The 72,089-nt window shown below is 34.8% G+C and overlaps 1 pseudogene across 1 annotated transcript; it reads right to left on the bottom strand.

Moving 5' to 3' along the window:
• Positions 1–47,494: 47,494 nt before the first annotated feature.
• LOC309978186 (Y-box-binding protein 1-like) lies at positions 47,495–48,429 on the bottom strand (annotated as a pseudogene). Its single transcript has one exon. The product of its transcript is annotated as a Y-box-binding protein 1-like (transcript).
• Between the last annotated feature and the right edge of the window lie 23,660 nt (positions 48,430–72,089).

Here is a 72,089-nt window from a genome sequence, read left to right as displayed (position 1 = left end):
CTCCTCATAACTTCCTCTACCCAGGCACTGATAAACCATTCTACTAACTGTCTTTATGAATTTGACTACTCTAGGTACCTTATGTAAGAGGAATTTTATGATACCTATCCTGTTGCGTCTGGCTTATTTTACTTTCAAGGTTTATCTAAGTTGTAGCATTATGTCAGAATTTCATTCCTTTATTTAAGACTGAGTAATATTCCACTGTATGTATATCACGTTTAGTTTATTCATCTGTCAACGGACATGTGCATCATTTTCACTTTTTGGCTAAATAATACTGCTATTAACATTGATGTACAGATATTTGTTGAGTCCTTGCTTTCAGTTCTTTTGAGTACATACCCAGAAATGGAATAGCTAGATCATATGATAATTTTATGTTTACTTTTTTGGGAACGTCACACGGTTCTCCACAGTGTTTGCACCATTTTATATTCCCACAAGCAAAACATGAGGATTCCAATTTCTCTGAATCCTTGCCAAAACCTGTTATTTTCTGGGTTTTTTAATTTGTTTGTTTATTTGTCTCTTTGTTTCCTTTTGATAATAGAAATCCTAATGGGTGTAAAGTGGTATCTCATTAAGATTTTGACTTGCATGTTCCTAATGATGACTGATGTTGAACATCTTTTCATATGCGTATTTTGCATCTGTGTATCTTCTTTGGAGAAATGTCTATTTAAGTCCTTTGCCCATTTTAAAATAAGATTATTTTTTCTTTGTGTTAAATTGTAGGAGTTCTTTACAGAGTCTGGATATTACTTATCAGATATTACTGGTAAACGTTTTCTCCCATTCTGTAGGTGGCCTTTTCACTCTATTGATAAGTGTTCTTTGATGAAGAAAAGTTTTTCATTGTGATGAATTATAATTTATCTAATTTTTCTTTTGCTGTCTGTGCTTTAGCTGTCATATCCAAGAAATCATTGCCAAATCCAAAGTTCTGAAGCTTTCCCCTATGTTTTCTTCTAAGAGGTTTATAGTTTTAGTTCTTACCTTAAGTCCGGTGATCTATTTTGATTAAATTTTTGTATATCATGCAAGGAAAGGGCCTAACTTTATTCTTTTTCATGTGGGTATCCAGTTTTCCCAACATCCTTTGTTGAAAAGACTGTCCTATCCCCATGGAATGTTCTTGGAACCCCTGTCAAAAATCATTTGACCATATTTGCAAGAGTTTATTTGGGGGCTCTCTATTCTATTTTATTGGTCTATGTCTCTGTTTATGCCAGTACTACAAAATTTTGACTATTGTAGCTTTGCAATTAGATTTGAAGTCGGGAATGTGAGACCTCTGAGTTGGTTATTTTTTTCAAGATGGTTTTGGCTATTTTGGGTCTCTTGCAATCCCATGTAAATTTTAGGATGAATTTTTTATTTCTGCAAAAACGTTTCTGGGACTTTAATAAGGATTATATTGAATATATCGATAGCTTTGGGTGGTGCTAATATCTTAGCAATATTAAGTCTTCCAATTCATGAGCATAGGATATCTTTTTATTTACTTCCTAAGATTCATGAAGGGCCTCTCTTTGTGCCAGAGGATATAGGCAGTGGTTTTAATTTAATAAACCCTGGACTGTTGTGAGGTCCTTTTTAAAATTTGTTTGATTATAAGTTACACTGATTAAGTGAGATAATTCTTGCATAATTTTGCAGAAATAAACTACTGATTTGCCAAAGAAAGCCATTTCTTTTCTGTCCCACCTATTACAAATGTGGCTTATTATCCTGATAATTTGATATTGAATATGCTAATGATACAGGTGAATTGAAAAGATAAAACATATTCAACATGTGAACCAAATAACTATCTCTGTAATGTAAAAGGTTAAATGGAGAAAAACATAATTTGTTCTGGTGATGACACGTGGTCATCATTCTTTTTTTTTTTTTTGCGGTACGCGGGCCTCTCACTGTTGCGGCCTCTCCCGTTGCGGAGCACAGGCTCCAGACGCGCAGGCTCAGCGGCCATAGCTCACGGACCCAGCCGCTCCGCGGCATGTGGGATCTTCCCAGACCGGGACATGAACCCGTGTCCCCTGCATCGGCAGGCAGACTCTCAACCACTGCGCCACCAGGGAAGCCCCGTGGTCATAATTCTATAACTCTATATAACATCTGGTTTTGGAGTATGAGAAGCTATAGAGTACTCTTTTCTCTTCCATTTTGGATTCATTAGTGGGGAAAAAGGTAGGTATAGAACTACTAAAGATTTACTTTATAAAGATCCGAAGGGAAAGAAGCTTTCTTGATTAAATGCAGTGCTGTATAAATTCTCTGTATCTCTAGAAAAGCTGAGTTGCTAGTCAAGCTCTAAAGTGGGTAATATAGTTCAGTGGAGTGGAATCACATAAACTCTTGAGTGGATTATTAGATGACTGGAGTAAAGTCACTATATTACAAGGACCATTATACATACTCACATGTATATGCATAAATGCACACACTACTTTTCCAACAAAATGTACATGAGGCATCAAGACTCTGAATAGACTGTATGATGTTTGAAATTGTGTTGAGGGAGGTTGATTGTAGCAGACTTGAACATATTTAATCCTTTTTGGAGAATATTTTATCAACTTCATCAATGTAAAAATTTCACTCTGTGTACTGAATTTGTTCAGTATTCAGAAGGCTGTCTGTTCATGAGGATATTCTTATGGTAATTTGATTGATCTATGTCTTGGCTTCTTGGGGTTCTTTTGATCAACACATGCAAGAATTCCATTCAGCTAAATCATATGCCTCATTACTCTGGCTTTTAACTTTATACAGGGTACTTTTGGCTTTATAAAGAATAGAGATCTAAATAAAATGAGAAGACAACCTACGGAATGTGAGAAAATATTTGCAAATAGTGTGACCGGCAAGGAGTTAACTTACAAAATATACAAACAGCCCATATAACTCAATATCAAAAAAGCAAACAACCCAATTTAAAAAATAGGCAGAAGAACTGAATAGGCATTTTTCCAAAGAGGAAATGCAGATGGCCAATAGGCACATGAAAAGATGTTCAGAATTGCTAATCATCAGGGAAATGCAAATCAAAACCACAATGAGATGTCACTTCACACCTGTCAGAATGGCTCTCATCAAAAAGAACACAAATAACAAATGCTGGCAAGCATGTGGAGAAGCAGGAACCCTCCTTCACTAAATGTAAATCGGTGCAGCCACTGTGGAAAATAGTATGGAGGTTTTTCAAAAAACTAAAAAGAGAACTACCATATGACCCAGGAATTCCACTCCTAGGTATACATCCAAATAAAACAATAACATTAATTTGAAATCATTCATGTGCCCCATGCTATATTTATAGCAGCGATATTTATGACTTCCAAGATATGGAAGCAACCTAAGTGTCATAAACAGATGAATGGATATAAAAAGATGTGGTATGTATATACACTTATATTCATACACCATGGAATACTCCTAAGCCATATAAAAGAACAAAATCCTGCCATTTATAGCAACATGCATAGACTGGGAGAGCATCATGCTAAGTGAAATAAGTCAAACTGAGAAAGACAAATACTGTATGATATCACTTACACGTGGACTCTACAAAATACAACAAACTAGTGAATATAACAAAAAAGAAGCAGATTCATATATACAGAGAACAAACTAGTGGTTACCAATGGGGAGAGGGAAAGGAGGCAGGGCAATATAGGGGTAGGGGTGTAAACTATTAGGTATAAAGTAAGCTACAAGGATATATTGTACAACATGCAGAACATCAGCCAATATTTTATAATAACTATAAATGGAGTATAACCTTTAAAAATTGTGAATGACTGTATTGTACACCTGTAACTTATATAATATTTTATAGCAACTCTACTTCAATAAAAATAATAATCAAAAAAGATATCAAAAAAAGACTAACTTTACAACTTTTTTTTAACTTTTACTTTTCTGTTTTTGGTCAGATAAACCTACTATACTTCCATTAAATTCAAACCATATCTTATCACTAGGTGGAAAGTATGCTTTTCTCCATATTGTATGTGGAACTAAATATCTTCTCCATACTGAAACTGAGGACATTTCACTGGATGTGGCCTCCTGTTAATCCCTAAGTAGGTTATTGTATGTTAGTTTCCCTTCTATCTGTCTACACACACTGACATGGTACAATTGTTTTATTTATACGATTCTAAATCTAGTATCATATGCAGCAATGATTATTCTCTTCAAAGTCTTAAGCATCACATTGGCACAATCATAGTGGTAATAAAAAAGGTACATTTATTTAAATGAAGATTATTTTGCTTCAAATTCCCAAAATAATTTTGTGCAAAAATGGAAAACATATTCATTCTTTTATAAGTTAATACTAATAATTCCCCAGCCTTATGTATATGGAAGGGGGTTTTCTGTAGATTAAGAAATTATTTTCACAGGAGCGTATTTAAAATCACAGAAGCATGGAATCTCAGAGCTCAAAGACAGCAGAGTGGTTCTCTACTCAAATATTTTACCCAGTTAAAAAATTCCCTTTATGGATCAACTTTCAAAATAGTTGAGTAAAAACCTTGATGTACTTGCTCTCCCTCTAAAAAATGAAAATATGGGTAAAACAAATGAAACAGACTATTTCTTAATTCTGATGATTACAAAGCACAGAACAAACAGAACATGGTCTGTCCAATATAAATTACTGAATCTGAGTAAGACAGCAACATCTGACATTTTAATTTATGTCTGTTTCTTTCACCCATCCTTCCCAGGCTAACTGGTGCAGTAGCCAAAAGCTGCAGACAAATGGAGAGACTGGACCTCTTTTGGAGTTCTCTTAAAAGCACCATCCCTAGAGCACAATAAATGTTTTATACAAAATTATTGGTCCCTGGAAAGTCAGCATTCTCAAATTCTGGTTACTATTTGATTTGATTCAGTTATCTAAACAATAGCAAAATCTGGGAACACCTCAGCTGCCTGACTGTGATTTCTGATGGGACAAAGTAGAGCCTGGCCAAGAGTTTAAAAGGATATACTGGAAAATTAAATAATAATAGAGAACATTGGAAAGCTCTGACCCATTTCTGGCAAGCTAAAGAATTCACTTATGTGGAAAGCTCTGCACATACCTAGTAAAAATCCATGAAGGAAAAATTTCCCAGTCACTCACCTCTAGGTGATCTTGAGAACCTGTGCAAGCAGAAAGTAAAATCTAAGGCTGCCTTGTAAACTTCTTGAAGTTTAAGAATGCTCTTTCTCACATATGTCCCCTTGGGAAAAAAAGTAGAAGATAAAAAGGAAAGGCATTTAAGGAAATATGATTAATTCTTGCCTGACTGCTAAATTAAACTGACACAAGTGTGGTCCTTAAGAAGCCCACACTTAAAAATAAAACAAGAATTTAACAGGAAAAAACTGGCAGAACATTCACTGGCTATACACTTCCAGGAATATATAATCTATTTTATTAGCCCAATATTGTTGCTATGCTAATAAACAGAAAGAAAGTAAGAAACAAGAACAAACCAGCAACAGCAACAAATTCTTTGGGGGTGGAAGGACCTGATAGCAGGCTTGTAACAATATATTATCTAAAATATCTAGTTTTCAGTCAATAAGTAAAAAACACTTAAAGAAACAGGAAAGTATGTCACATACAAAAGGAAAAAAGTAATCAACAGAAAAAGTCCCTGAAGGACCCAGATTTTGGACTGAGTAAATAAGACTATATTGGCTATTATAAATATTTTCAAAGAACTAAAGGAAACCATGTCTAAAGAATTTAAGAAAAGAATAGGAACAAAGTGTTACCAAATAAAGAATATCAATAAAAGGATAGATATTATAAATAAAAGAATAAAAGATAAATTCTGGAGTTGAAATAAAAATGTACTAGAGGGGTTTAAAAATAGATATGAGCTGGCAGATAAAGAATCATCAAACTTGAAAGTTTGCTAGTAGAGATTATGCAGTCTGAAGAGCAAAGAGAAAAATATATAATAAAAGAATTACAAAAAAGAAGGGAGCCTCAGAAACCTGTGGGATATCATCAAGCATATTAAAGTACAGGTGAGTCACAGAAGGAAAAGATAAATTGAACAGGACCAAAAAAGTACTTGAAGAAATAATGTATGAAAACTTCATAAATTTTAAGTAAAATACTAAGTTACACATTCCAGAAGCTTAAAGATCTCCAAGGAAGAAAAGCTCACAGATCCACATCTAGACACATCACAAATTAGTGAAAGTCATAGACAAAGAAAATCTTGAAAGTAGCAAGAGAAAAAAATTATCATATAAAAGTGATTCTTTAATAAGATTAGCAGGTGAATTCTCATGAGAAAACGTGGAGGCCAGAAGGCAGTGGGATGACGTTCAAAGTGTTTGAAGGAAAAGATTGTTAGTCAAGAATTCTATATCCAACTAAACTCTCTTTCAAAAATGAAGAGAAATTAACACTCCTAATAAAAATTTAAAAATTTTTTGGTCTAGTTTTGTGAAAAATACCGTTGGTAATTTGATAGGGATTTCATTGAGTCTGTAGATTGCCTTGGGTAATATCGTCATTTTGACGATATTGATTATTCCAATCCAAGAAAAGATACACTTTCCATTTCTTTGTGTCATCTTTGATTTATTTCATCAGTGTCTTATAGTTTTCTGAGTACAAGTCTTTTGGCTCCTTAGGTAGATTTATTCCTAGGCATTTTATTCTTCTTTTTAGGATTGCTTTTTAAAAAAAATTTTATTTTATATTGGAGTATAGTTTATTAACAGTGTTGTGTTAGTTTCATGTGTACAGCAAAGTGATTCAGTTATAAATATACATGTATTTATTGTTTTTCAAGTTCTTTTCCCATTTAGGCTATTACTGAGTATTGAGCAGAGTTCCCTGTGCTATACAGTAGGTCCCTGTTGGTTATATATTTTAAATATAGTAGTGTGTACATGTTAATCCCAACCTTCCAAACTATCCCTCTCCTCTACCCTCCCCCCTGTAACCATATCAAGTATCTTTTCTGACCACAATGCTATGAGATTAGAAATCAACTACAAGAGAAAAACTGCAAAAAACACAAACACGTGGAGGCTAAACAATATGCTACTAAACAACCAATGGATCACTGAAGAAATCAAAGAGAAAATCAAAAAAATACCTAGAGACAAATGAAAACATGCATGATGATCCAAACCTATGAGATACAGCAAAAGCAGTTCTAAGAGGGAAGTTTATAGCAATACAATCCTACCTCAGGAAACTAGAAAAATCTGAACAAACAACCTAAGCTTATACCTAAATCAACCTAAACTTATACCTAAAACAACTAGAGAAGGAAGAACAAACAAAACCCAAAGTCAGTAGAAGGAAAGAAATCATAAAGATCAGAGCAGAAATAAATGAAATAGAGATGAAGAAAACAATAGAAAAGATCAATGATACTAAAAGCTGGTTATTTGAAAAGGTAAACAAAATTGATAAACCTTTAGCCAGACTCATCAAGAAAATAAGAGGGCTCAAATCAATAAAATTAGAAATGAAAAAAGAGAAGTTACAAAGGACACCACAGGAATACAAAGGATCATAAAAACTACTACAAGCAATTATATGGCAATGAAATAGACAACCTAGAAGAAATGGACAAATTATTAGAAAGGTACTATCTCCCAAGACTGAACCAGGAAGATAGAAAATATGAACAGACCAATCACAAGTACTGAAGTTGAAACTGTGATTAAAAATCTTCCAACAAACAAAAGTCCAGGACCAGATGGCTTCATGGGCGAATTCTATCAAACATTTAGAAAAGAGTTAACATCTATCCTTCTGAAACTCTTCCAAACAATTGCAGAAGAAGGAACACTCCCAGACTCATTCTCAATGAGGTCACCATCACTCTGATACCAAAACCAGAAAAAGATACCACAAAAAAAGAAAATTACATGCCAGTATCACTGATGAACATAGATGCAAAAATCCTCAACAAAATACTAGCAAGCCGAATCCAACAATACATTAAAAGGATCATACACCATGATCAAGTGGGATTTATCCCAGGGATCCAAGGATTTTTAAATATCCACAATCAATCAATGTGATACGTCACATCAACAAATTGAAGAATAAAATCCATATGATCATCTCAATAGATGCAGAGAAAGCTTTTGACAAAATTCAACACCCATTTATGATAAAAACTCTCCAAAAGTGGGCAGAGAGGGAACCTACCTCAACATAATAGAGACCATATATGACAAACCTACAGCTAGCATCATACTCAATGGGGAAGAGCTGAAACCATTTCCTCTAAGATCAGGAAAAAGACAAAGATGTCCACTCTCACCATTTTTATGCAACATAGTTTTAGAAGTCCTAGACATGGCAATCAGCAAAGAAAAATAAATAAAAGTGGGAAAAGAAGTAAAACTGTCACTGTTTGCAGATGACATGATACTATACATAGAGAATCCTAAAGATGCTACCAGAAAACTACTAGAGCTCATCAATGAATTCAGTAACATTGCAGCATACAAAATTAATACACATAAATCTGTTGCCATTCTGTACACTAGCAGCAAAAGATCAGAAATCATTCTGAATGTAGGTGGTGAACTCTGCTCATTCTTAATCTGTGACACACATTAAAAATTTAATTGTGGAACTTGAGGGTTTTTTTTTTTCCTTTTTAAATTTTATACTAAGCTCCTTTACAAAGTATCATCAGTAGGGTTATTCTACTGGAAACTTGATCTACCATTTTACCTGTCATTTTTATCTTTACCTCATTTTCCGATCAACATATATATGGCATGCATCTCTGATTAGCATGCATCCGAGTAACTGATAGAAAGTAAAGAATAAAGTGTTGCAGCATGCTGTTAAAACATATTCAAGGTTGATCATCGTTGAGTGTGTTGCTTAACCAACTATGAATCCATGCATCTATATTGTCACTAAGCCCTTATCTCTCCATTTTGGCCGCACCAAAAGGCTGATCAACTATCCTGGTTTGCTCAAAACTTAGGAGTTTCATGGGATGCAGAACTTTCTGTTCTAAAACTGGGGCAGTTCAAGGAAAACCAAGACAATTAGTTACCCCTTAAGTGTATAATGAAAGACTGTTTCTTGTCTAGTGTAAATTCAAAACTCCAGAATTTTATTAGCCCTCTGAATTAAAAAGTGCATATAGAGAACTGGCTGATACCTGCGATTCTCTTTCTAAATTTACTTTGAGGTTAAGTTCACCAAAGACCATTCTGTATTTTGATAGGAAATAATATGTAATTTCTTTCTTGGGGGACTTTCTGAAGGATACTTTAAAATTAATTGTGTGTAGTGAATCTCAGAGAGTGACTGATTGAAAAGGAACTGATTTAATCAACAGTGCCCTAGTTGGTACTTTGTAAAAAATAGTCAAAATCTCAAAGAAGTCAATGTTAGCAGCATGGCGGGTGGGTGTGGGTGTGGATGGGTAATACTAATTCCTGAGCAATAGCAAAAAAAGGAAACCAAACTTCTCTTGGAGTTTGATTCTGATGTTAACTAATCCTCATCCACTCAACATAGTTTCCATTGCATAGTACTGTGAAACAAATATATTTAAAATACAGGTCAGAGAAATTGGGTATTTTCCTTCTCCAAATACACTAAAAACTGTGTTGATTTATAGCTTAATTATTCTGAAGCATCCTACAATTTTAAGTTAGAACAAATCCTGCATGCAGTAACTCTGGTTCTTCCTATTCTGCACCTGTATCCCATATCCAAATCATTCCAGGGAACCCTAACATAACAGAGATATCAAAATAGATTATAGAAAGGAAAAGGGAAATATGTTACTTAAAGCAATTGCTTTTTTATTCTTGCAGAACTCTAATAAAGTCGTGTTCACCTCTTTATAGCTGGAGAGGCCTCTGTGGAATTTGGGAATTTTCTTCTGGACATTTCCTTTTATTCATTTCCTGTATGTCATCTTTCTCAACATCATAGGAGCAACCTTTGTTCTAATCATTCATTCTTTCATTCTAACAAGTTAACAGTAAAGATAGGCTTTCCCATTTCATTCTTTTTTTAAAAAAATAATTTATTTATTTTTGGCTGCATTGGGTCTTCATTGCTGCACACAGGCTCTCTCTAGTTGCAGCAAGAGGGGACTACTCTTCGTTGCGGCTCGCAGGCTTCTTATTGCAGTGGCTTCTCTTGTTGCAGAGCACGGGCTCTAGGTGTGCGGGCTTCAGTAGTTGTGGCACGTGGGCTCAGTAGTTGTGGCTTGCGGGCTGTAGAGCTCAGGCTCAGTAGTTGTGACGCATGGGCTTAGCTGCTCCGGGCATGTGCGATTTTCCTTGACCAGGGCTCGAGCCCGTGTCCCCTGCATTCTTAACCACTGCGTCACCAGGGAAGCCCCCATTTCATTATTTACATTTGTCCAGAAAGGATAAGAATAGTCTGTTTTGAGTATTCTTTTGCCATAATATCTGTTCAAAACTGATTTTTTAAAGCTTCCTTTTTCTATCTATGATCTCTGTCTATGTTCTGAAACACGATGTTTATTACTAAAGAATAATATAGAAAATGCATTGCACTTTCAATACAGGAAGGTGGTTAAATGTCAAGTATTTCTCAGAATAGTCTTCAAGGCAGCAATTTTGCTTGATTAAGAATCTAGGCTTTCAATCCTTGTGTGTGAGCAATTCTGTTATGAACTATAATTTCTTTTCATTTGTTGAAAACTATTTGAAAATATATGTTCAGTTTATAAGTTTCATAACTATATTTGGTCATGACTCTGAGGTTGGATTTTGTTTAATGAAATAATATGTCACATGTTGGCTAAACCATAAAAATTAAAAGTATTTTCAATAAACTTAGATTTGGGTAGAGATTTCTAACAAAATTATTTTTAAAGTTTAAACTTTATGGTTAGTGCATGCTTTATGAAGAATAAGTTCTCAGTAAGTTTAAAATAAATATTTTAAGCATAGAAAAATTTATTAATGCATTTTATTATTCATATCCATGGCTATGGAATGAACTATCATTTCCTATTATTTTCACTTTTTTTCTGTAAAAAGTGCTATTTTTAACTTGAAGATTAATATCTCAAATAGGTATTGAAAAATATAATTTAATTCACATATTTTTTTAGTATATCTAGTGTTTAAATTTCTTTTAGAGTATAGTTGTTTTACAATGTTATGTTAGTTTCTGCTGTACAACAAAGTTAATCAGCTATATGTATACATGTATCCCCTCCCACTCCCACCCAATCCCACCCATGTAGATCATCATAGAGCCCTGAACTGAGCTCCCTGTGCTATACGGAAGGTTCCCGCTAGCTATTTTAGACATGGTAGTATATATATGTCAATCCTAGTCTTCCTATTTGTGCCACCCTCTCCTTCCTCCCAACCGTGTCCACATGTCCATTCTCTACGTCTGCATCTCTATTCCTGCCCTGCAAATAGGTTCATCTGTACCGTTTTTTTTAGATTCCACATATATGCGTTATTATACGATATTCGTTTTTCTCTTTCTGACTTGCTTCACTCTGTATGATGGTCTCTAGGTCCATCCACATCTCTACAAATGACCCAGTTTCATTCCTTTTTATGGCTGAGTAATATTCCATTGTACATATGTACCACATATGTACCACATCTTCTTTACCCATTCATCTGTTGATGGACATTGAGGTTGTTTCCATGTCCTGGTTATTGTAAATAGTGCTGCAGTGAACATTGGGGTACATGTGTCTTTTTGAATTATGGTTTTCTCAGGGTATATGCCCAGTAGTGGGATTGCTGGGTCATATGGTAGTTCTATTTTTAGTTTTTTTAACGAACCTTCATACTGTTCTCCATAGTGGCTGTATCAATTTACATTCCCACCAACAGTGCAAGAGGGTTCCCTTTCCTCTACACCCTCTCCATCATTTATTGTTTGTAGATTTTTTTGATGATGGCCATTCTGACTGATGTGAGGTGTTACCTCATTGTAGTTTTGATCTTCATTTCTCTAATAATTAGTGATGTTAAGCATCTTTTCATCTGCCTCTTGGCCACCTGTATGTCTTCTTTGGAGAAATGTTTATTTAGGTCTTCTGCCCATTATTCGATTGGGTTGTTGGTTTTCTTTTGATATTGAGCTACATGAGCTGCTTGTATATTTTGTAGATTAACCCTTTGTCCGTTGCTTCATTTGAAAATATTGTCTCTCATTCTGAGAATTGTCTTTTCATCTTGTTTATGGTTTTCTTTGCTGTGCAAAACCTTTTAAGTTTAATTAGGTCCAATTTCTTTATTTTTTTTTTTTTCATTTTCATTACTCTGGGAGGTGGGTCAAAAAATCCTGCTGTGATTTATGTCAAAGAGTGTTTTTCCTATGTTTTCCTTTAAGAGTTTTATAGTGTCCAGTCTTACATTTAGGCCTTTAATCCATTTTGAGTTTATTTTTGTGTATGCTGTTAGGGAGTGTTGTAATTTCATTCTTTTACATGTGTCTGTCCAGTTTTCCCAGTACCACTTATTAAAGAGACTTTCTTTTTTCCATTGTATATTCTTGTCTACTTTGTCATAGATTAGGTGACCATAGATGCATGGGTTTGTCTCTGGGCTTTCTATCCTGTTCCATTGATCTATGTTTCTGTTTTTCTGCCAGTGCCATACTGTCTTGATTACTGTAGCTTTGTAGTATAGTCTGAAATCAGGGAGCCTGATTCCTCCAGCTCCATTTTTCTTTTCCAAGATTGCTTTGGCTATTCGGGGTCTTTTGTGTTTCCACACAAATTGTAAATTTTTTTGTTCTAGTTCTGTGAAAAATGCCATTGGTAATTTGATAGGGATTTCATTAAATCTGTAAATTGCTTTGGGTAGTATAGTCATTTTCACAATACTGATTTTTCCAATCCAAGAACATGGTATATCTCTCCATCTGTTTGTATCATCTTTGATTTCTTTCATCAGTGTTTTGTAGTTTTCTGAGCACAGGTCTTTTGCCTCCTTAGGTAGGTTTATTCCTAGGAATTTTATTCTTTTTGTTGTGCTGGTAGATGGGATTGTTTCCTTAATTTCTCTTTCTGATCTTTCATTGTTAGTGTATATGAATGCAAGATATTTCTGTTCATTAATTTTGTATCCTACAACTTTACCAAATTCATTGATTAGCTCTAGTAGTTTTCTTGTGGCATCTTTAGGATTTTCTATGTATAGTGTCCTGTCATCTGCTAACAGTGACTGTTTTACTTCTTTTCCAATTTGTATTCCTTTTATTTCTTATTCTTCTCTGATTGCTGGAGTTAGGACTTCCAAAACTATGTTGAATAATAGTGGTGTGAGTGGACATCCTTGTCTTGTTACTGATCTTAGAGGACACACTTTCAGTTTTTCACCATTGAGAATGATGTTTGCTGTTGGTTTGTCATATATGGCCTTTATTATGTTGAGTTAGGTTCCCTGTATGCCCACTTTCTGGAGAGTTTTTATCATCAATGGGTGTTGAATTTTGTCAAAAGATTTTTCTGCATCTAATGTGATTATCATATGGTTTTTATTCTCAAATTTGTTAATATGGCCTATCACATTGATTTTCATATAATGAAGAATCCTTGCATCCCTGGGATAAATCCCACATGATCATGGTATATAATGTGTTGTTGGATTCTGTTTGCTTAAATTTTGTTGAGGATTTTTGTGTCTGTGTTCATCAGTGATATTGGTCTGTAAGTTATTTTTTTATGATATCTTTGTCTAGTTTTGGTATCAGGGTGATGGTGGCCTCATAAAACAAATTTGGGAGTGCTCCTCCCTCTGCAATTTTTGGGAAGATTTTGAGAAGGGTAGGTGTTAGCTCTTCCCTATATGTTTGATAGAATTCACCTGTGAAGCCATCTGGCCCTGAACTTTTATTTGCTGGAATATTTTTAGTTGTAGTTTCAATTTCATTAGTTTTCTTTGGTCTGTTTATATTTTCTAATTCTTCCTGGTTCAGTCTTGGGAAGTTGTACCTTTCCAAGAATTTGTCCATTTCTCCCAGGTTATCCATTTTATTGGCATATAGCTGCTTGTAGTAGTCTCTTATGTTCCTTTGTATTTCTGCAGTGTCAGTTGTAATTTCTCCTTTTTTATTTCTAATTTTATTGGTTTGAATCATCTCCCTCTTTTTCCTGATGAGTTTGGCTAAAGGTTTATCAATTTTCTTTATTTTCTCAAAGAACCAACTTTTTGCTTTCTTGATCTTTGCTATTGTTTTCTTCATTTCTATTTCATTTATTTCTGCTCTGATCTTTATGATTTCTTTCCTTCTACTAACTTTGGGGTTTTTTTTTTTTTGGTTATTTCTCTAGTTGCTTTAGTTGTAAGCTTAGATTGTTTATTTGATATTTTTCTTGTTTCCTAAGATGAGATTGAATTGCTATAAACTTCCCTCTTAGAACTACTTTTGCTGCATCCCATAGGTTTTGAGTTGTCGTGTTTTCATTGTCATTTGTTTCTATGTAATTTTTTATTTCCTCTTTGATTTCTTCAGTGATCTATTGGTTATTTAGAAGCATATTATTTAGCTTCCATGTGTTTGTGTTTTTTATAGTTTTTTTTCCTGTAGTTGATTTCTAATCTCATAGTATTGTGGTTGGAAAAGATGCTTGATACAATTTCAGTTTTCTTAAATTTTCCGAAATGTGATATATCCTGGAGAATGTTCCATGTGCATTTGAGAAGAAAGTGTATTCTGCCACTTTCTGGTGGAATGTCCTATAATATCAATTAAATCTATACAGTCTATTGTTTCATTTAAAGCTTGTGTTTACTTATGTATTTTCTGTCTTAATGATCTGTCCATTGGAGTAAGTGGGGTGTTAAAGTCCCCTACTATTTTTGTGTTACTGTTGATTTCCCCTTTTATGGCTGTTAGTATTTGCCTTATGCATTGAGGTGCTCCTATGTTGGGTGCGTAAATATTTATAATTGTTATATCGTCTTCCTGGATTGATCCCTTTATCATTATGTAGTGTCCTTCCTTATCTCTTGTAACAGTTTTTATTTTAAAGTGTATTTTACCTGATATGAGTATTGCTACTCCAGCTTCTTTTTGATTTCCATTTGCATGGAATATCTTTTTCCACCCTCTGACTTTCAGACTTATGTGTCCATAAATCTGAAGTGGGTCTCTTGAAGATAGCATGTATATGGGTATTGATTTTATATCCATTCAGCCCTCCTGTGTCTTTTGGTTGGAGTATTTAATCCGTTTACATTCAAGGTAATTATCGATATATATGTTCCTATTACCATTTTCTTAATTGTTTTGGGTTTGTTGTTGTGGGTCTTTTTCCTCTCTTGTGTTTCCCTCCTAGAGAAGTTCCTTTAGAAATTGCTGTAAAGCTGGTTTGGTGGTGTTGAATTCTCTTAGATTTTGCTTATCTGTACAGCTTTTGATTTTTCCATTGAATCTGAATTAGATCCTTGCTGGTTAGAGTAATCTTGGTTGTAGGTTTTGCCCTTTCATCACTTTAAGGATCTCCTGCCACTCGCTTCTGGCCTGCAGAGTTTCTGCTGAAAAATCAGCCAGTAACCTTATGGGGACTCCTTTGTATGTTGCTTTTCCCTTGCTGCTTTTAATATTTTTTCTTTGAATTAAATATTTGTTAGTTTGATGAATATGTGTCTTGGTGTATTTCTCCTTGAGTTTATCCTGTATGGGATTCTCTGCACTTCCTGGCCTTTATTGACTATTTTATTTCCCATTTTAGGGAAGTTTTCAACTATAATCTCTTCAAATATTTTCTCAGACTTTTCTCTTTCTCTTCTTCTGAGACCCCTGTAGTTCATATGTTGGTGCATTTAATGTTGTCCCAGAGGTCTCTGTGACTGTCCTCATTTCTTTTTATTCTTTTTCTTTATTCTGCTCCTCGGTAGTTATTTGTACCACTCTATCTTCCAGCTCACTTATTCGTTCTTCTGCCTCAGTTAATCTGCTATTGATTCCTTCTAGTGTATTTTTCATTTCAGTTATTGTGTTGTTGATTTCTGTTTGTTCTTTACTTATTCTAGGTCCTTGTTAAACATTTTTTGTACTTTCTCAATCCGTGCCTCCATTCTGTTTCTGAGATTTTGGATCATCTTTACTATCATCACTCTGAATTCTTTATGAGGTAGGTTGCCCATTGCCTCTTCATCTATTTGGTCTTGTAGATTTTTATCTTACTGCTTCGTCTGTAACATATTTTTTTGTTGTCTCTCTTTTTTTTTTTTTTTTTTTTTGATGGATGGGGCTGTGTTCCTGTCTTACTGGTTGTTTGGCCTGAGACGTCCAGTACTGGAGTTTGCAGGCAGTTGGGTAGAGCTGGGTCTTGGTGCTGAGATGAGGGCATCTTGGAGACCTCTCACCAATTAATATTCCCTGGGGTCTGAGGTTCTCTGCCAGTCCAATGGTATGGACTCGGTGCTCTCACCACAGGAGCTCAGGCCCTTCCCCTGGCCCAGTCGTTCAGAGATTGCTCCTGTCCCTTTAGGTGTCTGAGGTTCCGCACCAGTGCCCTGGGAGATGCCCTAGTTGTGAGGAGATGAAAACTCCACATTTTCCTACTCTGCCATCTTGACTCCTCCTCTCACATATCTAAATTATTTTTTAAGGTTGACAAAGATTTAAATATTGACAAATGGTGTTAAAAAATGAAAATTTAGTCACTAATAAAATTTAAATTAAATTATATATCTCCAAAATGATAAATGAAAAAATGTGGAAATATAGAAAGGTAAATGCAATACTCTGTTCTTCAGTATGTAGCCTTTTAAAATTGGCTTCTTTCACTTAGTAATATGCATTTAAGTTTTCTCCATGGGTTGATAGCTCATTTATTTTTAGTGCTAAATAATGTTCTATTGTCTCAGTGTACCACAGTTTATCTGTTCACTTACTAAAGAAGATCTTGGTTGCTTCCAAGCTTTGGCAGTTTTTGGCAGTTATGAATAAAGCTGCCATAAATGTCTGTGTGGACGTTTCTGTATGGACGTAAGTTTTCAGTTTGTTTGGGTAAATACCAAGGACTGTGATTGCTGAATCAGATGGTAAAAGTATGTTTAATTTTGTAAGAAACTACCTTTTTGCATTCTCACCAGGAATGGATATGAATATGAGTTCCTTTTGCTCCACACCTTCACCAGCATTTGATGTTGTCAGAGTTCTGTGTTTTGACCATTTTAATAAGTGTGTTGTTGTATCTAATTGTTGTTTTAATTTTCATTCCCCTGTTGACATAGGATTTGGATCATCTTTTCATATGCTTATTTGGCATCTGTATATCTTTTTTTGGTGTGGTGTCCGTTATGGTCTTTGCTGCATTTTAAAATAGGATTACTTTCTTTTTGCTGAATTTTAAGAGTTCTTTGTATATTTTAGATAGCAATCCTTATCAGATGTGTCTTTGCAAATAAATTTGTCCTATCTTTCATTTCTTTTTTTTTTTTTTTTCATTCTGTCTACTTGTGGGTTACTTAAACATTTTCCAGGGTTCCATTTTTTATTAATTACCATTGTTCTTGAGTTTAACCTCTTGTATAGCTTTTTCAGTATTTGTTATTATCATTACATTATGTATATATAATTTATTATAATCTATTGTTATGTTTTTACCTGTTTTGTGCAGAAACCTTGACTTCCTTTACTCATCCTTGTTTAAATTATAACTTTCTTAAATATATCCTACACATCAATTTATTTATTTTTTATTGAAGTATAGTTGATTTACAATATTTCAGGTGTACAGCAAAGTGATTCATTTACACACACACACACACACACACACACACACACACACACATATTCTTTCCCCAATTCTTTTTCATTATAGGTTATCATAAGATATTAAATATAGTTCCTTGTGCTCTACAGTAGATCCTTGTTGTTTATCTATTTTATATACAATAGTGTGTATCTGTTAATCTCAAATTCCCAATTTATCCCTCCCTCCTCTTTCCCCTTTGGTAACCATGAGTTTGTTTTCTAGGTCTGTGAGTCTATTTCTGTTTTGTAAATAAGTTCATTTGTATCATATTTTTAGATTCCACATATAAGTGATATCATATGATATTTGTTTTTCTCTGCCTGACTTACTTCACTTAGTATGATAATATCTAGGTCCATCTATGTTGCTGCAAATGGCATTATTTCATTCTTTTTTATGGCTGAGTAATATTTTATTGTCTATATATATACCACATCTTCTTTATCCATTCATCTGTTGATGGACATTTATGTTACTTGCATGTCTTGACTATTGTAAGTAATGCAGCTATGAACATTGGGGTACATTTCTGGAATTTTTCACAGAATTAGAACAAAATTTTTACATTTGTATGGAGACACAAGAAATCCCTAATAGCCAAAACAACCATGAGAAGGAAGAACAGAGCTGGAGGAATCACATTCCCTGACTTTGGAGTATACTACAAAGCTACAGTAATCAAAACAGTATGGTACCAGCACAAAAACAGACACATAGATCAATTGAACAGGATAGAAACTCAGAAATAAACCCATGCAGTAGGGAAGTTCCTTAAAAAACAAAAATAGAGCTACTATATGATCCAGCAATTCCACTCCTGTGTATAAATCCAAAAAAATGAAAGCTCTAATTTGAAAAGATACATGCACCCCAGTGTTCATATTAGCACTATTTACAATAGCCAAGACATGGAAACAGCCCAAGTGCCCATCAACAGATGATTGGTTAAGAAGATATGGTGTGTGTATATATATATATATATATATATATATATATACATACATACATACACATATTACTCAGCCATTAAAAAGAATGAAATATTGCCATTTGCAGCAACATGGTTGGACCTAGAGAATATTATATTTAGTGAAGTAAGTGTGACAGAGAAAGATCAATACTATATTATCACTTATATGTGGAATCTAAAAATAATAAAAAATAAATCTGTATACAGAACAGAAAAAGACTCATAAACATAGAAAAACAACTTATTTTACCAACAGGGAAAGGGTGGGGGAGGGATAAATTAGGAGTACGGGATTGACAGATAAAAACTACTCTACATAAAATAGATAAGCAACACGGATTTACTGTATAGCACAGTGAGTTATATTCAACATCTTATAACCACCTATAATATATAGACGTATAATCTATAAAAAATAACTGATTCAGTTTGCTGTATTCCTGAAAATAACATAATATTATCAATCAACTATCCTTCAATTTAAAAAAATTGTCTAGCTGAGTCTTTTTACTGGTTTGTATGAGGTTCAGTGGCTTCTGTCCATGATAAGCAAATGCTCAAGTCATGTTTCTCCCTGAAAGTACCTGTCTTATTCCAGAAATTAGGTGGGTTGATTTCCCTGAGACTTCTGTGATCAGACAAGATCAAGACATCAAAGATTTGCCTTTTGTCCATGTTTTTTGTGAGTGATGCTCTTTCAAGCTCTCTATATTTCTGAATAGAAACCACACTTATGGAATTTTTAATTTCAGCAATGTTGTTTTCTATTCTATCAGTATTACTTGACTATTTTCCACACCAACATACTCTGTGTTCAATGTTCTCTTTTATTTCTTTAAACATTGAAAATATTTTTTATTATGTTATCTTCTATAATGTAATAGCATATTGGGATTCCACTCAATTGTTTTCATTGACTCTTGCTCATGTTTTGAACTGCTTTCTTTTGTGTTTTGTAGTTTCTGGGTTGATTCCTTTAAGTGTTTTTTTTACCTATCACCCTAAGGTGCTATCAATTCAAGACATTTTTAATTATTTGATGGCTGTACGTATATTATACCACATATGTAGTATACCCCTGAATCATACATCTGTATGAGGATAGTCGATGTTAAATTTCTCAGTGAATGATTTTTTTCATATGGAGTCAAGGGTTATGTATTTTACCTTGTTTTTGGATTAATTTCTTATTTTTATTTTAAACTGAGCTTTCTACTACTATAAAGACTATTAGAAATATGGTAGAATACTTTTATAGCCTTTCTAAGGGGGGGGGGTCAGCAAATTATGGCTCACATCTGGACTGTAGCTAAATACAGCCTGCCAAGAATGGTTTTTACATTTTAAAGAGTAGTTTGAAAACAAGCAAACAAAAAACAAAGAAAAATATGTTACGATGACCATACATGACCTACAATATCTGAAATATTTACTATCTGGCCTTTTCTGAAAAAAAAAAAAAATCCCTGACTCTTGATCTTAAACCCAAGAGTCATTAATGAAAAAACTAAACAACTTGACCTAATTAAAACTTCAAATTCCTGTTTGACAAATTACAATAGATTCAAAGTTTAAAATGTTACAAAATGGGAACAAATATCGATAAATTAAAATTTAATAATAGATGAACATAGTTCTTTTCAAGAGAATATAAATGTCTTCTGCAAATCAATGAAATAATAGTCTTTTTAGAAGGCAATTTGATAATATACATAACATTTAAGATGCATATATGCTTTGAGCTAACAGTTGAATTTCTAGTAATATTTGACAAGTGGTGAGATTATGTTTCTAAAGATGTTCACTGTTGAATTGTTTATAACAGTGAAAAACTTCAAGAAATATTTTAGGAATAATTCACTAAATTATCATACAACCCATCCATGTCATAATCCCATCTAAAATTTAATGAATATCTACTATAAACCTGAGACACAAATGATTTACATGTATTAATTCATTCAGTGTTCATGGACCACCAGTTTGAAAGGTTCAATTATGCTCTCTAATATGTAGGAATGAAAACAGTCTCAATGAGGTTAAATAACTTGCCATAACTCACACAGGTAGTGAGTGGTTAGCAAGTATTCTAATTTGAACATTCTGATTTCAGAGTTCACACTCTTAATCACTTTGCTATATTGACACTCCATGTAACGCTATCTCGTTATTAAAAGAAAAATATAAACCTGTATATAACATGCAAAAACCTTTAGATTTATTTTAATGAGATAAAAATAATCACAGGGCACTATATATACGTTGAAAACCACACCTCATGGAGATATACATATATATATATGTGTGTGTATATATATATATATATATATATATATATGAGCAATGTATGTAAACAGAACAATGTACACCAGAATATTGACAAAAATTACCTCTTGAGGAGAGTGTGGGCAGTTAACAGTAGGTGGTAGTAGCAGAGTGGGAAAAAGCTCAAATTTAGCGTACTTATGTGTAAAAATCACTATTGCTTGAAGTTGTCCAATGAGAATATGTTAATAGAATTATTGGTTAATAAAAAGAAATAACTTAATGTGGATTTCATTGTAACAAAATCTTATTTACCTTTATACTAACATTTTAGTAAGAGCCTTTGAACTTAATAGAGTGATGAGTGCTTAAATACAAAATTGATACATCAGTGACTTTTTAAGCAGTTCAGTATGGTAAATGGAGGATATGGATGATGGTCCACTTGGCTTAGAATTAACAACCTCCTTAAAACTTCAGTGAAATGCTTGAATCTAATGAAAATTCCCATCTCTGTTTTATTGCAGTGGTATCACACCATTGGCATGCTAAAGAATTTGTCAGGCTTAACTATGCTCCTTTGTCTTTTGCAAGGAAAAAAAAAAATCTTTGTGGGAGGCAAAGACTGTAGATGCTGTCATGCTACCAATTTAAAAACAGAGCTGAATTTCTCAGATTTTTATCACTCTAGTATCACATATCCATAGCAAGATGTCTGGTGGACTACCGTACAAAATCTTTGACATTGAGCAAAACATTTAGAACTGTGCTAATTAAGCTTTTTTGTGACAATGCAGTTAGATTTTGTTATGGTTATTCAAATAATTTGGGGAAATAGCTGAAAATAACATTTATAGATATAGGTATAAAGCAGTGCACAAACCATGGATAATATCCCACTGTACTTGTGTTTCAGAGTTTTTAAAGAAGTTTTCTGACCAGTCATACTTGTAGAAGATGAAAAAGAAAAAATATAACTTATTTTAAATAACCGTCTGTTAAGGTGAAAGAAGTAACAATATATTTTTAAAAGATTAATACTCTATTTACTGTTTAAAAGATGGTTATTTTAATTATATTTAAGCAGTATACATTGTTTTATGAACAATTGAATTATTTCTATGTGCATGTCATTATTCTGCGCCCTGAGTAAAAGAAAAGATACTATGTCCTTCCATTAGAAACTGTTATCCTAAAGAAAGTAGAAGTTAAACATGTAAATAAATAAATGATCACACTTTGGAGCTAAAATAGCCTAGGAAAACATTTTTTTGGAGAAAGCAAACAACTCAGCATGGAATGTTCAGCAAAATTTTGAGAAGTCATAAATTTAGGTAGACTTTAAATAATTTTGGAAACTCTGTTCATGAGGGAGGTATATGAAAAAGGAATATAATGAGTGAAGTCACAGAGAACTAATAGAATATAATATATTTAAGAAAGAGTGGATATTATTGTGTATGAATATGTGTTTGTGTGTGTGTGTGGTATGGTAATTAGGTAGGGAGTGGAAGGTGTATTACAAGAATATGAGGAATAATATATAGATTGAGTAAAATTGTGCTTGTTCTTTTATGCCATGCTAAGAAAAGAATTTATATTGTAAAAAATAGTGAAGTGTTTCAACCATAGATTTTACAATAATGAATAAGGGATTTAGAAGGAACACTGATGGCAGAAAAGACTACAGATTGATTAAGACATTTCCTTAGTTAAGAAGACGAGTTTGAGGCCTACTACAAAAATCAAAGCAAGGTTTGAAAAGAGCATATACATTCCGAGTTATATGTGAGATAGAATTAATAGGGCCTGGTGCCCTGAAATTCCATATGAAAAATAATTGCAGATTATTATGATGAGAAACTCTAGGGACAGTAAATACCAGGGGAGGAAATTAAATGACTGCCCATGAATTCATTTATTTAAGGACAGAATTACAAGTGACAGAAAGTATAAACCCATGTCAATTCTTTCATTTGTTTATAGTTAATACACTTAATTCTCCAGAGTAGTTTTAAGTTTGCAGGAAATATAGAGTTCCAATATACTCCCTGTTGACTTAAAACAAATAGACTGCCAGCAAAATGGGTTTATTCGGGATCAACAGAGAATTATGATTTAGTGTTTGCAACCATGGTGAGCCATGTGTAAGTCCCTCCCTGGCAAGTGAAGAACTCTTTATAGAGGGGAAAAAGAAGTTGGGAGGGCTATAGTAAACAATGAGTTCATGGTTTTTCATTGGCTGAGTCCTTGCCAGGAAAGTTGAGGAGTTTCTTCTTTTTGTTGGGCTTTGCTATTGTTGCATGGTGTGAGAACCCCCCTTCTGGTCTCTCAACTCTATTTAATTAAGATTTTTATTCATTAATTTTTTATATTTTCCCCTTTTGATCAAGATCTTTCTCCAAAAGTATCACTGATCAAGAGTCAGGTTTCCTGTTTTCAGTGACTTTTTGTCCTTCAATACCAGGAGGAACCTTTCCTGGGTATATTGTCTCATGTCAGAGGAAAAGTGGACAGATTGAAAACCTACTGAGGTCACATATGAGTAACAAAAAGAGGTAGGAGGGAAAACTGTCAGGAAGTTTTAAAATAAAGTTCATATGCTATCAAGATCAAGGCACTGGAGATCATCTTAAGTGTTATGTCATCATCAGAAGTTTGGCAACAAACTTCCAAAAGGCCTGGTCTGGATATCCTGGAAAAGCTGTCTCATTAGATGTCCTATGCTTCAATTCTGGGAAAACATTACTTTCAGGACAACAGATGCCGTGCATGTCCAGCCAGGGTTTGGTGCTTTCTTTACATGTGTCACTTGAATCCAGGAATCTATTCCTCGGAGTTTGTCCAGTGAGATTGAAGAGAGTATTTCTTTTCTGATAGACAAAATCTCAAGGTTGCAAAGTATGATGCTTAAGGTCTTTGTCTCCTGAGAGCACACTGTGAAAGATTGCTCTACCAAAACATGGTTATTTTTAATAGAAGAAATTAGGCTTTTGCAATATTGGAGTATGTCTTTTTTAATCAGTTGTATGTCAAAAGAGGCAGGAGATAAGTGCATTGGGTGTCATAACTATCTCAAAGAGCGAAAGTTTATGAGTTCTAAAAGGGGTGGATATAAGAGTTAAAAGAACCAAGGGCAATGCTTTTGGCCAAGGTATTTGCAGAGCCCTTAAAATTTTGCCAATTAAGTCTTTATATTTTTACTGAAGTATAATTGATTTACAATATTATATTAGTTTTAGGTATACAGCACAGTGATTTTACAAATTATACTCCATTATAAGTTATTACAAGATAATGTCTGTAATTCCCTCTGTGATACAACATATCCTTGTTGCTTATCTATCTTATACATAGTAGTTTGTATCTCTTAATCCCATACCCCTAATTTTCCCCTCCCCCTTCTCACTCCCCTTTGGTAACCACTAATTTGTTTTCTATATCTCTGAGTCTGTTCCCGTTTTGCATATACATTCATTTGTATTATTATTTAGAGTACACGTGTAAGTGATATCATAGAGTATTTGTGTTTCTCTGCCTGATTTATTTCACTAAGCATGATATCCTCAAGGTCCACCCTCAGTGCTGCAAATGGCAATATTCCATTCATTTTTATGGTTGACTAATAGTCCTTTTAATATATTCACCGCATCTTCTTTATCCATTCATCTGTTGATGGACACTTGGGTTGCTTCCATGTCTTGGTTATTGTAAAGTGTTGTTATGAACACTGGGGTGCATGTATCTTTTCAAATTAGTGTTTTCATTTTTTATGGATGGTAGTTCTAATTTTAGTTTTTTGAGGAACCTCCATATGTTCTCCGCAGTGGGTGAATCAAGTTACATTCCCATTGACAGTGTACAAGTGTTCACTTTTCTCCATGTCCTCGCCAACATTTGTTATTATTTGTAGACTTTTTAATGATAGCCATACTGACAAGTGTGAGGTGATATCTCATTGTTTTGATTTGCATTTCTCTAATACTTAGTGATGTTGAGCATTTTTTCATGTGCCTGTTAGCCATCTGCGTGTCTTCTTTGGAAAAATGTCTGTTTAGGTCTTCTGCCCATTTTTTGAGTGGGTTGTTTGTTTTTTTGATATTGAGTTTAAGAGCTGTGTATGTATTTTGGATATTCATCCCTTGTCAGTTGCATCATATGCAAAAATTTTGTCCCCATCCATAGGTTTCTTTTCATGTTGTCAATGATTCCTTTGCTGTGCAAAAACTTTTAAGTTTAATTAGGTCCCATGTGTTTATATTTGCTTTTATTTCTTTTGCCTAACAAGACAAATAAAAAAATTTTTGCTACAGTTTATATCAAAGGGTGTTCTGCCTGTGTTCTTTTCAAAGAGTTTTATAGTTTCAGGCCTTACATTTAGGTTTTTAATCCATCTTGAGTTTATTTTTTTATATGGTGTGAGGAAATGTTCTGATCTCATTGTTTTACATATAGCTGTTCAGTTTTCCTAGCACCACTTATTAAAAAGACTGTTTTTTCTCCAGTGTGTGTTCTTGACTCTTTTGTTGTAGAGTAATTGACTAGACATATGTGGGTTTATTTCTGAGCTCTCTATACTGTTCCATTGAACTATGTGCCTGTTTTTTTGCCAGTACTATGCTGTTTTTATTACTGCAGCTTTGTAGTGTAGTCTGAAGTGTGGGAGGGAGATATTTCCAGCTTTGTTCTATTTTTCTCAGCTTGCTTTGGCAATTTGGAATACTCTGTGATTCCATGTGAATTTTAGGATAATTTGTTCTAGTTCTCTGAAAAATGTCATGAGTATTTTGATAGGGATTGCATTAAATCTGTAGATTGTTTGGAGTATTATGGCCATTTTAACAATATTGTCTTTTCCAGTCCAAGAGCATGGGTTATCTTGCAATTTCTTTGTATCACCTTCAGTTTCCTTCATGAATGTTTTATAGTTCAGAGTATGTCTTTCACCTCCTTGGTTAAGTTTATTCCTAGGTATTTTATTCTTTTTGATGCAATTTTAAATGGGTTTGTTTTTTATTTTCTGATATTTCATTATAAGTGTACAGAAACACAACAGATTTCTGTATACTAATATTGTATCCTGCCACTTTGCTGAATTCACTTATTAGTTCTAATACTTTTTGGGTGGAGTTGTAAGGGTTTTCTATGTAAAGTGTTGTGTCATCTGCAAATAGTTCCAGGTTTACATCTTCCCTTCCAATTTGGATGTCTTTTATTTATCTTTCTTGTCTGATTGCTGTGGCTAGATCTTCCAATACTATTCCAAATAGAAGTGGCAATAGTGGGCATCCTTGTCTTGTTTCTCAATTTAGCAGGAAGGCTTTCAGCTTTTCAACATCGAGTATGATGTTAGCTGTTGGTTTGCCATAAATGGCCTTTATTATATTGAGTTATTATCCCTCTATACTCGCTTTGATGAGAGTTTTTATCATAAATGGATGTTGAATTATGTCAAATACTTTTTCTGCATCAGGAGATGATCATGTGATTTTTATACTTCCTTTCATTAATGTGGTATATTGCATTGACTGATTTACAATTATTGAGTCATCCTTGTGTCCCTGGGATAAATCCAGCTTGATCATGTGGTATGATACTTTTTTATATTTTGTTGGATTCAGTTTGCTAATATTTTGTTGAGGATTTTTGCATCTATATTCATTAAAGATATTGGCTTTAATTTGCTTTTTTATAATATTTTTGTCTGGTTTTTGGTATCAGGGTAATGGTTGCCTTGTAGAATGAATTTAGGAATGTTCCCTCCTCTTCAACTTTTTAGAGTAGTTTGAGAAGCATAGGTATTAGTTTTTCTTTATATGTTTGGTTAGAATTCCCCTGTGAAGCCATCCTATCCTGGATGTTTGTTTGCTTGGAGTTTTTTTCTAAAAAAATCAATTTCACTACTAGTGATTGGCCCATTCAAATTGACTGTTTCTCCTTGATTCAGTCTTGGTAGGTTGAATGATTCTAGAATTTTTTTTCCATTTCTTCTCTGCTGTGAAATTAGTTGGCATATAAATTTTCATAGTATTCACTGATGAGTTTTTGTATCTCTGTGGCATCTGTTGTTATTCCTCGTCTTTTATTTTTTATTTTGTTTATATGGGTTCTCTCTCTTTTCTTCATAGCCTAACTAAATTTTATCAATTGTGTTTTTTATTTTATTTTATTTATTTCCTCTCTGGTCTTTATTATTTCTTTCCTTCTTCTGAAGTTGGGCTTTGTTTCTCTTCTTTTCTAATACCTTAAATTGGTAGGTTACGTTGTTTATTTGAGATTTTTCTTGTTCCTTGAGGAAGGCTGTATCACTATAAACTTGCCTCTTAGAACTGCTTTTGCTGCATCCCAGAGATTTTGGAGTGCTGTGTTTCCATTTTCTTTCTTTCTTTTTTTTTTTTTTTTGCGGTACGCGGGCCTCTCACTGTTGTGGCCTCTCCCGTTACGGAGCAAAGGCTCCGGACACACAGGCTCAGCGGCCATGGCTCATGGGCCCCGCCGCTCCACGGCATGTGTGATCTTCCCGGACCGGAGCACAAACCCGTATCCCCTGCATCGGCAGGCGGACTCTCAACCACTGTGCCACCAGGGAAGCCCCTCCATTTTCTTTTGTCTCAAGGTGTTTTCTGATTTCCTCTTTGATTTCTTCATTGACTTGTTGGATTTTTAATAGCATATTGTTTAGTTTCCATGTGTTTGTTCTTTTCCCGTTTTTCTTTCTGTAGTTGACTTCTAGTTTCATACATTTGTGGTTGAAAAATGTTGATATAATTTCTCTCCTCTTAAATTGTTTGAGTCTTGTTTTGTGGTCTAGTATGTGATGTATGCTCAAGACGTTCCAAGTGCATTTGTAAAGAATGTGTGTTCTGCTGTTTTTGGATATAATGTCCTGGAGATATCAATTAAATCCAACTGGTCTGTTTTGTCATTAAAGACCAGTGTTGCCTTATTGATTTTCTGTGTGGATGAAGTGTCCATTGATGTCAGTGGGGTGTTCAACTCCCCTACTATTATTGTATTATTGTCAATTTCTCCCTTTATGTCTGTTAGTATTTGCTTCATATATTTAGCTGCTCCTGTAAAGGGTGCATATATGTTAATGAGTCTAATATCTTCTTCTTGTATAGAACCCTTTCTCATTATATAATGCCCTCCTTTGTCTTTTTTTATAGCCTTTGCTTTAAAGTTTATTTTGTGTGATATGAGTATTGCTAATCTGCTTTCTTGTCATTTCTGTTTGCAGGAAATATCTTTTTCCATCCCTTCATGTTCAGTCGATATGTATCTTTAGCCCTGAAGTGGCTCTCTTGTAGGCAGCCTATTGAGGGTATTTTTTAATCCAATCAGCCATTCTGTATCTTTCCATTGGAATATTTATTCCACTGACATTTAAAGTAATTATTGATAAGTATGTATTTATGTCCATTTTATTACTTGTTTTCTGGTTGTTTCTTTAGTTTTTCTCTGCTCATTTCTTCTTTTTGTTTCTACCCTTGTGGTTTGATAATTTTCTTTAGTAGTATGCTTGTGTTCCTTTCTTTTTGTTTTTGTGTATCTGTTGTCAGTTTTTCATTTGTCCTTACCATGGAGCTCATATATGTTAACCTTTAATTATATCTACCTGTTTTAAATTGATATTTATTTAAGTTCCTACTCATTCTAAACATCTACATTTTTTACTCCCCTTGCCCACATTTTGTGTTTTTGATGTCATATTTTACATCTTCGTGCTTATACTTTTACTGTTTATTATAATTTATTTGCTTTTATAATTTTTTGTTTTTTATTCTATGTATTGGCTTATTTAATTGGTTGATTCTCAATCCTTACTATATATTTGCCTTTCCTATTGGGATTTTTCCTTTCCTATATATTCTTACTTCTTTTCAATTTAAAGGACACCCTTCAATGTTTCTTTTAAGGCAGGTTTAGTTTTGGGTTTTTTTGTTGTTGTTTTCATTGGGTTTTTTTGTTGTTGTTGTTATTGTTTTTTAAGTAAGAAGTGGATTTATTTAGAGAGATACACATTTCATAGAATGTGGTCCATCTCAAAAGGCAAGAATGGCCTTTGGAGAAGCACACTCCACAGACAGAGTGTGGGTGGACCATTCTCAGAAGGCGAGAGGCCCCAAAATATGGTGTGGTTAGTTTTTATGGGTTGGGTAATTAGGCTAATAGGCTAATGAGTGGGAGGATTATTCCAACTATTTCAGGGAAAGGGTGGGAATTTCCAGGAATTGGGCCACCACCCACTTTTTGGTCTTTTATGGTTAGCCTTGGAATTGTCATGGTGCTGGTGGGTGTGTCATTTAGTATTGATGAACTCTTAGTTTTTGCTTGTCTGAGTTATTTATCTCCCCTTCTATTTTAAATTATAATCTTGCTGGGTAGAGTATCCTAGGTTGAAGGTTTTTCCCTCTCAGCACTTTGAATATATCATGCAACTCCCTTCTGGCCTGCAAAGTTTCTGCAGAGAAATCAGCTGATAGCCTTATGGGGATTCCCTTGTATTTGATTCTTTGTTTTTCTCTTACTGCCTTTATAATTCTCTTTTTATCTTTAAATTTTGACGTTTTAACTATGATACGTCTTGGTGTGGTTGTCTTTGAATTCTTCTTATTTGGGACTTTTTGCTCCCTGTACCTGGATATCTGTTTTATTCTTCAGGTTTGAGAAGTTTTCTGTCATAATTTCCTCAAATACTTTTTTGATTCCCTTTTCTCTCTTTTCCTTTTGGAACTCCTATAATGCGAATCTTGGACTGCTTAAGGTTATCCTAGAGAATTCTTAAATTGCTTTCTTTTTTTAAGTTTGTTTTTATTTATGATGTTCTCATTGGGTGATTTCCATTATTCTATCTTCCAGATCACTTATGCATTCTTCTGTATCACTTAGTCTGCTACTCCTTTATTCTTCTTTTAAAATTTTAGCTATCGAATTATTCATTTCTGATTTTTTTTTATATTTTCTAGTTCCTTGTTGACATGTTCACTATTTAAATTCTTTTTCTTAATTAAGGTAACGTTTTATTACCAATATTTTGAATATTTACCTGGTAAATTGCTTATTTCTGTTTAAATTTTTCAGGGTTTTATTCTTGCTCTTTAAATTGAGAGTAATTCCTCTGCCTTTTCATTTTGCTTAACTTTCTCTTCCTCTATACATTTAGGTTAAACAGGTACCTATTGAAGTCTTCAAGTGGGGTTCTTATGTGGGAGTGTCTCTATACAGTCTGCATATTCCTAATGACTTTGTTGGGAGAGCTGGATTTGATGTGGACACAATTCACTCATTACCTCAGGGTGCGCTGGTAGCTATCACCTTGGTAAGGAGTAAACCTGGAGTTGGAGGGGCTAGAGCCTGCACCAGGTGTGAGGTGGGATTTTCTCTCTGTTCATGGCCATCACTGTCCTCTCAGGGGCATGTTCTGTTCCCATATTGTTAGAGGAGAAACCCTGAGGGTCATGCTGGAACTTGCTCTTTTTCCTTTAGATTTGTATTTTTTTTCCTCTCCCCACACCAGGACCTTTGCCCCAGAGGAGGGGAGTGCTGAACAACTGGGGCCCGTGTGCAGACAAAGGTCCAATGTGCTCCCTGTTTAGGTACCCATATCTGTGATCAAACACAGCCTCTTGCGAAAGTCCCCTTTTTCTCTCACAGCTGATCACTGCCCACTGCTTCCAATGCCCCTGCCCTGTTGTGGAACCACTGCAGGGCTGGCACAGCTGGTGTGATCTCTCTGCATGTACCAAGGGGTGATCTATGGCAGAATGGCTGCTGTCAGAGATCTGGGAGTCTTCTCGGGTGCTTCTTGAGGAAGCGCCAACAGTGGACACCACTGCACCATCCAGGATCTGCCCTGGGACTGGGTTCCCTCCTCAGATGGAGCCTGAGCCTGAGGAGCTGAGGGAGAGAGACAAGATGGTGCCAGAGGTGGAGCCTGAGGCAAAGAAGCCTGGGAAGAAGAGCCTGAGTCTTTGGGAGCCATCCTATCTTTCTTTAGTCATTTGTTTGCTTCAGTTAATTTTAAAATTTTATTCTGCAGAGAGGCAACTTTAAGCTCCCAATAACATTTGGAAGCCTCAAAGTACTAATCGAAATAGGCTTACCATTCAGTTCTGGAAATTTTAGAGCTATAGTGATCCAATTCCGTTTTAAGAAAATTAAGTTTGGTGATTTCAAAAGTTTCCCATAGTGGCCATTGATATTCTAAATTACCTATGGGCAGGTTTATCCATTTAGTTAGAAACGTGCATGAAGAAAGACCATGGTCTTGATATATAAAATTGGCTTGAGTCCCTATGGGAGAGTGCCCTCAAAATGTTTAGATAACTGGGATCCCATTTCTCAGAGGTTTTTCTCTAGAGTAGAATAATCATATTCAAACAGCTTAAACAGCTTGTAGCTCAAACAGCTCAGTTCAAATAGCTCATAACTCAAATGTCCTGCAGGCTTAATACCAGCCAGTTCTAAGGGAATAGCTTGGTCCTGGAGGAGCCAGGCTGAAGGCTTCTCAGCCAATTTGCATAGAACAGCTCCTCTTCTAAAGGAATGGGATGATGGCTGAACTGGCAGTTTCAGTGGATCAACTCCTTTTCCTGAAAGAATGGGTAAAAGACTTTTCAGCCAGTTTCAGTTGAGACAATCTGATCTCAAAATTAAACTGAAGTGCCAAACAAGTACTTGCACACAGAACAAAGCCTTAACTAGAAAGGTGAAACCTTAAAATAGATGCTGAATAAAGCCTGGATAGCTTCAAATGCAAAAGGGGAGACTCAGATCCAGGATAAAGATATACCTTTAAACTCCAGGGTTAGTGAGAAAAGCAATGAGCAACAATGGGCTCAATTGTGGGTATTGCATCTGTTTGCTCATCAGCCCTTGAGCAGTCAAAGGTCTTCTCTGGTCCCTGAACCAGCCACCAAAAAGTTGACCTAAAACAAGCTGCTAGTTATTTCTCTAGCAAAAATGGATTTATTTTTGATCAGCTGAGAATTGCAATTTGGGGTCTACAACCATGGTGAGCCACATGTGAGTCCCTGCATGACAATGGAAGGATAACTCTTTTATAGAGGGGAAAAGGAAGTTTGGAGTGCTATAGTAAATAAAGAGTCCATGGCTTTTCATTGGCTGAGTTGTTGCCAAAAAAGAGGAGTCTTTCTTTTTCTTGTTGGGTTCTACTCTTTTCACAGGGAGTGAGTGTTGCCTTTTCTGGTCTCCTGACTGTATTTAACTGAAGTTACTGTTTATTAATTTTTTTTACACGTCTCATTTCCCCCACAATCACGCCTATTATTATTAACATTTTTCATTAGCATGATTAAAATTAATGAGCTAATAATTGGTAACTAAAGTCCATAGATTACATTGGGATTTACTCTTTGTGTTGTACATTCTATAAGTATAAAAAAATGTATAGTGAGATATAAGCACCAATACAGTATCATACAGAATATTTTCACTACCCTAAAAAATCTATTTTAAATTATTCATCCCTCTCTCACCCTACCTTCAACCTCAGGCAACCACTGATCTTATTACTACTCCATAATTTTGCCTTTTCCAGAATGTCGTATAGTTGGAGTCACACAGTATGTAGCCTTTTCGAATTGCCTTCTTTCACTAGCAATAAGCATTAAGGTTCTGCCATATCTTTTCATGGCTTGATAGCTCATTTCTTTTTAGCACTAATATCCCATTGCCTAGACATATCACTGTGTGTTTAACCATACACCTATTGAAAGACATATTGCTTGCTTCCAAGTTTTGACAATTATGAGTAAAGCTGCTATAAACATTTGTGTACAGGTTTTTGTGTGGATGCAAGTTTTCAACTCATTTGGGTAAATACCAAGTAGTACAATTGCTGGATCAAATGGTATGAGTATATTTAGCTTTGTAAAAAAACCCAAAAAACTGCCAAAATGTCTTCTGAAGTGGCTGTACTATTTTGTATTCCCACCAGTAGTGCATGAGTGTCCTTGTTGCTCCACATTCTAGCCAGTATTTGGTATTGTCAGTGTTTTGGATGTTAGCCATTCCAGTGGGTTTGTAGTGCTATCTAATTGTTATTTTAATTTGAAATTACTTGATGTACTATGATGATGAATATCTTTAGATATGCTTATTTTCCATCCATATATCTTATTTGCTGAGGGGTCTGTTTAGATCTTTTGCCCATTTCTAAATGAGTTGTTTGTTTTCTTATTGTTAAGTTTTAAGACTCTTTTTGATGTATTTTGGGTACCACTCCTTTATCATATATGTGTTTTGCAAATATTTTCTCCTACTCTGTGTCCTGTCCTTTTATTCTCCTAACAGTGTCCTTCACAGGGCAGAAGTTTTTAATTTAAATAAAGTCCAAATTACCCTTTTTTTCAATAGAGCATCCTTTGGGCGTTGTATCTAAAACATGACCACCAAATCCAAGGTCACCTAGATTTTCTCCTGCTATATTCTAGAAATTTTAAAGTTTTGAGTTTTACAGTTAGTTCTCTGATCCATTTTGAGTTAATTTTTGTGAAAGGTATAAGATTTGTGTGGAGATTCATTATTTGTAATTCAAATATTTCCAAAATTGTTGTTATAAAATCAGGATGATGTTATAAGGGTGAAATTGGCAGATATTACAAAGTGATAAAGTCATCCAAATGAAATTTTAAAATAATGTTTAAACTAAAATCAAACAGACAAATAAATAACAAGAAAAGGAAAAGTCTGACACTTGAGGAAGGGAATGTGATATTCATGAATGATGAAGAAAAGTACAACTACCCAGTTTTATGTTTCCATCTTCTCAGGCAAGATGAATTAGTTTCAGATCAGAAAATATGTAATCAACATTGGTAATGGAAAACTGTATCCAATGGTATGTCAGAAGAATATAAGAGAGCACCTGGTTACTCTAGATGTATTCAAGATTCCGGATCTAAATTAATTACAGAAGAAAATTCTGAATGAGTTTCATAATTATATCACCAAATCTGCCAACAAATTTTTAGTCATTGTAAAGAATATGAAAGGGGTTAGAAGGCTGAATATGGAAAAACATGGTCCTTATTTTTCATGAAAACGAAAGAGCATTTTGGTGACATATCTCTTGATTTCAGGAAAATTATAAAATCAATCATTAAATAAGTTAACAATTATAAAATGAGATGAATGAGCACTAATTAATACATTCACTTGTTTTTTTGACTAGATTACTAAACAATACCTCAGGAAAATATAGCAATAGACATAGTATGTCTGTATTTCATCAGAGTCTCAATGTGTCCTTCTGGAAAAGATGGAAAGATCTGGGATAACTGATAATAATGTTAGGATTTCTAACTCACAGGGACAGTGCTAATTTCTGAGTCCCTGTCAACCTAGAGTGCATTCACTAATATCATGCCACAGACATCTCTCCTATTAATAATATATAGCGGCTACCAGGGAGAATATCGATGGCATTCAGTTGTAATTTGCGTATAACATTAGAGTGAGAAGAAGACTTAGTATGTTAAAACGAAAAATATATTTTCATAGACTAGAACATTAGTTGAATCTAACCACGTAAAATTTATTAGAGATACATGTAAAGTCCTACAGTTATGTCAATAATTTTTATTTATACACATGTTTGAAAAACCTGATTATATTTACCTAAAAATAAGAGTCTGTTGGTGGGGTGCACATTTTGCTGACTTCACATATTTGAGGGATTCCATGACTACCAGCAGAGATAAAATGCCTAGTGGCATAAACAATGCCCCCCACCAAAGAAGAAATATTTATCAATTAGGGCTATGCAGAATTGGAATGGGCTTCTTTGAATGGCTGTGTATTCAATAATGTTGAAGTATTAAAGAAGCAGCTAGAAAACCATGTATTATTGTATTCGGAGGAAATTCAGTCATTCAGTGGAGGATTCAATTGGATAATCATTAAGGTCCCTTCTGACTGAAATTGACTTGACAGTATTTTTTAAAGTATGCAATTTTTTGTTGGAAAATCAACTCAAAGTACTTTGAAATGCATATTCATAGTATGTAAAATCTTCCCCACTTTGTTCTCAAAACTGGCTTCTTACAATCTCCATAGTTGCATATTAACCACACACTAGTATAGTCAGGTAAAATCAGTTCCCTGATGTTCTCTGATAAAGTAAAAATACTTTATTAATAGTGGAATATTCTCTTTTCATTGTTTGTCACGGTACTGTTGTACAGTACAATGGTTAATTGCCTGGCTGTTTCATTTTGCATTAGTCTGGACACTGCTGTTTAATAAGACAATGGCTTACATTTTAACAATTACAGTCCTATTCATTGAGATGGAGACATGTTTGCATGCTGACAATAAATGAGGGACAAACAGGAGTTTGTTTAAAGGCTGAACTGGAAACAGAAACAGTAAGTGTAAAGTCAATAATTAGAATCATTACTTCTGTGCCACTGAGGATTAATTTTCATTGGCAATAGCTTTTAGACCTAGTTGATGATTCTTGGAAAAATAATTTTCTATTTTCTGAGACAGATGTTGTCATAATTTACCCTGGCAATCTCTTAATCCTCTAGCGACCATAAGATTAATATCCATTAGTGAACAATCATGCATAGGTTGATATCAACTGAATAGAATATTTAACTGATGGCTGGTGTCCTATCTGTGAGTGTTAGCACATCATACAGCTATAAACATTTTTTAAAGCAGTGTATTGTGCTTGTGTCCATTTCTCCCCTTTCCCAAATTTGTAAAATATTCTTTGCTGTTCTGATAATCACATATGATGGCTAAGAATAAAAAAAAATTTAATTAAGGCTACCGAATTTTATTGCAATTTATAGATTACAATAATTACAGTAATATATCTGGCGATCAGTGCATTTTCAACAGTTCCACTAAACTAACTTTTACAGATGCTGAAAAGCATTGTACAAGGGCTGTCAGAATTTATCTCATTTGTTTCTAATTCACCTAAGTGCCTTCACTTTTTCTTTTCCCTCTGGAATTGCCATAATCATCATTCAGTTCCTTCACTCAACAAAAGAATACATTGAGAACTCTAACAAAAAAATACATTGAGAACTCTAACAAAAATTCTTTAGGGTAGAGCAAATTTCTATTCTCTTTGATGGTGCTCTTGTTCACACTACTTGCTTGGATTCTGACTTCTTGTATCTTTGTCTAATTGATAAGACCTGATATAATTCACTTTGGCACATGAGCCAACTCTTAACTCTGAACTCTGACACCTTCAGGTTTTATTTTCCCACCCATTGATATTAATTTTCTATTGTCGCTGAAACAAATTACCACAAACTTGGTGAATTAAAACAATGCAAATATCTGATCATTCTGTACCTCAAAATTCTGACATGAGTCTCACTGGGCTAAAATCACGTTTTGGGCAAGGCTGCATTCCTTTCTGGAGGGTCTAGGGGCAAACCCATTTTCTTTTCTTTTCCAGCTTCTAGAGGCTGTCTGCATTCCTTGGCTTATGGGTGTCTTCCTCCATCCTCAAAGCCAGCAACCATAGGTTGAGGTCTTGTCACATCAAATCACTTTGAACCCTTCTGATTCCCTCTTCTACTTTTAAGGACCCTCCTGCTTTGGGCCCATCCAGATAAGCTAATATAATCCTATTTTAAGGTCAAATGATTAGCAACGTTAATTCCATCTTCAACCTTAATTCCCCTTTACTATGTAACCTAACAAATTCACAGGTACTGGGGATTAGGACATGGGCATATTTGGGGGCCATTATCCTGCCTGCCACAGTTAAAATAAATACCTGACTTTTCATTTCTGATCAAGATTGAACTGGACTTACCTTTCCACCTGAAACAATTAAAAATTCAGACAAAATACATGAAACAATGCTTTTCAGGTCATCAAGTAGAACAGAACAGTAACCTCTAAAAAAAGAATAAGCAGACAATGTGAGCCCTGCAGTTGTCCCAACTTACTGCCTAGAACGAGCTTAAAGGTTTCAGTGCAGGGATCAGGAACCCATACAAAGCCTGGCAATCTCTTTGAGTTGAGGAGATAGAGCTGCAAGTCTGGGATGACTAACACAGCTAAAATTCACAGGACAGAATAACAGAGTGCTGCACAGACAAGTAGATCCCAAGATAAGAAGATGGTCTCCCTCAACTTTCCTACTGAGTACTATTGTTTTTTTTTTAACCTGTGTATGTTTATTTATTTATTTATTTTCTTAATAGTCATCCATTTTATACACACCAGTGTATACATGTCAATCCCAGTCTCCCGATTCATCACACACACAACCCCCATCCCTTGGTGTCCATATGTTTTTTCTCTACTTCCATGTCTCAGTTTCTGCTGTGCAAACCAGTTCATCTGTACCATTTTCTAGGTTCCACATACATGCGTTAATATACGATATTTGTTTTTCCCTTTCTGACTTACTTCACTCTGTATGACAGACTCTAGGTCCATCCACATCTCTACAAATGACCCAGTTTTGTTCCTTTTTATGGCTGAGTAATATTCCATTGTATATATGTACCACCTCTTCTTTATCCATTCGTCTGTCGATGGGCATTTAGGTTGCTTCCATGACCTGGCTATTATAAATAAGGCTGAAATGAACATTGGGGTGCATGGGTCTTTTTGAATTATGGTTTTCTCTGGGTATATGCACAGGAGTGGGTTTGCTGGGTTATATGGTAATTCTGTTTTTAGTTTTTAAGGAACCTCCATACTGTTCTCCATAGTGGCTGTACCAATATACATTCCCACCAACAGTGCAAGAGGGTTCCCTTTTCTCCACACCCTCTCCAGCATTTGTTGTTTGTAGATTTACTGATGATGCCCATTCTAACTGGTGTGAGGTGATACCTCATTGTAGTTTTGATTTGCATTTCTCTAATAATTAGTGATGTTGAGCAGCTTTTCATGTCCTTCTTGGTGATCTGTATGTCTTCTTTTGAGAAATGTCTGTTTAGGTCTTCTGCCCATTTTTGGATTGGGTTGTTTGTTTTTTTAGTATTGAGCTGCATGAGCTGTTTATATATTTTGGGGATTAATCCTTTGTCAGTTGATTCATTTGCAAATATTTTCTCCCATTCTGAGGGTTGTTTTTTCGTCTTGTTTGTAGTTTCCTTTGGTTTGCAAAAGCTTTTAAGTTTCATGAGGTTGCCTTTGTTTATTTTTGTTTTTTATTTCATTACTCTACGAGGTGGATCAAAAAAGATATTGCTGTGATTTATGTCAAAGAGTATTTTTCCTATGTTTTCCTCTAAGAGTTTTATAGTGTCCAGTCTTACATTTGGGTCTCTAATCCCTTTTGAGTTTATTTTTGTGTATGGTGTTAGGGAGTGTTCTAATTTCATTCTTTTACATGTAGCTGTCCAGTTTTCCCAGCACCACTTATTGAAGAAGCTGTCTTTTCTCCATTGTATATCCTTGCCTCCTTTGTCATAGATTAGTTGACCATAGGTGCGTGGGTTTATCTCTGGGCTTTCTGTCTTGTTCCATTGATCTATCTTTCTGGTTTTGTGCCAGTACCATATTGTCTTGATTACTGTAGCTTTGTAGTATACAAAGCTCTGAAGTCAGGGGGTCTGATTCCTCCAGCTCCGTTTTTTTCCCTCAAGACTGCTTTGGCTATTTGGGGTCTTTTGTGTCTCCATACAAATTTTCAGATTTTTTTTCTAGTTCTGTAAAAAATGCCATTTGTAATTTGATAGGGATTGCATTGAATCTGTAGATTGCTTTGGGTAGTATAGTCATTTTCACACTATTGATTCTTCCAATCCAAGAACATGGTATATCTCTCCATCTGTTGGTATCATCTTTAATTTCTTTCATCAGTGTCTTATAGTTTTCTGTATACAGGTATTTTGTCTCCCTAGGTAGGTTTATTTCTAGGTTTTTTGTTGCAATGGTAAATGGGAGTGTTTCCTTAATTTCTCTTTCAGGTTTTTCATCATTAGTGTATAGGAATGCAAGAGATTTCCATGCATTAAGTTTGTATCCTGCAACTTTACCAGGTTCATTGATTAGCTCTAGTAGTTTTCTGGTAGCATCTTTAGGATTCTCTATGTATAGTACCATGTCATCTACAAACAGTGACAGTTTTACTTCTTCTTTTCCAATTTGGATTCCTTTTATTTCTGTTTCTTCTCTGATTGCCATGGCTAGGACTTCCAAAACTATGTTCAGTAATAGTGGTGAGAGTGGACATCCTTGTCTTGTTCCTGATCTTAGAGGAAATGCTTTCAGTTTTTCACCATTGGGAATGATGTTTGCTGTGGGTTTGTCATATATGGCCTTTATTATGTCGAAGTAGGTTCCCTCCATGCCCACTTTCTGGAGAGTTTTTATCATCAATGGGTGTTGAATTTTGTCAAAAGCTTTTTCTGCATCTATTGAGATGATCATATGGTTTATATTCTTCAATTTGTTAATATGGTGTATCACATTGATTGATTTGCATATATTGAAGAATCCTTGCATCTCTGTGATAAATCCCACTTGTTCACGGTGTATGATCCTTTTAATGTGTTGTTGGATTCTGTTTGCTAGTATTTTGTTGAGTATTTTTGCATCTATATTCATCAATGATATTGGTCTGTAATTTTCTTTTTTTGTAGTATCTTTGTTTATATCTATACAAGCCTACCTCAAGAAACAAGAAAAATCTCAATAAACAATCTAATGTTACACCTATAGGAACTAGAGAAAGAAAAACAAACAAAACCAAAGTTAGCAGAAGGAAAGAAATCATAAAGATCAGAGCAGAACTAAATGAAATAGAAACAAAGAAAACAATAGCAAAGATCAGTAAAACTAAAAGCTGGTTCTTTGAGAAGATAAACAAAATTGATAAACCATTAGCCAGACTCATCAAGAAAAAGAGGGAGAGGACTCAAATCAATAAAATTAGCAATAAAAAAGGAGAAGTTACAACAGACACCGCAGAAATGCAAAGCATCCTAAGAGCCTACTACAACCAACTCTTTGCCAATAAAATGGACAACCTGGAAGAAATGAACAAATTCTTAGAAAGGTATAACCTTCCAAGACTGAACTAGGAAGAAATCGAAAATATGAACAGACCAATCACAAGTAATGAAATTGAAACTGTGATTAAAAATCTTCCAACAGACAAAAGTCCAGGACCAGATGGCTTCACAGGTGAATTCTATCAAACATTTAGAGAAGAGCTAACCCTCATCCTTCTCAAACTCTTCCAAAATATAGCAGAGGGAGGAACACTCCCAAACTCCTTCTACGAGGCCACCATCACCTTGATACCAAAACCAGACAAAGATGCTGAGTACTATTTTAGTGCATGTATATGAGGAAACTACCTGAGGCCCAATCAATAAGCAACCAAAAAGAGCCAGGGAAACAATACTGTTAACTCAGCTTTGGGAATAGTTCTTGTTCCCACAAGCCATAGTTGGAAAACTAATAAGAATACTCAGGAGGGTATTGTCTAAGGAGGGAGGCAAAATTAAGCCTGGATAAAGACTGCTGTGCTCCCATCTAATAAACTTAAAGTCAAATCCCCAAAGGAGAAAGTATTTCCAAGTAACATAATTGTGTCCAAGAAGAAAGCTAAACTATATTTATTGAACACAATGATATCCAGTACTCAACAGTGACACAAAATCACTGTGTCAGGCATCCAATAAAAAGTTACAGTGCATGAAAAGAAGTGGGAAAATATAGCACCAAAAAGAACTGACTAGAATCAGTCTCAGCAAGGATGGAAATTATAGAATTAATATAAAAGGACATTAAAATATTTAGTATTGACTATATTCCATATGTTCAAGAAGGTAGGGAAAGATTGGGCATGTTTAGTAGATGCAGAAAATATATAGAAACGCCCAAATAAAGCTTCAAGAGATGAAAAATGCAACATATGAATTAAAAAATTATTATATGGGACTATGTAGTTTAGACACTACAAAAAAGATTAGTAAACTTGAAGATACAGCAACTGAAACTATCCAAAATGAAAAAGTATGGCATTACACTTTCTGATTTTAAACTATATTATAAAGCTATAGTAATCAAAACAGTGTGGTACTGGCATAAAAACAGACACATAAATCAATGGAACAGAATTGAGAGCCCAGAAATCAACCCAGGCCTATATGGTTAACTATTTGACTTGGGAGACAAGAACACTCAATGCAGAAAAGACAGTCTCCTCAATAAATGGTGCTGGGAAAGGTGGATATTCACATGTAAAAGATTGGAAGTAGACCCCCATCTTTCACCATAAACAAAAATGGATTGAAGACTTAAATGTAAGACCTGAAATCATAGAACTGGAAGAAGACAGCTTCCTTGAAATGGGTCTTGGCAATGATGTTTTGGATGTGACACCCAAAACACAATCAACAAAAGCAAAGCTAAACAAGTAGGGCAACATCAAACTAAAATGCTTCTGCAGAGTAAAAGAATCCATCAACAAAATAAAGGGCAACCTATGGAATAGGAGAAAATATTTGCAGATCATGTACTTGCTAAGAGGTTAATATCCAAAATATGTAAATGACTTATACAACTCAATAATAATAATAATCCAATTTTTAAAATGGGCAAAGGACCTGAATAGACATTTTTCCAAAGAAGATATTCAGATGTCCAACAGGTGTATGAAAAGGTGCTTGACATTACTAATCATTAGGGAAATGCAAATCAAAACCACAGTGAGACATCTCTTCACACCCATTAGAATGGCTATTATCTAAAAGGAGATAATAAATGATGACAAGGTTGTGGAGTAAAGAAAACCCTTGTGCACCGTTGGTGGGGATGTAAGTTTGTGCAGCCACTATGGAAAATAGTACGGAGGGCCCTCAAAAACTTAAAAATAGAGGTACCATACGATCCAGCAATTCTACTTCTGGGTATATACCATAGGAAACAAAATCACTAGGACACAGAGATACCAGCACCCCAATATTTATTGCAGCATTATTTACAGTAGCCAAGACAGAGGAACAACTTAAGTGTCCATCAACAGATGAATATAAAGAAAATGTGGTATATGTATTCAATGGAATACTATTCATCCATAAGAAGAAGGAATTCCTGCCATTTGCAACAACACAGATGGACTTTGAGGGTAGTTTGCTAAGTGAAATAAGTCAGACAGAAAAAGGGTTGGGAGTTTGATTAGCAAGGAGAGTATGTAAAATTGTCATTAGAGATCTTGCAGAAACTTACCAGAAAAAAATTACTTGGTAGGTTTTCTGGAGAGTGTCAAAGGCTCACTTGAAGTATGTGCTCTTTTTAGGGAAATGTTGAAACACCATATTTTGTATAGCTATGCATACTAGTTTCCCATAGCTACCATAACAAATTACCACAATTGTAAGTGATTTAAAACATTACAAATATATCATCTCACAGTTCTGGAGGTTAGAAGTTCAAAATGGGTCACACTTGGCTAACATTAATGTTTTGGTAGAGCTGCATTCCTTTCTGGGGGCTTTATGGGATTGTATTAGATTCCTAAGGCTGCCATAACAAATTACCACAAATTTAGTGGCTTAAAAAAGCAAAAATGTATCCTTTTATATTCCGGAAGCCAGAAATCCAAAATCAAGGTGTCAGCAAGTGCCACCCTCACTTTGGAGGCTCTAGGAGAGAATCCTTCCTTGCCTCTTCCAGCTTCGGGTAGCTTCACATGTTCTTTGGCTTGTGGCTATATCACTTCAATCTTTGCCTTCATCTTTAATTGCTTTCTCCTCTCCACTGTCTTCTATTCTTCTGTCTGTCTCAAATCTCCCTGTTTCTTTATCTTATAAGAACATTTGTCATTGGATTTGGGGCCCACTCAGATAATCCAGGATAATCTTATCTCAAGATTTGTAGTTTAATTACATCTGAAAAATTATATTTTCCAAATAAGGTAACATTCAGTTTACACAGTGTACAGGGATTTTACATGGGGGCCACCATTCATCCCATTATGGACCCAGTCTGTTTTCTTTCATTTTTCGGCTTCTGGATGCTGTGCGCATTCTTTGTCTCATGGCTCTTTTCCATCTTCAAAGTAAGAAATGGCTGGTTGAGTATTCCTCACCTTATATCACTCTGACTCTGAATAAGAACCCGTTATATTGCCCCCCACGCCACCCCAATAATCCCGAATAACATTGCCCTCTCAAGGTCAGTTGCTTAGCAACCTTAATTACCTAATCTAAGTTCAAGGGAGTAGGGGGTGGACATTTTGAGGGAACAATTAGTCTGCCTACCACACTATAGAAAGTGAGGATGCCCTGTGTTCATCAGAGACACATATTTTCCCATATTTTTCATAAGTCTGTTCCATGTCCATAATAACAAAATCAGGCATATTTAATTTCCAGTTGAGTTATTAGCCAATCTAATTCTAAAATGTCTGTACAATGTTGATGTTATTCTCTCTGCAAGAAAGCAGAGATTGCTTATAAATTTAATCACATTTAGATTTCATCATATATAACTTTGTGCTCAACTTCGCTAATATTTACTCATGTGCAGAGTTTTTCATCCTTGGAAATGAAAATAAGTCAGAGGATATTGACTGGATTATATTGATTTAATTACATTGTTCTTACTATAGTCAAATACAAGTTTTTAAAATAAAAACTTCGAAGTCGTATTGGGGGTTTTAACTATGAAAGTTCTTGCAAAAAAGTCAAGTGTTGTTTTGTCTTGGGCTATGGAAATGGAAATGTGCTGAGTGTTTTGTTTCTTTGTTTTATTTTTGTTTTCATGCTCTCATTAAAGATGACCTTAACGTTATTCAAGCAAATGTAATTATTACTGGTGTTACTGTTGATTTTTCATAGCATTCTAGTACATACCATTACATACCATTTTTTTCTTCCAGTTTTATTGAGATATAGTTGACATACAGCACTGTATAAGTTTAGGGTATACAGCACAATGATTTGACTTAACATTATGAAATGATGACCACTATACGTTTAGTGAACATTCATCATCTCATATAGATACAAAATTGAAGAAATAGAAAACAAATTTTTCCATGTGATGTGAACTCTTCGGATTTACTCTTTTAAGCATTTTCATACATAGCATACAGCAGTGCTTACCGTATTCATCATGTTGTAAATTACATCCCTACTATTTATTTATCTTATAACTGGGAGTTTGTATCTTTTGACTACCTTCATCCATTTCCCCCTCCCCCCACTTCTGGAAACCACAAATCTGATCTCTTTTTCAATGAGCTTGTTTGTTTGTTTTTGAAGTATCCATTAGTGATCTTTTAAGGTAGAATTTGCACAACTTCTGGACTAGGCTTACTTTAGTAAATAGGGAGGTTAGATCATTTAATAGAATTTTATACTCTTATTATAGAATAATGAGAAATATTCAAAATTTATCCAATGAAATAGTTTTTCTTAAGTCATTTCCTGCTTTTTATTAATCCAAAGTATAAAGTTCACTAATGTTAGTAGTTTGACAATAATCTAAAAAAGGTATGTAAAAATCAGATATCCCTATAATCAATTACACTGAAAGCATGACAATAAAAATAGATATAAGATGTAGGTTTCATCAGTAAAGGTGCATTCCCTGGTTCAGTGATATCACTCCAAAATGCTGGGCACCAAATGAGTTATAAATCTGAGAAAAATTAAATCACAGTTGAGTGTATGTTACTGAAACACAACGTACATAGAGGATGAAATAATAAAATAACTGTGAAGTTAGAACTATTCAGTAATCTGTTCAATAAATATATTTTGAGCATGTTATGTATGATAGGTATAATAGATTGAACGATCAAATGAATCTAATGCAGGTTGGTAAATGCCACTATAGGAGACATGCAGGGTGTTAGGAGTACACGTATGAGGAGCTCTCATTCCTAGAACATGAAAACACTGTAGAAGATATAATCCTCTGATTTTTTTTCTCTCAGATAACATATAAAGTTAAGGAAATTATATATCTAGTAGCACGCCAACAACAATAAGAAATCAAATACTATAAAGGATTTGGAATATAAATGCTAAAGAGAATTAGAAAAAAGTAAAGGTCATTGGAGCAGTGAGCTAATGGAGAAGATGGAATTTGAGCAACTGATGAAAGAGTTGACCTTCAGTAAGTGGAAGTGTAGTGCAAGAATATTATAGTCAACGAGTACAACATATAATAGAGGAACAGTGACAAAGATGGCAGCTAAGGAGATGGGAAATAAGAGAAAGGTGCAGTAAGGACTGGAACAAGAATTTTGTGGAAGGGGGTAGTAAGTGATAAGCTTGATTTTAAAAAAAAGTGAGCCAAGATTGTGAAGTATTGGAGATTTTTGATTTGTTTAGGTCATTTATAATGAGCTCTTGTGTCAACCATGAAAGTGCAGCTCTAAGATCTCATGTAATAGACAAAAGACCCCAGGAGCACCCACAGGTGGCTGCCAGTAAATGACTGAAAGTCACAGTGATACTAAGGCAGATCCATTCCTATGAGATGTAGGACTAATCTCACAGGGCGACTTTGGTCCCAGGATACCATATTAGCCTGATGTAAATTTTCCTAAAACTGTGCTGCAGTCTGAGACTCTTCCTCGCTAATTCTTTCCTTCACAGAGCCCAGACTTGCAGTGTAGAATAACAGCTCTTTCCCTCTTCTCCAGCTTCCTGTCCTACCTTTTTTCCCCCCTCACAGGATTTTCTGGCAATAAAATTTCTTGCCTTTCTGACAGCACAACTCTTATTACTTCTTAAGCTGGAAAATGCAATAATGAAAATGAGATTTTATTAGAACTAAAATTGTAATGCTATAAACAGAGAAGTAAAAAATAAAGCCCTGGAAATTGGGAGGGTATGGATTTATTTAACAGCTATATGATGATGACATGAAATTCAGATTTGGGAAGAAAATGATAGAACAGTTATGATGGAGAATTGCACAGTAGATCAATGTTTGCTCTGGTAAAAAGAAGCAATACAGATATCCAATAAAGGATTTCCTTCCAAAATATATAATGAACTTCTTCAAATCAATTTAATAAAAGACTTGAACAGGTTCTTCCATATAGGTGATTCCAAATCTCCAGCAAATATATTAACATGTAGTCAGCATCAATTAGTCATCAGAGGAATGTTAATTAAAATCAGATTGAGAAACTATTAAATGCTCATAATAATGGTTAAAATTTTAAAAGCAGATAGTACCAAGTTTTGGTTAGGATGTAAAACAAGCTGATTTCCTACATACTCCTGGTAGGAGAATAAACTGTTAGATTCACTTTGGAAAAGCATTTGGCAATAGCTAATATAGTTGACTAATATGTAAACTCAATAGCCCAGGACTTCCCTTTCTTTCCTAGTGTGTTCATTCTCATTGCTGTGCAGTTTCCATTCTTTGAATATACTAAAGCTTATGTATTCATTCTACTGTATGTATATAAATTTTAAAACCAAGGAGAACTAATTCGTGATGCTTAAAGTCAAGATAGTGGTCATTCTTGGGTGACTGTGCTTCAGTGCTGCTGAAAATATTATATTTCTTGGCCTGAATGATGGTTATCCATATATTCACTTTGAGAAAATTCATCTAACTGTACAATTATGATTTATGCATCAATAAAATATTGTACATTGTATATTGTATATGCATATTGTATTTAAATATTAAGAGAAATTTTAAAATAACAAAAATATGGTCTTTCCAGATTAAAATGTTCATATTATTCTTATTCTATTGATCTTACTGTATATGCTTTTACTGTTAGAGTTGGATTTGTTGAATGTTCATTATTTTCTAGATTTATCAATTTAAATAGGATTTGACTTTCCCATTAGACAGTAAAACCTTGAGCACTAGACTATTTCTAATCTTCATATCCACTCATGGATCTCTCCTTAAACAAAAGATACAGTGCTGCTAAAACCTTAGGTCATTGCTCTTGTATCTCCATTTCTTGTGTGAAGGATACACACATACACACACACACACACACACACACACATTCGTGTATGTGTGTGCTAGGTTGAAAATGGTATTTATTTTTAACTTCCTGATCTTATCTCCTAATTACCTTAAACTTCCATAATTATGTTTTCATTATTAAGACTTCTTTTGCATCGTGCTGTTTTTTTAAATTTTTTTAATTTAATTTTTAAGATATTTATTAATAGGTGCTTGCAGTTTGACTTTTTTGAAAAAAAAATCAAGCTGTAAACTTTTACTACAAATTAAAAATGAGGTTCTTAAAAATCTCAAACTTGACCAGATATTAAACAATTTAAAAACCTTTAAAAGTGTATTGAGAAAAACAAGGCTTTAAAAAAAATGTTTTTCATTACCAAAAAGAGACGTCTTTAGGTAAAAATAATAAAAACCCCATGCTGCATAGATAACGCAGATAGTTCTGGTTATCTGGTCAACAGGCACAAAGCAAGCACTTAAGGTCTTGGGCTCCAATCTTTTGTTCATTTCTTATTCATTTTCATTTCTTCTTATTGGATGACTAAACCGGATGATGGTAGAGATGATAAGTGGGCATTTACTCAGCCCTGCCCTGCTCAGCCTCGTAGCAGATGAATTCTCAGCTGGTGGCTAGGCTGCTTTTGTCTCTTTGCCGTCTCGTGGTTTAGGGTTTTCTGGGCGTCTGCGTCAGCAATTGAAGTGGCGGCGGTACAGACATTGAGGCGGCTGCTGACCTTGGGTCTCATCTCCTTGAGTTTTTCTCATCTTCTTCATTGCCGTCCTCTCTGGGCTGTCTTTGGCCAGGAGGGCCCCTGTGGTATCATGATCTATAACCCTGATACATATTCTGTCTCACTGGTCTACCTTGTTCCCCTGCACCCTGGTTGTCAGCACCCTCCAACCTGCACAGGAGGGTTGGAATACAGTGGTCGTCACCCATAGGGTCTCCGCATGTAGTAGGGTGGGAACCTTCGCCTGCGGTAGGGCCTGGCCTTCGGGAGCACTCTCCGATCCCTCATCCTTTTCCCCACTCACACTATTCTGGTAATTCTGCTGGTGGTTGAGTGGAAGACCCCTGCGATGTGGAGAGCGTCTATAATGGTTACGGTCTGGTGCACATGTACCGCCTTGCGCTGGAACTCCACAAGGGCCTGTAACATTTGCTGTCTCCGCGTCCTTTTCTCCTTCAACAACATCAAACTCCACAGTCTCTCTGTCTCCTATACTGCGAAGGTACTTCCTGGGGTTCTTCTTCTTTATGGCAGTCTGGTGTACAAATACATCTTCCTTGGTGTCATTCCTCTTGATGAAGCCATATCCGTTTCTTACGTTGAACCATTTTACTGTTCCCTAAACCTTCGTTGCGATGAGTTTGTCGCCGCCGTTAGGCACCGCCAACGTGAGGTCGCCGGGGCCACTGCTCCCTGCACCGCTGCCCGTCAGACCCGGCTCGGGGTCTGCAGCGCTGAGGGGGGGGGGGGCGGCGGGAGGCTGCTGGGTCTCGCTGCTCATGGCTGCGGTGATGGTGACTGGGGCCGGCGGCTGGCAGCTGCGGCTCCTCCCGGGCTGGGATGGTCACAAGGCCAGCTGCGGTGGTGGGGCTGCTCAGCGCCTCGCTGGGGTCCTGCTCTTCAAATTTAAGTGAAACAGTTGCCACTACATTGTCATGCAAGGACTCGCTATTTGCCCTAATGAACCATTTTCACATCTTTGCCAGTAAGGTTCTAGATGTAGTTTAGATTCTGCCAGTGAGATGTACCAGAAAGAGACTTAGAAAGCAGAAGAGTAAAAGAAGTCGTTTGTCCTTATTACAGGAGGCAACAAGTGTTGATATTGGGTTCACCAGACATGACTAATTGTCACAGTCAGCCAGAGAGTCCTTCCCTCCCTGTAAGTCACATATGTTAGAGCTGCAGGGAAAGTGACATTTTCACTTGTTTCCTACATTGTCTTTACCAAAATTGCTGTAGTGAATCTGAAAGCTGCTGGAGCTCCACAACTGATTTCCAAGCCTTGCAATGCTTTTAAAGCACTTAATAATACTTTGTATTAAATCCCTTTTCAGAAGAAATACCTAGAATGATTTTTATATCCCACATCATGTTGATATAGTCTCAATATTATAATGTTTGAGGAAATAACTACTTTTAACAAACATAACTAATCCAATTACATTTTCTTAGGTGAATTATTCAATTCAGCAAGTACATGTGCTTTTATTGTTTTTTAAAGTTCATTTTTACCCTTGCATCAACTTATGTTAGGGCACATATCAATTACCAACAATTATTCATTGGCCATCTACAGGCATGCCTCTGAGATACTATGAGTTTGGTTCCAGATCACTACAATAAAGCAAATATTGCAATAAAGTGAGTCAAACAAATTTTTGGCTCCCAATGCATATAAAAGTTATGCTTACACTATACTATAGTCTATAAAGTATGTAATTGCATTATGTGTAAAAAAAAACAATGTACGTACCTTAATTAAAAATTAATGCTAGGGGGAGGGATAAATTAGGAGTTTGAGATTAAAATATACACACTACTATATATAAAATAGATAACCAACAAAGACCTACGGTATAGCACAGGGAACTCTGCTCAGTATTCTTTAATAATCTATAAGGGAAAAGAATCTGAAAAAGATTAGATATAGGTATATATATAACTGAATCACTTTGCTATACACTTGAAACTAACACAACATTGTAAATCAACTATACTTCAATAAAAAAATAATAATGCCGTTGGAAAAATGGTGCCGACAGACATGCTTGATGCAGGGTTGCCACAAACCTTCATTATATAAAAAACACTGTCTATGAAGAGTGATAAAGCAAAGTGCATTAAAACTAGGTATGCCTGTACTATCTTTTGAACACTGTGCTATGTCCTGGTATTATAAGAATGTTGTATAACATGCTTTATGCTTACAATTTTATATTAGAAATTGTAATCCTTGGTCTTTGGCAACCAAGGCTTCTTTTGTAATAAAGACACTTGGATTAAGTAACAGATTGTCTTATTTTATCCCACACCATAATCTGTCATAAGAATTGATTGCACTATAAACTTTACCGTTTACTTAATAAACATAATGTCCTTCTATGTATACAAATCTACATTTGTTTACAGAGTTACAAAGATGAATACAATATGGTCCATTTCTCAATGTGCTCACAATCTAGTGGTGAGGGCAGGCATAGTTATGACAAATTATAACGAGTTTAGGTTATGATGAACTCAACATAGAAGTAAAAAAAAAATACTACAATAGCATAAGCAAAGTGTTTTATTCTGCATCAAGAGTTGAATAAACCTTGCCATATGAATAGAAATGTTGTCTGCCCCTAATTTGAATTCGATCAAGGCTAAAGAGGAAGAAGGACATTTTGGACAAACAGAACAGCTAGAAAGTGATACAAATGCATCAAAATAAACTATTAGGTAATCAAAAATATTTTGATTACCTAATAAACTATTAGGTAATCAAAATATTTCAATATTTCAAAAATATTTCAGTATTTCAATCAATGATATTGGTGTATACATTGCATGCTATCAGGATGAGTTTGAATTTTATTCTCTAGGCAGTCAAGAGCCAACAGAAGAGAGCTAGCAGTGGAGAACATGATCAAAGTTGGATTTAGAGAGAATTCCAGTGGTAATGGGAATTCTGGAATAGAGGGGAGAATAATAGGTGTCCTGAAAATACCAATGTCCTTCTTTTGCTTTGTCTTTAATGCCTATTTTGCAAAGGTGACTTGCCTCATCGGCATAACTGCTGTAGTGTAACTGCCTGATATTAAGCTTTTTGATTGTAACGTAAGTGTCCGATATTAAGCTTTTGATTGCCGAGGCATCCATTGCAAAGACATCCATCTCGAATAAACATATTGCCAGGTGTATGACACAGCTCAGCTAAGTAAAAAACCAGGCTGCCCCACACATGAGGTTTCCCTTTTAGAAAACCCTGAGTAACCTAGGTTTACTGAGAGTGACCTTACTTTTGCCTTCCCGTGCTCTAATTCCCACTCTTATGCTTTAAATTCTCCAATAAAGAGTGAACCTGTGAGGCCTTAGGCACCCCTCTTTTGGACCCTGATAAGGGCAGAGCCCCAGGTTGGTGCTCGCTCTCTCTCGCTCTCTCTCTCTCTCCCCCTCTCTCTTTCTCTGCTCATGACTTTGCTGTGTAGCCCTTGGGTGTGCCACGTACCCTCCAGGACCTGTGAGTAATAGATCTTTTCTTCCCCCCAAAGTTCCTTGATGGATTTTTGCTGATGTGCATCTTGCAATCATAATAAGAACCACAAGGGCCTGTCCAGCCACAACACTGGCTTTGGTTGGGAAAGTATCTGTGGGCCCAGGTGAGTACATTAGAAATTCCTAGCCAATAGTATCACTATTGGCAGGCTGAGAGTGACACAAAACAACTGGCTTATAACAAAAATGAGGTACTTAACAACTGAAGTTCCTCAGACAAGGGTCCAAAGCCGATCTTTCAAAAATAATATTTTTTTGAATTGTGCTATGTATAATGAGAAATATTAATGTATGACTTTATGAGCTTATACATGGTTAGTTACCTTAATTTATTACAGTTTTAATGTTTTTGTTTTTTCAAAAAAGCAAGCCCATAATTTGTATAATTGGTCTAAATTCTATCCATTGTACACTTTGTCTAATGATACCGTTGATCAATTTACTCTTTTTGAACAAATTTGTCCTATTATTGAATCCCCGATAAGCAGTAAGAACTGAGAAATCTTTCAACCTGAAGTGGAGCATTAGAGATAGGGTCTCAAACCTAAGATAGTTTATGACAGACCATTTTATATTTAAGAAAAGCAATGTAAAAATGTATACACTATCGTCTAGTCCAGTAAAAGCTAGCTCATTACCTACATTTCTCCAATTTTTCAAGGACAAATATAACTTCTCTGATTTTTTTTCTTCATTATTCTTTCTTTTGCTCTGTCTTTTGTCATTGAACACATTTTTGCTGGAGCCCAAGGGACAAAAAGTGCATTTTAAAGTCAAATACATAAGCTGTAATTAGGCTCAGGACCTGATTTTTTTAGTGAAAAAATTGAAGTCACATTATAGTTCAGATTTGTCCTTATGGATAAAGATGTTAAGATCACATCTTATTATGTCTTGTGCTTCTTTTGGTCACATTCAAGAAACAAACAAACAAAAAATTCAATTATTTAATCATTATATCTTTTTCTTAGTGGAGCAATGGAATCATCATATTATTTCTCTGTTTTTATTATTCATCTTCCTGTGCTCTATTATTACTGATAGAATGACAAGGTTAAAAATAATGCCTTTTGTTCAATACTTCTGAGTGTCTTTGAATGCCATACTTTTGAACCAAATTAAACATTATTCTTAACATTTATTATATTCCAAAACCAGGAAAGATACTCATAGGGAAATATTTAAAGAGTTCTACTTTCTCAAATTGCCCTTGGATTGACTAGTGAGTAAAAAACCATGTTCTTGACTCACTGGGTTTAAATTCACCATCGGAGTTATCTCCAGAGAACTGCATTTCTACATCTAGGGAGACACTTCTTGCTTGTCATTCTTAATTGAGAGCAGCAGCCCAAGTAACACAACAGTACAAAGACCATCAGTAAAAATGTCACATCAAAATGAATTAAAGGAAATGGATTTGCTAGCTATCAGTGTGTCTGTCAGGACATTACCAATCTTGACTCTCACATATCATATGTATGAACTGTTTATCATGGTTGATTTTTCCTGCTGCAATGTGTACACTAACAATTATAGCAATTGCCTACACAATGTAAAATCAGTTGGCATAAAGCTATCATAAAAATTGTGTGATACTACTGCAAGTATGAGCATACAGATTAATTGAACAAAACAGCAATTATAGAAGGACAAAGAGAAGTTAGTTATTTAGTATATGATAAATAGAGCATATCAAATTGAAATGAAAAAGAGTTACTATTCAGTCAAGTATCTTAGGATAAATAGTGATTTAGGAAACACATATATAATTTCTATAACTACATCTATATGTTTTTTACTTCAATAGATACTATATGGACTAAAGCAGTGGTTTAAAGCCAGGAGGTACATGTCAGAATAATTTTTTCAGCTCTCTCAAAATATACATTACAGCTGGTTCACTTGAAAAAATTGGGACAAACTAAAATATCAAAAATAGAAGATGTTATTTATTGGTGCATCAAATCAAAAGACTGTTAATGGAAGAGATATAAGGATAACATCTAATTTTATTGACATGAAAAACATCATAATATAATATTGAGAAAATTGACCAGGATACGAAATTGCATGCATAGTATGCCAGGGGTGGGGAGTAAAAGAGAGAGAAAGAATGGAGAAAATACACCATAAAACAATAATGATTATCCCTGGATGTTGGAATTAAAATAGATTTTTCCTATTTCATTTACTCTGTTACCTTTGCTTATCTGTATTTTCAAATTTTTCTTCCCTTAGCACATATTACTTTTACATTAATAATATTATCAAAGTTAGAAAAAAGACTGAGTTATATATATTATATATTATAAGTATATATAAATAATGCATTATATATTATATATAATGTATAATTTCTGTATTATATATTATAATTTATATTCTGTATTATATAATTTCTATATTGTATTATATAACTGATATAATTTCTGTATTATATATAATATATATAATTTCTATAACCAATTCTATTTCACCTAACGTAATTAGTTTTACTTACCTTTCTTTTTACTGTGTCACCATGATATAAATACAACCTGTTGAAAAGTGAAAATTGAAAAATCCAATCAACCATGTCTCTTTTCCACACATTTCTTTCTGTGAACTGAATTAACTGAAAAATTGGATGATTTATAGAAATAATGATATAATACATTGAATAGTAAATGAAAAGTATATCTGTCAAACTATAATCATCATAGTATTTTAGAATTGCAAAAAACTTTAGAAATCAGATAATATAATTCTATCTTCCTGGAAATGAGAAAACTGAGTAATCAGTAGTCTTTTTTTAAACATAATGTGGATACTGAACATGTATTTCTCAGAAGACTGCATAGGAAAAAATGGAAGCAACGACAAGAAAAGCATACAAATTAAGAAGCAAAATGATGAAACAACCAGTTACAATGTTCTGGTAATTCTTTCCAGGACTGTGTAATTTTGGATTAAACTAAACTGTCCCTTTAGAGAAGAGGTAAAAATCAGACCTAAGGAATTGTTTTCAAAAGGAAAGGCTGATCATCTTGTTCTCCACGGCTTCTCCTCATTCTTAAACTTGCATAAAAATTTCTGAACCTCATAGAAAAACTCTCTTCATTGGTAGGGTGGTCAGAGTTCCAACAAATTAAATCCTCAAGTAATGCACCTGTAACAAAGGCAATGGGAAAAAAGATCCACAACTTCCAAAATCTTGTCACAATTGGAAGACTCTAGCCCACAAAATAGAAAGGAGCACATTTGTGTGAGGCAATAGATTGAAATTTCAATCAGGCAATAGATTGAAAGCAGAATCACCATGATGATACCAAAGGCATGCAGAAATGGAATATACAGTACAACCAATATAAAAATTATTTTGTTATAAAACTATTGTCTATTACCCCCAAAATTGTTTGTATCCATTTTAGTAACCAAAATGTATGATTATTTTAAAAATTTACTTATGCCTGATTTATATCCATATTATTACTTCTCCATTATTTTGTTTCCTCGCTCAGTTAATAGATTTATGCCTTTAATTAATTTTTATTTTCAAGATAAGTAGATAGCTTATTTTCAAATTCCTTACAGATTCAGGCTTGATTTCTGCTGTCTTCATTCATTAAAACAACTTGGTTGGTGGAACTGCTTGTGTTCCAAATTTTATCTGCTCAGATTCTCAGAATATTTCTTTCTTTATGTCTTGCGTTGAATGTTGCCAAAGAATAAATCTGAGGACAGCTTGATTCTTATGTTTTTCTGTTTGTATGAACCAACTCGCTTTTCAGGTCTCAGTGCATAAACAATTATTTTGTAAATATTTGAAATATTTTATTTTGCCAGGATGTGTCTGTATTTGGGCTATTTTCCTTTGACTCCATGGGTGTATGGTGATTGTGTGGGCATACATACACACAAAGCATACACACATACATACACACAAAGCAAACTTCAGAAAGAACAAAGCTGGAGACGTCACACTTGCTGATTTCAATCTATAATATAAAGTTGTAGTAATCAATGCATTATGATGATTGCATAAAAATACACATAGATCAATGGAAAAGGATAGAGAGCCCAGAGATAAACCCATGCATATACAGCAAATTAATTTATGATGAGGGAGCCAAGAATATACAATGGGAAAATGATAGTCTCTTCAATAAATGGTTTTGGAAAAACTGTACAGCCATATACAAAAGAATGAAACTGGACCACTATGTTATACCATACACAAAAATCAACTCAAAATGGATTAGACTAGAACATAAGACCTGAAATCATAAAATTTCTAGAAGAAGACGTAAGGTTTAAGCTCCTTGACATCAGTCTTGGCAATGATTTTTTAGATTTGACACCAAAAGCAAAGGTAACAAAAGCAAAAATAAGCAGTTGGGATTACAGCAAACTAAAAGCTGCAAAGGAAACAACAAAATGAAAAGGCAACCTATGAAATGGGGGAAAATATTTGCAAATCATATATCTGATAAGGGGTTAATATGAAAAATATATAAAGAACTCATACAACTCAATACAAAAATTACAAACAAGCCAATTAAAAAATGGGCAAAAGATGTGAATGGACATTTTTCCAAAGAAGACATACATACGGCCAACAGGTACATGAAAAGATGCTCAACATCACTAATTATTAGAGAAATGCAAATCAAAACTACAATGAGGTATCACCTCACACCAGGCAGAATGGCCATCATCAAAAAATCTACAAACAATAAATGCTGGAGAGGGTGTGGAGAAAAGGGAACCCTCTTGCGCTGTTGGTGGGAACGTCAATTGGCACAGCCACTATGGAAAACAGTTTGAAGGTTCCTCAAAAATTAAAAAGAGAACTATAGTATGGTCCATTAATTACAGTTCTGAGTGTTTATCTGAAGGAAATGAAATCACTGTTGAAGAGATACGGGTACTCCCATGTTCATTGCAGCATTATTTGCAATTGCCAAGACATGGAAATAACCTAAGTTTACACTGATGGATGAATGGATAAAGAAAATGTGAGAGATATATATTCCATACATATAATATATAAAAAAACACTATATAGTTAATAATGTTAATCAATATTAATTAATAATTTAAATTCATATTAATAATGTATGATATATAGCTATATTATTCATCCATAAAATAGAAGTGAATCCTGACATTTGTGACAGCATGAATGAATCCTGAGGACATTATGCTAAGTGAAATAAATTAGACAGAGAGAGGTAAATACTGTATGATCTCATTTAGATGTGGAAGCTAAACAAACAAACAACAATAAAAAACCCTAAACTCATGGATGCAGTGTACAAATTGGTGGTTGCCAGAGGTGGGGGAAGAGGTCTGGACCAAATGGGTGAAGGTTATCAAAAGGTACAAACTTCCAGTTATGAGATAAATAAGTCCTGGAGATTTGATATACAGCATGGTGACTATAGTTAGCAATTCTATATTATATATCAGAAAGTTGCTAAGAGTAGATCTTAAAAGTTCTTATCATAGCAAAAAGTTTGTAATTATATGTGGATACTATAGTTGGTAACTATACATGGATGTCAACTGTTGTGTTAATCATTTCAAAATATATACATATATCAAATTATTATGGTGTACACCTAAAACTAATACAATGTTTTAAGTCAATTATATATCAATTTTAGTAAATATTTTTTAAATCAAGAAAAAAACTATTAATTTTCTTACTTTCTTTTCTGAAAAAAATGAACACTAAATAAAGCTACACATCTCCTCATTTTTTCTTCTTCCCTATATGTCCTCTTTTACAAGATTCCAGTTATATTTTTATCAGTGCTGATTCCTTTGTAAATTATGATAGAACGGCCTAAAGATTTTGGGGGGATAAGTGGGATATAAATCTTAAGTAAAGTAAAATGCTCGAATATGTTTTCATTTATCCTTATGAAAATATATGATGACTCCATGTTGGAAATTGTGAAATTTACCCTTTTTTGCTGTAATGAACAAATTTCTTCTGTCTTCGTTGAATTAAAAAATTGCTATGAAATTTGCAGTAGTCACTTAAATTCTGTTTTAAAAATTGGTTGATACTTATGGATTCTCCCCTAAATCTGTTGAAGAGTATTAGAGTTTTTATCCATGGGCCCATGAAACCCTAATTCTGTTGTTACCCTATTTTAAAGAAGTCTTAAACTCAGTCATGGCTCTGAGTTAAAGCTTAAGGAGGATGTTTGCATAGTGAGTGTCAGACATTTTCAGTGTTAATATACAGTTGTCCCTCTGTATCCTCAGGGAATCAGTTCCAGGACCCCTTCCCTGTGGACAGCAAAATCTATGCATGCTCAAGTCCTTTATATAAATTCGCATAGTTTTTGCACGTAACCTGTGCACATCCTCCCATATACTTTAAATCTCTTCTAGATTACTTATAGACAATTGTCTAGATTACCATTGTCTAGATTACCTAAGACAATGTAAATGTTATGTAAATAGCTGTAAGTACGATATAAATGCTATGTAAATAATTGCCAGTGCACAGCAAATACAAATTTGGTTTTTGAAACTTTCTGGAATTTTTTTTCACATATTTTCAATCCATAATCAGTTGAATCTGCAGATGCAGAAACTGTGGATACAGAGGGAAGACTGTATAACATCTTTTGGCACAGTTGACTGTAAAGATTTTTTCGGTGGCCAAATGGTACTTATATTTCACTCAAAAGTATGTCTGTCATAGAATCGGAAGAATAACAGGTTGCATGAATATCTGCAACAGACTGTTAATTTGTTTTTTTGTATTGTTAGCCTCAGTAGCCTCTTATGATCTTTTGTATTTCTGTGGTGTTGATTGTTACTTCTCCTTTTTTATTTCTGATTTCATCAGTTTGGACCCTCTCCCTTTTTCTCTTGCTGAGTGTGGCTAAAGGTTTATCTATTTTGTTTATGTTTTCAAATAACCAGCTTTTAGTTTCATTGATCTTTTCTATTGTGTGTGTGTGTGTTTTTAGTCTATATTTCATTTATTTCTGCTCTGATCATTATGATTTCTTTCTTTCTACTAACTTTGGGTTTTATTTGTTCTTCTTTCTCTGGTTCCTTTTGGTATAAGTTTAAGTTGTTTATTTGAGCTTTTTCTTGTTTCCTGAGGTAAGCTTGTTTTGCTAGAAACTTCCCTCTTAGAATTGCTTTTGCTGCATCCCATAGGTGTTGGATAATTGTGTTTTGTTTTTTTCTTTGTCTCTAGGTATTTTTTGATTTCCTTTGATTTCTTCAGTGATCCATTGGTTGTTTAGTAACATATTGTTTAGCATCCACATTGGTGGTTTTGCGGTTTTTTTCTTGTAGTTTATTTCCATTTTCATAGTGTTGTGGTTGGAAAGATGCTTCATATGATTTTAATTTTCTTAAATTTACCGAGGTTTGCCTTGTGGCCTAGCATGTGATCTATACTAGAGAATGTTCCATGTGTACTTGAAAAGAATATGTATTCTGCTGCTTTCAGATGGAATGCTCTATATAAATATTAAGTCCATCTGCTCTAATGTGTTATATAAGGCCTGTGTTTTATTACTGATTTTCTGTCTGGATCATCTGTCCATTGATGTGCTAGGTGTTAAAGTCCACCACTATTATTGTGTCACTGTCGATTTCCCCTTTTTTGGCTGTTAGCATTTGCCTTATATGTTGAGGTACTCTTATGTTGGGTGCATATGTATTTACAATTGTTATATCTTTTTCTTGGATTGATCCCTTGATCATTATATAGTGTCCTTCTTTGTCTCTTATAACGGTCTTTATTTTAAAGTCTATTTTGTCTGATATGAGAATTGCTACTCCAGCTTTCTTCTGGTTTCTATATGCATAGAATACCTTCTTCCATCCCTTCACTTGCAGTCTGTATGTGTCCCTAGATCTGAAGTGGGTCTCTTGTAGACAGCATATATACAGATCTTGTTTTTGTATCCATTTAACCAGTCTGTGTCTTTTGGTCGGAGCATTTCATCCATTTACATTTAAGGTAATTATTGATATGTATGTTCTTATTGCCATTTTGTTAATTGTTTAGGATTTATTTTTGTAGGTCTTTTTTATTTCCTTTCTTTACTGCTCTCTTCTCTTGTGTTTTGATGACTATCTTTAGGGTTGTGTTTGGATTGCTTTTTCTTTTTGTGTGTGTATCTATTATAAATTTTTGGTTGGTGGTTAACATGAGGTTTTGTATAGCTATATATATATATATACATGATTGTTTTAAGTTGCCAATCTTTTAATTTCAAATGCATCTTAAAAACTCTGCATTTGTATTCTCTTCCTCTAATGATTACTGTTTTTACTATCGTATTTTACATCTAAGTGTTTTGTGTCTCTTAACTGCTTATTGCGTATATAGATGATTTTACTATTTTTGTGTTTTTACCTCCCCACTAGCTTTATGTGTGGATGATTTCCTACCTTTACTCTATATTTGCCTTTACTGTGAACCACTATATGCCAATAAAATGGACAACCTAGAAAAATGGACAAATTCTTAGAAAGGTATAATCTCTGAACATTGAACCAGAAAGAAATAGAAAATATGAGCAGACCAACTACCAATTAGAAAATTGAGTTAGTAATTTAAAAACTCCCAACAAACAAAAGTCCAGGACCAGATGGCTTCACAGGTGAATTCTATCAAATATTTAGAAAAGAGTTAATACCTGTCCTTCTGAAACTATTCCAAAATATTGCAGAGGAAGGAACACTTTCAAACACATTCCATGAGGCCACCATTACCCTCATACCAAAACCAGACAAAGATATCCCCAAAAAGAAAATTACAGGCCAATATCACTGATGAACATGGATGCAAAAATCTGCAACAAAATACTAGCAAACCAATTCCAACAATACATTGAAATATTCATACACCATGATCAAGTGGGATTTATTCCACAGATGCAAGGAGTTTTTCAATATCCATGAATCAATCACTGCAATACATTACATTAACAAATTGAAGAATAAAAACGGTATGATCATCTCAATAGATGCATAAAAAGCTTTTGATAAAATTCAGCATCCATTTATGGGAAAAACTCTCCCAAAAGTGGGCATAGAGGAAATATACCTCAATATAATAAAGTCCATATATGACAAACCCACAGCTAACATCATACTCAATGGTGAAAAACTGAAAGCTTTTCCTCTAAGATCAGGAAAAGGCAAGAATGCCCACTCTTGCCACTTTTATTCAACATAGTTTTGGAACTCCTAGCCACAGCAAAAAAGATTAGAAAAGGAAATAAAAGGAATCCAAATTGGAAAGGAAGATTACTTCTTCCTGTCACTGTTTGCAGATGATATAAAGCTATATATAGAAAATACTAAAGGCACCACCTGAAAACTACTAAACCTCATCAATGAATTCAGTAAAGTTGCAAGATACACAATTAATGTACAGAAATCTGTTGCATTTCTGTACACTAACAATGAAGTATCAGCAAGAGAAATTACAGAAACAGTCCCATTTACTGTCACATCAAATAGAATGAAATACCTAGGAATAAATTTACTGAAGGAGGCAAAATACCTGTACTTTGAGAACTGTAAGATACTGATGAAAGAAATTGAAGAAGACACAAATAGATGGAAAGATATACTGTGTTCTTGGATTGGAAGAATCAATGTTGTTTGTTAACATGACCATACTACCCAAGGCAATCTAGAGATTCTATGCTATCTCTATCAAAATAACAATGGCATTTTTCACAGAACAAGAAAAAATAATTTTAAAATCTATGAAAGCACAAAAGACCCCAAATAACCAAAACAATCTTGAGAAAGAAGAACAGAGCTGGAGGACTCATGCTCCCTGACTTCAGACTATACTACAAAGATATAGTAATCAAAGCAGTATGGTACTGGCAGAAAAACAGACACATAGTTCAATGGAACAGGATAGAGACTCCAGAAATGAACCTACGTGCTTATGGTCAATTACTCTATGACAAAGGAGGTGAGAATATACAATGGAGAAAAGACAGTCTCTTCAACAAGTGGTGTAGGGAAAGCTGGAGAGCTACAGTAAAACAATGAAATTGAACATTCTCTAACACCTTATATTGTTAGTCTTTTTACTAACTGCTGATGACATTGTGGCACGAAACAGAATTTTAAAAAGTGTTTCTAACTAACTGAAGTTTTTTTCCCCAGATAACATGGCTTTTAAAAACTCCCAGAAATAACCCAGCTTTAGATACTTCCCTGTCTTGAAAAATCCAAAAGGAGACATAACTTTCAGTAGTATTTATGGTATCATTAAGTAGGCCTTTCACCTTCGTATAGGTCAGTTTTTGCAAATATTGATTCCACTAGCCTGTGTATTATATAATTATCATCAAGAGAAATCTACAAGTTAGCTGCAGTAATTTTCTAGAATTCGATCTAATATATTATTCTGAAGGTGAAAAACAACAGAAAAATCAGGTTCTCATTTATGCCATCTCCTGGTTATTTATTGAAAAATATTTTTGAGCACGGGTGAAGTAATCTTAGTATGAGAACAAATAAACTAGGGTGTAGCCTTTAGCCATTGAAAGATGATGATCATTTTCTTCAGGGAAGGATTGATGCAGAGGTTAGAACCCTGTTTTTATCAGTTGCATGTGTGAATCATCAACTTGTTACATGTGCCTAGTGACAAAGTGTAGTGAGGGAAAGTGTTTATTTTTAGTTTCTATCCATGTAAGTCTCAAACTGGGAATTTCCTCTCACATTGTCTTCATTATTGCTACTATATGTCTTCCCTGCTGCAATGGAAAATATTTTATCTTATGAGGCATTTTCAGCCTTTGAAGTTTAAAGATTGACTTTGGAAAGAAGGTACTGTACTGAGGCTCTGTAAATATTTAGAGTTTACTGTTGTTAGGTTGAGACTAATTCTCTGATTTGATGTTGCTGGTGTAAATCTGTCTGATGCCCAGTAAGTGTCTGTCTGTCTAATGATGTGTCAGAGTTGATAAATGGGCCCATTATAAAAGACTGAAAACATTAAAAATATGTCAATATTATTAAAGTCCAGAAACTGAACATATGTCATGTTATGTGTATTCTATACACCCTGATTCATATGAGTCTGATGAAGATGGATGATGGGAACTGGCTGCAAAAATATATAAGTTAATGAAATTAAACTGTATTGTTGGTGATGGATGAAGTCTCAGTTACCAGGTGTTTAATAATAGTAGAGATAATGCAAAAACTGAAAAGGGATTCTGGTTTAATTATGTATTTTCTGTGTAGCTTCACTAATGAATTTAATTGGTCTCTGGGAGATAGCACAACTGAGATGTCAAAAAGCAGCTTTAGCCTCCCAATCCAGAGTAGAATGGCAATTTAAATAACAATCCTTGAATAATAGTAAGAGAAATAATATTAGAAAGATCTACTGAGATAAATAAATGCAATTGTAACTGAAGCATATATCAAATAATTCTATGCATCATCTGTGTGTATAACCTATGGGAATTAATTCTTTGTATTTACTTTTCTTGATAATTCACTGTTTTGATATATTAACAACATTTAAATTCCTTCTAAAATATATCAGGGTTATGCTGTTTGCTGTCCTCTAAGCCATATGCTATTAATTAATTTTACTTTTTTAAGTTTGATATATGCCAGCTGTCTTAATCCATTTGGGTTGCTTTAACAAAAATACCATGGAAACATTTATTTCTCACAGTTCTGGGGGCTGGGAAGTCTACCCTCAGGCCACCCACAGATTCAGTGTCTGTTGAGAGTCAGCTTCCTAGTTCATATATGGCCATCTTCTTGTTGTATCTTTACATGGTGAAGGGGGAGAACTCTGGTCTTTTCAGTTTCATAAGGGGGCACTAATCCCATTCTCAAGGGCTCCACCCTCTCGACTTAATTACCTCCCAAATGTCCTGCTTTCAAATACAAGCATATTAGGGACTTAGGCTTCAACATATGAATTTTGGGAGAACATAATCATTCAGAGCATAGCACCAGCAAACTAAGCTTTTTCATAAATTAAGATTGTTATAGTTATTATTTTCTAGAATCTATACATAAGGGCCTCCCCTGATGGTGCAGTGTTTAAGAATCCACCTGCCAATGAAGGGGACGCGGGTTCAAGCCCTGGTCTGGGAAGATCCCACATGCCGCAGAGCAACTAAGCCCCTGTGCCACAACTACTGAGCCTGCACTGTAGAGCCCATGAGCCACAACTACTGAGCCCACGTGCCACAACTACTGAAGCCCACGCCTAGAACCCATGTTCCGCAACAAAGAGAAGCCAACACAATGAGAAGCCCGCTCACCACAATGAAGAGTAGCCCCTGGGCTTCCCTGGTGGCACAGTGGTTGAGAATCTGCCTGCTAATGCAGGGGACACGGGTTTGAGCCCTGGTCTGGGAAGATCCCACATGCCGCGGAGCAACTAGGCCCATGAGCCACAACTACTGAGCCTGCGTGTCTGGAGCCTGTGCTCCGCAACAAGAGAGGCCACGACAGTGAGAGGCCTGTGCACCGCGATGAAGAGTGGCTCCCGCTTGCCACAACTAGAGAAAGCCCTCGCACAGAAACGAAGACCCAACGCAGCCATAAATAAAAATAAATAAATTAAAAAAGAAGGCTCAACATTTAAAAAAAAAAAAAAAGAGTAGCCCCTGCTCTCCACAACTAGAGGAAGAACACGCACAGCAAAGAAGACTTAACACAGCCAAAAATAAATAAATAAACTTATTTTTAAAAATTTATACATGAATGTTGGGACAAATGTAGAGGCTTTTTCTACTTACATGCCAGTATTGGAGGTTTTATCCATATTAAGTTTTCACCAAGATTTGGGCAACAGAGGATTTTTTTTTCCCTACCTTCTTAAGTATTGTCTATGCATGAGGCTTGAAGGCATATTGATGTTTCCTGGGTTAGACTTTGTATGAGAGATGATTACTGAAAATCTGAAAGACTGATTTTTAAAAAAATTCAGCAGATAGAAACAGCAAGCAAAAGTCAGTGATCTTTTACATGCAAAAAACTATTGCCACATTTGAGCTATAGAGAGTACCTGCCTTACTGTGACACATATCTGGGTTGAAAGGGAAAGGACAGATCTGCTTTCACTGGATGCAAATACATTCTCAATACCACCCTTTACCCACAAATGCAGTTGTTAAAACGCTGAGCCATTTTTGTATCAGTACAATAGTCCAGTTTTTTTTTTTTTTTTTACAAAGCAAGCCCACTCACTCAGTGTTAGAAAAGGTTGAGAATGGAAATCTGGATTGGCTAAGACTTGTCTAATGCAACCTTCCTTAATATGCACATCACATCCTGCCAGCTATACTGCAGGGAGCAAGTGGTTATCACACAAATGTGCATCCTCTGAGCCAGAATAAACACCCGGTTACTCTCCATCTAAACTCATTTTCTAGAAGGAAGAGAAAATATATAGGAACACAAAAAGAGAATGAAGAAAGGGGGGGAATGAATAACCCTTTTCCCTTTTCTAAGAAGGCAACAACCAATAGAACTTTTTTTTTTTCTTACCATTTTCTACTGGGAAAAAAAAAAAAAAAAAAAGCTCTATCTCAGCCATTAAGCCAAAGAGCAACAACTTAAGTTTCCAAGCTGTGAAAGGAAGTAGCAACTTGTGCCAGGTAGGAAGTCCTTTCTGTCTCCTCTTTAAGTTTTCTAAACCATGATTTCTCTGTTAAAATCCTAGTACTGACTTCTAGAGATCTGGTGTCTGTCATCTACTTTTTCTTGAATGAAAAAGCCCTTGGTGAAACTTCATTACTAATGACCTTCAGGATATTTATTGGAAAGGAGAGGAGACAGTGCAATAAAAGGAGGCAGTCTCTACTATTTTCTTGAGCAGAGGTGTGGGGAACATTAGGATGCAGCTGACAAAACTGCAGCTGTTGCCTATCTATGAACTCGTGTCCCAAATTAGTAAAAATGAGCTGTTTTGCAATTATAGAAACAGCTGCTCTGCTTATTTAGGAACACTGTTGCAATAGCTTTTATAAAATATATCACCATATGTTTTGTTCTGTACAATAAGTGAAAGTGGCTTAGGGTACTCAAAGATATGCTACAACTTAACATATTGTTTTAGTTTTCTGAACACCTTGCATATTTCATTCATAGTTTTTCAGCTCTGAATTTCTTTAGTGGCAGTTGTTTCTCTTACAAAAGATCGATGTCTTTCCCATTTTCTACTGTATACATTTAACAATATATGCTTTTCCATTCCCTATACCTATTGGGATTTGAATTTGAAAGGCCTTCTTGAATTTATTCACTTTCCCATGCCTCATTTATAAAATTCTTAGATTGTGAACAATTTATTACAAAATTCTTAATTTAATATTAATTTTTTTCTTAGCTCTCCTTCTCATTTCTTTTATTTAACTTGATGTGTATACTTAATTTCACTCAAGCCTTCACTTTATGTTTTAGGTTTAGGTTAGAAAAGTGAATTTTCAATCTGCATTTATTAAAATGGAATCTAAAAAATGATGATCAAATGAACTTATTTACAAAACAGAAACAGACTCACAAACTTACAGAAAGAACTTATGGTTACCGGGGGAAGGGTTGGGGGGGAGGGATAATTAGGGAGTTTGGGATGGACAAAAAAAAAATTGTAAATCACTATATCATACACCTGTATGATGTATGATATTGTACATCAACTATATATCAATAAAAAAGAAAGCGAAAAAAATTAAATGGAAGTTATTTAATCTCTATTTTATATTTTGGTGCCTTAAAATGCATACATGCAAAATACCAGCTTCTGGCATTCTTCTTAAAACTTTTTTTTTTTTTTGAGATTGTGTTTCAAGTCACTTCCATAGTCATGTTTTCTATTTCAGGTAAATATTTGAATGGCTCATAGAACTCAAAAAGTGTAATATTTCTGTGTTCTCAATTTGTGATTAGTAAACATAGTCTGCAGAAGTTTAAACATATTTAAAATGATTACACCTAAATAATACTTAAAAATCGTTTATAAGTCTAATAATTTTCAATTTTCTAATACATATTAATACTGATATTTTGGTACTTTGGTCAAAATTCTGTTAAGTTAGTAAACAGTAGTAATGAATTCCAGGAATTAATAATTACTAGGCACCTATGATTGGTGAAAATTATGTATCTTATAAATGCTTTCCACTTATAGAGTTTAATGGCCAATCTATTATAAACATTATGGCCAAACATTTAATGACTAATAAGTACCCATACCAAAGAAGGACAATTAGGAAATTTATGAATCCTGGTCTAGTGAAATAATTAGTTTTGCATAGGTAAAATTCTATGCTTTAGTTACAGGCATAGGTACATGGGAATATTGACTGATCCTGAGAACCTTTTGAGAAATACATGAGTGTAAAATTCAAGAACATACATTATGATCTGCCATTTATTTTTCTAAGTAAGACAGAGAGTTGTTCAATTTAATGATCTAATCGGTTACCTAATCGTTTTTTTGTTTGTTTGTTTACATATCTGTCTGGACCTGAACATTAATTTCAACACCTATATGTATTTGTCTTATTAATTAATTAATTAATTAATGAACTAAGTCTACACCACTGAAGCAATCTGTTAGTGAAAAAAGTACCCAGTTAACCCAATACTTTTAAGATACCGTTTCGTAAATTCTTAATTTTAAATGACAGTAACACTATCATCTATGCCAAAGAAAAGTGAAGAATGTTACCATTTCTGCTGTTCATGAGTGGAACTTGCATTCCATTTTTTGCTAAAATTTATATTTCCTAATTTTTCATAACATCTATACAGGCAAGTCAGATTTTTTTCTATCTTTATCCAAGTCAGATTTTTTTCTATCTATATCATTATATAAAATGATGTATTTTTCACCAAGTTGTAACTTGGGGTGAGAGTCAATGAGCTCTGACTACTCTGTAGAGCCCAAAATACCATTACCAGGTCTAAGTGAGGATCAATGTTCTAACTAGGAATTTATGCTTCCTCTCACAATGAGTGGCTATTTTATGTTAAAATGTCTTTGAATTGAGCTTAATAAAATCCCTGTTTTCAAAAGTGGGATTTCAAACACAATCATAATAGCTTACCTAAGTCCTAATACAAAACACATAATAGTAAATTAATGCATTATTATGAATGATCCATCTTAAAGAGTCTAACATTGTGTTTGTCGATGGGACCAACTGTTTTGATTCATATGTCTGTAGAGAGAGATTTATACCAAATATAGAGAAGGGTAATCCATTTAATGTGTGAATAAAATATTATGTATGTGGAATTCCCTAGCAGTGCAGTGGTTAGGACTCTGGCCTTCACGGCCATGGGCCCAGGTTCAATCCCTGGTTGGGGAACTAAGATCCTGCAAACCCTACAGTAGAGGGTTTGCTCATTTCTGTAGTGGATATTACTCTGAGAAAACCATAATTCAAAAAGAGTCATGTACCACAATGTTCATTGCAGCTCTGTTTACAATAGCCAGGACATGGAAGCAACCTAAGTGTCCATCGACAGATGAATGGATAAAGAAGATGTGGCACATATATACAATGGAATATTACTCGGCCAAAAAACGAAACAAAATTGAGTTATTTGTAGTGAGGTGGATGGAACTAGAGTCTCATACAGAGTGAAGTAAGTCAGAAAGAGAAAAACAAATACTGTATGCTAACACATATATATGGAAACTAAAAAAAAAAAGTTCTGAAGAACCTAGGGGCAGGACAGGAATAAAGACGCAGATGTAGAGAATGGACTTGAGGACATGGGGAGGGCGAAGGGTAAGCTGGGACGAAATGAGAGAGTAGCATGGACACATACACAATACCAAATGTAAAATAGCTAGCTGGTGGGAAGCAGCCACATAGCACAGGGAGGTCAGCTCGGTGCTTTGAGACCACCTAGAGGTTTGCAACCACCTAGAGGTTTGCGATAGGAAGGATGGAGGGAGATGCAGGATGGAGGGGATATGGGGATATATGTATATGTATAGCTGATACACTTTGTTATAAAGCAGAAACTAACACACCATTGTAAAGCAATTATACCCCAATAAAGATGTTAAATAAATAAATAAAAGCTAAGGACTGCCGAAGATTACCAGAAAACCACCGGAAACTAGGGTAGACTCACAGAACAAATGTTTCTATTTTCAAAAGGAAACAACAGTGGTGACATCTTGATCTCTGACTTCTAGCCTCCAAAACTTACAAAATTTTTTTGTTGCTTAAGCCACCCAGTGTGTAATACTTTTTTACAGTACAGCAACCCTAGAAAACTCATACAGTACCCAAGAATTAAAAACATATGTTCAAACAAAGACTTGCACAGGAATGTTCAGAGCAGCACTGTTTACCATAACCAAAAGATTAGAAACAATCCAAAATGTCAATAAACTGATGAATGGATTAAAAAGATGTGGTATATTGGGCTTCCCTGGTGGCGCAGTGGTTGAGAGTCCGCCTGCCGATACAGGGGACACGGGTTCGCGCCCCGGTCCGGGAAGATCCCACATGCCGCGGAGCGGCTGGGCCCGTGAGCCATGGCCGCTGAGCCTGCGCGTCCGGAGCCTGTGCTCCGCGACGGGAGAGGCCACAGCAATGAGAGGCCCGCATACCGCAAAAAAAAAAAAAGATGTGGTATATCTATATGACAGAATATTATTGTCACAGAAATGAATGAAATACTGATACATGCCACAACATGAATGAACCTTCAAAGCATTATTATGTTAAGTGAAGGAAGCCAGACACAAAAGGCCGTATGTATGATTCCATTTGTGTGAAATATCCAGAACAGGCAGCAGAAAGCAACTTAGCTTCCACCAAGGTTGGAGGGAGGGATGAATGGAAAATAACTGTTTAAAGGGTATGTGGGATTTTTTTGAGGGAGGGATGATAAAAATATTCTGGAATGTAGTGATAGTTGTACAACATTATGAAGGCACTAAAAGCCACTAGAATTGTATACTTTTAAATGGTGAATCTTATATTAAGTGAATTTTACTTCAATAAAAATAGTGACAGCTGTATTTTAGGCATGGGAATTTGAATTTCATTGTTTTACTGAGACAAGAAAGAACATAGATATTGCAATTTGAAAATCAAGGTTTTAGCATTGCAATTTAAGGAGAAAATCATCTTTTTACTAGTAAACTGAGACAATTTTGTATGAAAGTCATTGAAGAAAAACACTGACTCCCCTAGTGCTATTTTTACCATCACTTTCTCATCTTAAGAGCAATTTTAAAAGTATGAAAAATTATGTTTATGACTTTCTCATTTCAGTTGACTTAGTATTATTTATGACTTTTTTTGTGAGATGACCTCTGTTTTCTATGTAATATTTATGCCAGACAATTTATTTTATAGCTCAGATGAGTCACAGGAAAGTGAAATATCATAACAGAGTTTTATTGCAACTAATTCCTGGGCCCTTAGCTACCCTTGCCTAAAAATCACTCTATTCAAAATCCAAGTCCTGTCAGTGGTATAGAAACATTATTGATTGTCAATAAGTTTCTTGAGTTGGTCAGCTCCTAGAGTGTATCTAACTCTTGATTGAATTGTCATCCCTGAACTAAAGTGTACACATATAATTTATCAGAAAAACTACCACGCACTACCACACCTTATTATTCATCTTTAGTTTGAACACTTCCAGCGAAGGGGAACTCACTATCTCTTGAAAAAAAGAAAATCCATATTATTTTTGATAGTTTAGGCTATCAGAAAGTTGTCCTTTTTATTTAGCCACTTTTTTCCCCTTCAAATTCTACTCCTTTGCCCTAGTTTTTTTGTATAAGGTAACATAGAATAAATATAATCTTTCTTCCATACACAATTATTTAATTTTTATTTTTATTTGGAAACATCAATCATATCTCCTTATAAATTCACTTCTTTGAAGCAATATCTGGAAATTTATTTTAGTCACATATACCAGATAGGCCACATCTCCTTCAATTTCAGCATGTTTTAGACTCAAATACTTTATTTTTGTTAAATTTTGCCTTGTTAGATTTAGCCCATTAGATCTTTATTGGTTGTCATCCTGCTGGTTATCATGTCAGCTCTTCGTTCCTTTTTTGTGTATGTTTTCCACAAATTTGATCAGCAAGTTACTAATGTCCTTCTTTATGTCACTAATAAAAATATTTAATAGGACAGGGCTGATAGACAACTTACTTAAAAATTTCTCCAGCTTAAAAATTATCCCTTAATCAGATCCCCATAGTTATGGACATTCAACTTCCATAGTTATGGGCATTCAACTACTTGTAACTCTGCAAAACTTCCTTTTTTTTCCACTTTGCCATCCTTTCCAAAATGTTATCATGAAACATCTAGTTCTAATTATTGTTTAGTACAGAAATGCAATAATTTTTGTAGAATTCCTATAGTTCAAAACACAAATGACTTTCTAATGAAAGCAAATTGAATTAACTTGAGCTGGATAATTTTCTTAGTAAATGTCAGTTTCAGAACTTTCCTTCCCAAAGGCATGCTCTGCTTCACCCCGCCACTGAGAAAATGTGATAATATATGACAAGTCTCCACAAGAAGGTAGATATTGGAATTAATATTCCTGGTCTGAAATCTGGAGTGTCTTCTAGAAACATATCTTGTTCACTGATTTATTTGCTCTGGTCCCTTCCCCTCCAAGTTACTGATTAATGTAGCCATTGTCAATCACTGGGACTAAGTCTCATTTGCTTGGTTCTGTTTCTGCATTGAGTTCCCACTTGCTTGACTATGTCTCTGAATATTTTCTTAAGCCTTGCCAGACCCTTTTTAGTGTGGAGCTGAACATTTGAGCATTTTTCTTATACTCTTATCATCTGGCATCTTCTCCAACCGGAATATGTATGTAAGGAGCTCAGCTGAGCTGGAGAGTGAGCTGAGATGTCAGGTGTCAGAATATCCAGTTAAAGCAACAAGCCAAAAATTAAAGTAACAATCAAGACTTTAGTCATTTACTGTAATTGTATAAGGAAGAGGTTAAAATTGGAAAAAATGCAGATCCCTTGTGTTCCATTTTTTCCAAGGAACAGCATGCTGGTAGAAGGTCAAGTGGATCAAGTGCAGATGTGGGGGTCATCTTACCATTGAAGGAGCCTGTATTAGGTTGCTTTGATAGGGCTGCTGTTATAGACTGAATTGCGCCCCCCCCCCAATTCACATGTTGACGCGCTAACCCTCAGTACCTCACAATGTGACTTTATTTGGATATAGGACTTTTAAAGAAGTGATTAAGTTAAAATGAGGTCACTAGGGTGGATCCTAATCCAACAGGACTAGTGTCCTTAGAAGAAGAGATTAGGACACATATACACACAAAGGGAAGAACATGGACGATACAGGGAGAAGATAGCCATCTACAAGGCAAGAAGAGAGGTACTCAGAAGGAACCAATCCTGCCAACACCTTGATCTTGGAACTCCAGCCTCCAGAATTGTGATAAAATAAATTTCTGTTGTTTAAAACACCCAATCTTTGTCATTTTGTTATGCAGTCCTAGAAAATGAGTATAGCAGCCATAACATTCTAAGTGCCATAGAATGAGTGTCTTAAACAACAGAAATTTATTCTCTCACTATTCTAGAGGCTAGGAGTCTGAGACCAAGGTGTCAGCAGGGGTGGTTTCTTCTTAGGCCTCTCTCCTTACAATGTAGATGGCCATCTTCTTCTAGTATCTTCATATGGTCTTCTCTCTAGGAGTTTCTGTATCCAAATCTCCTCTTAGGACATCAGTCAGATTGGATTACGGCCTAACCATGTGACCTCATTTTATCTTAATTACCTCTTTAAAAGCCTTGTCTCTGAATACAGTCACATTCTGAGGTATTGGGGGTTAGAACTTAGACATATGAACTTGGGGGGAAAACAGTTCAGCCAATAACAGAGA

This window comes from Leucopleurus acutus, assembly GCF_964270905.1.
Source record: "Leucopleurus acutus genome assembly, chromosome: X".
In the NCBI taxonomy this organism is placed as follows: domain Eukaryota; kingdom Metazoa; phylum Chordata; class Mammalia; order Artiodactyla; family Delphinidae; genus Leucopleurus; species Leucopleurus acutus.
Note: the sequence above shows the minus strand (reverse complement) of the source record. Positions and strands in the feature narration are given on the sequence as shown.